The following is a 72089-nucleotide window of genomic DNA, read 5'->3' on the forward strand; positions in this document are numbered from 1 at the left end:
CTGGGGTACAAGATTATGTTTAGAGGGATCTGCATTTGAAAACACCAACTTTCCCACTGGGATAGAGTCTGTACTCGAAAAATCTTTCAAGTGGATTATTTTATAGTGTTTGATGCAAGGATTTGCAGCTGTTCTGGTTAGTACTTAACCCTTTGCAGCCATTAGCTTTTTTCTGTCTCTCTCACCCAAGCAGTTTACCTGTACTTACACGGAATAACATTAACAAGAGTCCAGAGTTGAAAGAGGCATAAGTTCAGTTTTAAATATAATTGTCATTTTGAGAATACAAATTTTTAACAAAAATAAAGTCACAGTAACTGTAATTGAACAGCTTCTAGATGGCCTTGATCATTCAACGATCTGGTTTATCATGGTTCGCTAAATAGTATAGTATTAAAAAAAGAGTTCGGAGTATTATAGTCAAAGGTAAGTATATTTGCATTATCTATTTTAGAAATACAACAAAAATAAAAGAGCTGAACTTTGCTCAGGGATTGCAATCTCTTTCTATCCAACCTTTATCCTATATTGTTTTGCTTTTAAAGATTTTATGTAGGATGCACCTGGATGGCTCAGTCAGTTAAGCATCTGCCTTCAGCTCAGGTCATGATCCTAGGGTCCTGGGATCAAATTCACACTGACATCCCTGCTCCTCAGGGAGCCTGATTCTCCCTATGGCTCTGCCTCTCTCTTTATCTCTCATGAATGAATAAATAATTTTTAAATGAAGATTTTATATAAATGTTATTTCTCATAGTAGGTAACAAGTTCCTTAAAAGTGTTTGTCATCTTATCACTTCACATCTTTCAGAGAACTTAAGTCTTGCATGTGGTAATAGCTTCAGTAAAGCATTTTTGAATGATGCAACATTTTTTTCTTCATGGAGCTTCCAAATATGTACATATATTGAAAAGCATTTTCAGAACTTATGCTAATGACGCAGTTTTCTTATACACATACAAGTCATCTGCAACTGTTCAGACTGGATGAACAGAATTTCAAAAATTACTGAGTAGTTAGAGGGTAATCAAGTTACACTGTATCTCAACAAAACAGTTACAATTTCATTTGCCTATAGACTTGATTTTAAATAAGACATTTTTAGAAATTAATGTTAATGATACTACAGAATATTTTAAAACATTAGTTTAACAATGTATCTGGGTATAAAACTAAAACCAAATTCAGTCTTTCAAAAACCTAAGAAAGGTCTAAATGGGGAAGTAACATCAAAATGGATTTTTCCCCACTTGTTAGACTATGTTTATCACACAAAGCGCCAGAGGAAGCCTGCAATGCATTGATTCTGTGCCACTTTAACTATGGGCAAACAGTCTGAGTCAATGTTCAAACAAAATGTTTTAAGATAAACCGTAACATTCTAGAAAACATTTAACTGAGTTATACTAAATAACAACAATAACAACAAAATACTTTCACTGACTGTAACTTTGCTGAAATGAATCGATTCCCTCTTAGGACGAAAAAAATGTTCCAAGATTCCTAGCCTTAGTTGAGAAAATTAATTAGGAAATTAATGCACTAACAGTCTTCTTATCAACAATGGCTTGCATATCATATTTATCTTACTTAATGTTTTAGTTATAGCTGAGTTTAAAAATAGAGATTGGAGCTACCTAAAAATGACTGTGCTATATATGCAATTTAGCTCAATTAGGCTGACATTAGGATTTTCTTTGAGATAGAATTCTATCTAAGTTGACAATTGAGATGCCAAGTTTTAGCCTGATACAATTTAGACAGGTGTGAAATAGCTCAGTGGGAAAAAAGAAACACTGATAATGAAAATGCTGACAACGTTTAAACATGATAAGTTGCCCAATGCCATCCACTAAAAAGTAAAACTGCAAGTATGGAAAAACTAATTTCATAATATAAATCACTGTAGTGAGAGATTCACTTCATACTCAGAAAAACCACTGCCTGCAATGAATGTTGTTAGTAAATAAACAATATATTAAAGAATGTGTTTTAATATTAAAATATTGAAAAGCCCTAGCTCTAGCTTTTGGTATGTTGTCTGGAATAACTGTCAGATTTTATTTTATAAATAATGTCTGATTTTCTGTGTGATAGAGATGATTGGTTGCATTGGGTCTGCTCAGTATTTCTGTTTGATTTTTATTTGCTCTCCAATAAGATATTCTTAAGCATTAACTTCCATGATAAAAGAGCATTGTTGGAAACAGTTTTCAAGGCTAATATAATGCTTTCTACTCATATCATAGGTAGTGTCAATGAAGAGAGCAACATTTAATTTCCGGGTATAGTTATCTTGAAATCAAAGGGGTAGAATGATGAGATCAAAGGTGTTCTGGGATATTAATGTGGTTAGTACTGTCAACAGTCTTGTCAAATGAGAAAGAGAATCCACTCTGCTTTGCTTCCAAGATAGAATATTGTTTTTACTATTGTCAGATTTCTTGTGTCAATTCTTCGTACCTACATTGCATTCAAGCCATCCTAACTTCTTAGTATAAAAGAATAATATTTTATTCATTTATATAAAATTGTATATAGCAAGTGTAATTATAAATCATGAGTGCTGAATGAAGTAGTAGGAAGAGTATAGACTTTCAAGCTATACACATCTGCATTGAAATTCCAGTTTATATTCTAACTAATTACGTTCTTATGGACAAATCATTTAGCCTGAGTCTAGTTTCTTCATCTGCAAAATGGGGCTAACAGTATCTATGTAGGCTTGTTGTGAAATTACAGAAAACATTTATAAAAATACCTAACATTGCCAGAACTATCTTAGAGTTCATATCATGTTTTTCTCAGCTCCATTTCTGTGCCTTTGCCTCAGTAACATTTTCAGGTTCTTTCTCCCATCTATTTATCCAGGATCTCCAGCTTCAACAAAGTTGAACACAGCCCAGGCTTCCTCTCATACCCCTCAAAGTTTCTGGAAGGAAGTTGAATAAGCACAGTACCTGGAATATTATAGTTGTCTGATAAATATTTCAGATTATTATTATATGTTCATTATATACACTTCTGTATGTGTAAAAGATGTATCAATGTATACACAGAATACACGTAGTGTTTTGCTGAAGCAAGTAGTTTTTCTTTTCTTTTTGCCAGCTCAACACCATTATTTACAAACCTTTCTTTTAGCATGTTTCCTCATAGAAGACAATCAGCCACCAGTTCTCTTAATCCATGGAGTTTTAATGAAGTTTTTGGTCCCAGAAGAAGGAGCATGACTCAGGCTTGGTCAGCAGCACAGATATTTGTTCACATATATGAACATGACGAAAGCAAGTAAGAGTGAACTCTAGGATATATGCTGTGTCACTTTATGTTAGAGTTGTTAGCTTATAGAAGTAATCCTGGGGTTGTTGCCATGAAACTAGGAAGAATCTGCCTGCATGGAGAAATGTTGCCACAGAGAAAAGCATATAAAGCAAGACATATAAAAGTTGAGTCAGATGTAGGGAGATCAAGTCTTGTTTAAGGTCCTGGATTTACAACTGCTTATAGCTAGATATTCTTAGACATTTTAGTTTTGTAAATCAAAATACTTTAAAATGTATTTGTATCATCGTCAACATAATCAATATCATCATCATAATTCATTATTCAAGCTGATTTCAAATAGGTCTCTATCACTTGCAATCAAGAATCCTACTACAGTTGTTTTTTTCCACAGAAATATCACCCTGCATATGGGCAGAAGCATAATTGCTAACTAGAATTCTTTTCAAATCTCCAACAAACACTAAATGGATACCTTCTTAAATGTTATTTATCAACAACAATAATATAACATTGAATGGATATTTTCTGGAGTGTTATCAACAAAAACAATGATAGTGTAACAAACACGTTTAAAGCACAAATACACACCACTAAAAGTCAGCATGATTCACCATTATTTCTGAAAATATCATTTTAAAAATTTCACTACTGAACATTTAAAGATAGAGAAAATAGCTCTATAATATTTTTGACTAGATCATTTACTCCTGGTCTGCTTTGAAATTGTGACATTAAGTATTTGAGTTCATGACTTCTGATAACTATTCTGTTTGGCATATTTTTGGATTTGAAGTGAATTAAAATAATATTGTTTTGAGAATTATTTGACAGCCTCTGACATTCTAGGAGACATCTTGAATTGTTACACAACCAGGATTAGGAATCATAGCCTTAGTTTCTCTTTACACGATGGGAAGTCAGCTGTTAAAAAGAAAAAAAAAATCTGTCAATGTTTCTTGGACTATAAAAAAATTATCATTTCTTGGGACTTTTCGCCACTGAATATACTGGATGTTTGAGCTGACTAACCTAACCTATGGTTTGAGAATCATGTAGGCATGCCTTAGTTAAATCCACCATAAAGAAGAGCATGTTTTTTTCTTATTCATTTACAAGGAACCAAGTTCATAGAGGCCAAGTTTAAAGGTTTTAATCATTCCCAGCTCCACAGAGCATAGATTCACACCATCCTGCTGAGATGAGAATTCTCTTCTAGTTCAAATACCTCAGTGGTTTGCATGTGTGCAATTGCTACTTTCTGTTTTGTTTTGTTTTTAATTTTACAGAATACCTTTATTGGAATGTGTACTAGGAATGAGATTTGATGTTATAAACATGAACTTGGTGGAATTAGGCTCATATACTCAAAGTGAGTTATTGTAATTCACATTAAATCAGAAATTTTTAACAGCAGAGATGCCTGGGTGGCTCAGTCAGTTAAGCATCCAACTCTTTTTTTTTTTTTTTTTTTTTTTTTGCATCCAACTCTTGATTTTGGCTCAGGTTATGACCTTGGGGTTGTGAGATCCAGCCCCACATTGGACTTCATGCTTAATGGGGAGTCGGCTTCTTTCTCTCTTCATCTCTCTTTGATCCTGCCCAAATCTCTCTCTCTCTCTCTCAAATAACTAAATAAGTCTTTTAAAAAATTCTTAATAGCAAATTGACAATGAAAGAAAAAAAAAGGCTTTTGAATTTAGCTTCTATGATGAGAAAGGTACTGTGTTTACAATTTTCTTTTGCTATTCATCACAATCTTAAGAGTAAGTATTGTCATACTTATTTTTTTCTGAAAAATTGTCCATAATTGTCCAAATTATGTAATTGTCCAAATTATATAATTGTCCAAGTTATATTTCAAAATCTGGAAAAAGCACATACTTCTTCAACATCTGAAAAATAATCTATCTCTCCTCATTGTATTGTTTCTTATTTTCCACATGTTAGTGGAGTCCTATGGTGTTTGTCTTTTTATGACTGAAATATTTCCCTTAGCATTATACTTATAAGTTCCATGTGAATGGAGCTTCTTGCAAACGGCAAAATTTCATTCTTATTTATGGCTGAATAATATTGTGTATATATACCACATGTTTTTATTCATTCATCCATCAATGGACATGGGTTGCTTCCATAGTTTAGCTATTGTAAATAATGCTGAAATAAATATAGAGATGCATATGTTTCTTTGAGTTGGTGTTTTTGTATTTCTTGATTAAATATACAATAGTACAATGACTGGGTTTGTGTAGTTCTATTTTTAACTATTTTTGTTCCCAGTATATATGTATGTATGTGTGTATGCATTATTTTAAGATTTTATTTATTTATTCATGAGAGACACACAGAGAGAGGCAGAGACATAGGCAGAGGGAGAAGTAGGCTACCCATAGAAAGCCTGATATGGGACTCAATCCCAGGACCCTGGGATCATGACCTGAGCCAAAGGCAAATGCTCAACCACTGTGCCATCCAGGTTCCCCCCATAAATTTTTATTTAAATTCCAGTAATCTAATGTATAGCATAATATTGGTTTCAGAAGTAGAATATAGTGATTCATTGCTTACATATAACACCCAGTGCTCATCACAAATGTGCTCCATAATACCCACCACACATTTAACCCATCCTCCACTCACTCCCCCTTCAGTAGCCTTCAGGTTGTTCTCTATAGTGAGGGTCCATTTTATACTTGCACCATCTTTTTTCCCTCTATATTCATCTATTTCATTTCTTAAATTCCACATGAGTGAAATTATATGGTATTTATCTTTCTCTGATTGACTTATTTCATTTGGCAAAATACACTTTAGCTCCATCCATGTCATTAAAAATGGAAAAATTTCATTCATTTTGTGGCTGAGTAATATTCCATTCTATATATACATATACCACAACTTCTTTATCCAGTCATAATCAGTGAACATTTTGGGCTTTTTACAGAATTTGGCTATTGTTGATAATGCTGCTAGAAATATCAAGGTGCATGTGTCCCATTGAATTAGTATTTTTATATGCGTTGGGTAAATATCTAGTAGTACAATTGCGGGATATTGGGGTAGTTCTATTTTTAAATCTTTGAGGAACCTCCATACTGTTTTCCAAAGTGGCTGTGTCAGCATGCATTCGCACCAACACTGTAAGAGGATTTCCCTTACTCTGCATCCTTGTGAACATCTCTTGTTTTCTGTGATGTTAATTTTACCAATCTGACAGCTTTGAGGTGTCTCATTGTGATTTTTGTTTTCATTTCCCTGATGATGAGTGATGTTGAGCATTTATTCATGTGTTTGTTAGCCATCAGTATGCCTTCTTTGGAAAAAAGTATCTACTCATGGTATCTCCTTAACTAGGTTAACTGATTTTGGAGTTTTGAGTTTGATAACTTCTCTACAGATTTTGAATACTAATCTTTATCAAATATGTCATTTGCAAATATCTTTTCCCATTCTGAAGGTTGCCTTTCAGTTTTGTTGATTGTTTCCTTCATTATGCAGAAGATTTTTATCTTGATGAAGCCCCAATAGTTCATTTTTGCTTTTGTTTCCCTTGTCTCCAGAGATGTAGCTAGTAAGAAGTTGCTATGTCAGAAGATGTCAGTTTGACCCTGTGTTCGTCTCCAATATTTTGATGGTTTCCTGTCTCAGATTTAAGCCCTTTATCGATTTGAATCTATTTTTGTATATGGTATAAGGAAGTGGTCCAGTCTCATTCTTCTTCATGTTACTGTCCTGTTTCCCCAACACTAGTTATAAAATATATTTTTTTCCATTGGATATTCTTTCCTACTTTGTCAAAGATTGGTTGACTATATCTATGTGGGTCCATTTCTGGGTTTTCTATTCTGTTCTATTGATCCATGTTTCTGTTTTTGTGCCAGTACCCTACTGTCTTGATGACAACACCTTTGTAATATAGCTTGAAGTCCATAATTGTGATACTCCAGTTTTGCTTTTCTGTTTCAAGATTACTTTGGCTATTCAGGTTCTTTTGTAGTTCATTAGAAATTTTAGGATTGTTCATTCTAACTCCATGAAAAATGATGGTGGTATTTTGATAGGGGTGACATTAAATATGTAGATTGCTTTTAGTAGTATAGACATTTTAACAATATATCATCTTCCAATTCATGATCATGGAATCTTTTTTCCATTTCTTTGTGTCATCTTCAATTTCTTTCATCAGATCTCATACTTTTCAGAGTATGGATTTTTATATCATTGGTTATGTTTATTCCTGGCTATCTTATGGTTTTGGTGCAATTATAAATGATATAAATTCCTTGATTTCTATTTCTGCTGCTTTGTTATTGGTGTATAAAAATACAATAAATTTCTTTGTTGATTTTTTGTCTTACCACTTTACTGAATTTGTGTATGTGATCAAGTAATGTTTTGGTGGAATCATTTATGCTATCTTGCATAGAGTATCATGTCATCTGCAAAAAGTGAAAGTTTGACTTCTTCCTTGCCCATCTGGATGTTATTAATTAATTAATTAATTTATTTATTTATGTTGTTGTTGTTGTTGTTGTTGTTGTCTGATTGCTGAGTCTAGGACTTCCAGTACTATGTTAAATAGCAGTGGTGTCTTGTTCTGACCTTAATGGAAAAGCTCGCAGTTTTTCCCCATTAAGGATGATATTAGCTGTGGCTCTTTTGTATATGCCTTTGTGATGTTGAGATATGTTCCCTCTATCCCTACTGCATTGAGGGTTTTTTTTTTTCCTCAAGAATGGTTGCTGTACTTTGTCAAATGCTTTTTTCCCTTCTACTGAGAGGATCATATGCTTCCTATTATTTCTTTTATTACTGTGGTATATACCACATTGATTGATTTGCAAATATTGAACCAACTCTTGCAGCCCAGGAATAATCCAACTTGATTGTGATGAGTGATTCTTTTACTGTATTTTTGGATTCGATTTGCTAATCTTTTGTTGAGAATTTTGCATCCATGTTCATCAAGGATATTGGCCTGTAATTCCCCTTTCTAGTGAGGTCTTTGATTTCAGAATCAAGGTGATGTTGATCTCTTAGAATGAGTTTGGAACCTTTCCTTCCATTTCTAATTTTTGGAACATTTTGAGGAGAATACATATGAACCCTTCTTTAAATGTCTGGTAGGATTCTACTGGAAATTCATCTGATCCTGAACATTTTTGGGGCAAGATTTTTGATTATTGATTCATTTTTTTGCTTGTTATGGGTCTGTTCATATTTTTTTATTTCTTCCTTTTTCAGTTTTGGTATTATGTATGTTTCTAAGAATTTATCCATTTCTTCCAGGTAGCCCAATTTGTTGGCCTAGTATTTTTCATAATGTCCTCTCATGATTGTTTGTATTTCTGTGATGTTGGTTGTGATCTTGCTTCTCTCATTCATGATTTTATTTATTAGGGTCCTTTCTCTTTTCTTTTTGATAAATCTGGCTAGGGTTTATCAATTTTATTAATTCTTTCAAAGAATCAGCTCTTTGTTTCATTGATCTGTTCTACTGTGGTGTTTGTTTCTATATCATTTATTTCTGCTCTAATCTTTATTATTTCCCTTCTCCTTCATTTGTTGTTCTTTTTCTAGCTCCTTTAGGTGTAAGATTAGGTTGCATATTCGGGGATTTTCTTGCTTCTTGGGGTGGGCCTGTATTGCTCTATGCTTCCTTGTGACCACTTTTGCTGCATCACAAAGATTTTGAACTGTCATGTTTTCATTATCATGTTTCCATATATTTTTTGTAAATTTATTTTTAATTTTCTGGTTGATCCATTCATTCTTTAGTAGGATGTTCTTTAGCCTTTATGTATTTTGGTCTTTCCAATTTTTTTTTGTGGTTGATTTCAACTTCCATAGCATTGTTATAAAAAAATATGCCTGGCATGATCTCAGTCTTTTTGTACTTCTTGAGGCCTGATTTGTGACCTAGTATGCTATCTATTCCAGAGACTATCCCATGTGCACATAAAGAAAATCTGTGTTCTGCTGTTTTAGGATGAAATGCCCTGAATATGTCTGGTCCAGTGTGTCAGTCAAAGCCCTTGTTTCCTTGTTTATTTATGTCTATTTATGTAAGTGGGTATTAAAGCCATCTACTCTTATTGTATTATTATCAGAGTCCCTTTGCATTTGTTATTGATTTATATATTTGAGTGCTCCAAAGTGAAAGGCATAAATATTTATGTTTGTTAGATCTTCTTATTGGCTAGACCCCTTTAGTATGAGATAGTGCCCTTCTTTATCTCTTGTTACAGTCTTTAAGATCTAGTTTTTCTAATTTAAGTATTCCTACTGTAGCTTTCTTTTGATGTTTATTTGCACAGCAAATATTATTCCATCCCCTCACTTTCTGCAGGTGTTCTTACACCTAAAATGAGTCTCTTGTTGGCAGCATAGAGATTGGTCTTGTGTCTTGTTTTTTCATCCAAGACACCTTATGTATTTTGATTGGAGCATTTGGTCCATTTACATTCAGAGTGATTATTGATAGATATGTATTTAATGCCATTTTGTTACTTGTTTTATAATTGTTTCTGCAGATTTTCCCTGTTCCTTTCTAGTCTTTATTGCTTTTGGTCTTTCTTACTCACTCCATATTTCTTGAAGAGTGGGTTTAGTGGTCATGAACTTCTTCATTTTTGTTTGTCTTGGAAACTTTTTATCTCACCTTCCATTCTGAATGGCAGCCATGCTGGATAGAGTATTCTTGGCTGGAGATTTTTCTCATTCAGCACATTGAATATATCATGACATTCTCCTCTGACCTGCCAAGTTTCTGTGGAAAGATCTGCTGCTAATCTTATTTGTCTTCCTTTGTAATTTAGGGAGTTCTTTTTTCTTACTGCTTTTAGGATTTATTCTTTATCTCTATATTTTGCAAAGCTAGCTAAAACATGTCTTGGTGCTAATCCCCTTTTGTTAATTTTGATGGAAGTTCTTTGTGCCTTGTGAATTTGAATGCCTGTTTCCTTCTCCAGCTCAGGGTATTATTTGGGTATAATTTTCTCTAATAAACTTTCTCCCACCTTTTCCCCCTTTTCTTCCTCTGGGACTCCTATGATATGAATATTATTGCACTTTATGAATTCAGTGAGTTCCCTATGTCTACATTTCTTTTTTTTTTTTTTTTTTTTTTTTTTTTTTTTTCTTTTTTTTAATTTTTATTTATTTACTTATGATAGTCAGAGAGAGAGAGAGAGAGAGGCAGAGACACAGGCAGAGGGAGAAGCAGGCTCCATGCATCGGGAGCCTGATATGGGATTCGATCCCGGGTCTCCAGGATCACGCCCAGGGCCAAAGGCAGGCGCCAAACCGCTGCGCCACCCAGGGATCCCCTATGTCTACATTTCTTATCCAATATTTTTCTTTCTTTTTTTCAACTACATTATTTTCCATAATTTTATCTTCTATATCACTTATCCATTCTCCTGTTTCTTCCATCCTTGTGGTCATTATATCCAGTCAGTTTTGTATCTCATCTCTTATATTTTTCATTTCAGTCTGACTAGTTTTTAGGTCTTTTCTCTCTGTGATAAGGGACTCCCTGGTGTCTATACTTTTCACAAGCCCAGCTAGTATCCTTCATTGTTACTTTAAATTCTGCATCAGGCATCTTACTGATATCTGTTCAATTAGATCCCTGGTAGAGACCTATCCCTTTCTTTTGGATGAATTCCTCCATCTTGGCATTTTTTTCTAGGTTTATGTCTTCTCTGTGTTAGGAAAGTCTATTATGTTTCCTGCTCCGGAGAGTGATAGCTTTGTAAGAAAGATCATACATAGTCCAGGGCCTGGTGCTTCAGTACATGTCTCTGGTGTATGCTGTGTGCACTTTGCTGGTCTGTTTTGGCTGTGTTTTCCCTTAGGTCAGTCCTCTGAAGAGTTTTTCCCTTTCTCTAGTGAGGAATGTTTGGATCTTGACCAGAGGGCAGCTAGTTTTAACTAGGTGTGCTCTGGTCTGCTTATTGAAGAGACCTGATGCTATTTCCACTAGAGCTGAAGTTTCGCAGAACTCTATGGTCAATAGATGAGTGTGTGTGTGTTTGTGGAGGGGGACGGGTGGGGGGTTGTACTGGTCTTCTCAGGAGTGGCCTGCTGCACTAATTCTGAGGCACACTTGTCCCAGAAAATCAGCACCTGCAGAGCACAGTGGAGCCAGGCTTGACGTAAGCAGTTTAAACTGACAATGTTGTGCTGTGCTGCTTACTGATGTAAGTAAGTTTATGCTGAAGGTTAGGGGAGAGAAATGGCCACAGCCAGGTCAAATGTCCTTCAAGAGGGGAATTTGAGCCCACCACTGTCTGGAAAGCCCTCCCAGGAAAACAATCTCCCCTTTTGTATCCCAGACATCCCTCAGATCCCTGCTTTCATCTTGTTTGTGTCTGGGTGGCCCACCTGCCCAGCAGCCCTGTGCAACTCTTTTCCAATCCAGGCGGTCCAACTGAGCTTTAAAACTCCAAATTTAAAAACAAAACAAAACAAAAAACTCCCAAAACTCCAAACTTTAGGGACTTGTTAATGTGCAGACTCATGCTGCTCCACTGGCAGATGGGTCTCACCATGCTAGGATTGATGCAGGCTTGTCTCAGGCGGGCAGTTGCACCAAAGCACAGGAGTGTGGAGTTTGGAGTAAAGAGCAGCCAGATCTGATTTCCAGGTTAACTGCCCTCAGTAGGTGTCTCTGTACCTATGCTGAAGGGTGGGAGAGAGTAATGGCACTTGCCAGCACTTCTGTCCCTAGAAAGGCAATGCCACCTCTCCCAAATGTGGTCCAAAAAGGCAGAACCATCCCTCCCAGGGTGTCCCAGGGGATCCTCAGATTGTGCCATCTGCTCCCAGTCTATCTGCCGTCCTTTTCCACATAGCACTACAGTGCCTTCAGGGTTCCACACTGGTCACACCACATACCTCTAAACCTTCAGTCTGAGCCCCACTGGTTGTAAAAACTCACTAAAAATGTAAAACTGGTTGTAAAAACTCAGCCCCTCTTGTTCTCCAGTCAATGGATTTAGGGCAGTGTTTTCCTTGTGGAATCCTCTGTGTGCTTTTCTCCCCCTTCCCTCCTTTTTCTGTGACAAGGACTTCTTCCCCTCACAGCATCAGCAATCTATTACTCCCCCAAATCACATCTCTGCAACTCCTACCTTCCATTATGTGGCTTCCTGTCTACATCTAGATTTGCAGTTTATCATGCAGTACTCAGATTGATTTCTTGGGTATTAAAAATGATTTGATATTCAACTAGCTGTATTCATAAGATGAAGCAAGCCCAGGAACCTCTTACTACTCCATCTCCTTAGCTCCTCCAACAAAATTTACATTTTATTTTTTTAATAATAAATTTATTTTATATTGGTGTTCAATTTGCCAACATACAGAATAACACCCAGTGCTCATCCCGTCAAGTGCCCCTCTCAGTGCCCACCACCCAGTCACCCCCACCTTCCTGCCCTCCTCCCCTTCCACCAAACCAAGTTTGTTTCCCAGACTTAGGAGTCTTCCATGTTCTGTATCCCTTTCTGATATTTCCTACCCATTTCTTCTCCCTTCCCTTCTATTCCTTTTCACTATTATTCATATTTCCCAAATGAATGAGACCATATAATGTTTGTCCTTCTCAATTGAATTATTTCACTCAGCATAATACCCTCCAGTTCAATCCATGTCGAAACAAATGGTGGGTATTTGTCATTTCTAATGGCTGAGAAATATTCCATTGTATACATAAACCACATCATCTTTATCCATTCATCCTTCGATGGACACCGAGGCTCCTTCCACAGTTTGGCTATTGTGGACATTGCTGCTATAAATATCGGGGTGCAGGTGTCCTGGCATTTCACTGCATCTGTATCTTTGGGGTAAATCCCCAGCAGTGCAATTGCTGGGTCGTAGGGCAGGTCTATTTTTAACTCTTTGAGGAACCTCCACACAGTATTCCAGAGTGGCTGCACCAGTTCACATTCCCACCAACAGTGAAAGAGGGTTCCCCTTTCTTCACATCCTCTCCAACATTTGTGGTTTCCTACCTTGTTAATTTTCCCCATTCTCACTGGTGTGAGGTGGTATCTCATTGTGGTTTTGATTTGTATTTCCCTTATGGCAAGTGATGCAGAGCATTTTCTCCTGTGTGTGTTGGCCATGTCTATGTCTTCCTCTGTGAGATTTCTGTCCATGTCTTTTGCCCACTTCATGATTGGATTGTTTGTTTCTTTGCTGTTGAGTTTCATATGTTCTTTATAGATCTTGGAAACTAGCCCTTTATCTGATATGTCATTTGCAAATATCTTCTCCAATTCCGTAGGTTGTCTTTTACTCTTGTTGACAGTATCCTTTGCTGTGCAAAAGCTTCTTATCTTGATGAAGTCCCAGTAGTTCATTTTTGCGTTTGTTTCTTTTCCCTTCATGGATGTATCTTGCAAGAAGTTACTGTGGCCGAGTTCAAAAAGGGTGTTGCCTGTGTTCTCCTCTAGGATTTTGATGGAATCTTGTCTCACATTTAGATCTTTCATCCATTTTGAGTTTATCTTTGTGTATGGTGCAAGAGAGTGGTCTAGTTTCATTCTTCTGCATGTGGATGTCCAATTTTCACAGCCCCATTTATTGAAGAGACTGACTTTGTTCCACTGGATAGTCTTTGCTCCTTGTCGAAAATTAGTTGACCATAAAGTTGAGGGTCCACTTCTTGGTTCTCTATTCTGTTCCATTGATCTCTAGGTCTGTTTTTGTGCCAGTACCACACTGTCTTGATGACGACAGCTTTGTAGTACAACCTGAAATGTGGCATTGTGATGCCCCCAGCTATGGTTTTCTTTTTTAAAATTCCCTTGGCTATTCGGGGTCTTTTCTGATTCCACACACATCTTAAAATATTCTGTTCTAACTCTCTGATAAAGCTCTAGTTACTCTGGAGATCTTGTGTTTAGAAGACCTATTGAGTGTAGAAAGTGCTAAATTGAAGTCACCAAGTATAAGTGTATTATTATCTAATTATGTCTTAATTTTGGTTATTAATTGATTGATATATTTGGCAGCTCCCACATTCGGGGCATATATATTGAGGATTGTTAAGTCCTCTTGTTGGATAGATCCTTTAAGTTGATATAGTGTCCTTCTTCATCTCTCACTACAGTCTTTGGGGTAAATTTTAGTTTATCTGATATAAGGATGGCTGCTCCTGCATTCTTTTGAGGACCATTTGAATGATAAATGGTTCTCCAACCTTTTATTTTCAGGCTGTAGGTGTCCTTCTATCTAAGATGAGTCTCTTGTAGACAGCAAATATGGGTCCTGCTTTTTTATCCAGTCTGACACCCTGCGCCTTTTGATGGGCTCATTAAGCCCATTCATGTTCAGAGTTACTATTGAAAGATATGAGTTTAGGGTCATCATGATATCTGTTCAGTCCCTGTTTCTGTGAATTGTTCCATTGGACTTCTTCTTAAAGGGGATTTTTGAGAGTCCCCTGTAAAATTTCTTGCAGAGCTGGTTTGGTGGTCACATATTCTTTCTTCCTGCCTGTCTTGGAAGCTCTTTATCTCTCCTTCAATTCTGAATTATAACCTTGCTGGATAAAGTATTCTTGGTTGCAAGTTTTTCTCATTTAAGACCCTGAATATATGCTGCCAGCCCTTTCTGGCCTGCCAGGTCTCTGTGGAGAGGTCTGCTGTTACCTTAATACGCCTCCCCATAAAATTTAGGGATTTCTTGTCTCTTGCTGCTTTAAGGATCTTCTCTTTATCTTTGGAATTTGCAAGCTTCACTATTAAATGTCAAGGTGTTGAATGGTTTTATTGATTTTAGGGGGGGATCTCTCTATTTCCTGGATCTGAATGCCTGTTTCCCTTCCCAGATTAGGAAAGTTTTCAGCTGAGGAGGGGCAAGATGGTGGAAGAATAGGGTCCCCAAATCACCTGTCACCACCAAATTACCTAGATAACCTTCAAATCCTCCTGAAAATCTATGAATTTGGCCTGAGATCTAAAGAGAGAACACCTGAAATGCTACTGTGAGAAGAGTTCATGCTTCTATCAAGGTAGGAAGATGGGGGAAAAAGAAATAAAGAAACAAAAGGCATCCAAGGGAGAGGGGCCGCGCGAGGAGCTGGGCTAAGGCCAGGGCGAGAGTCCCCAGGACAGGAGAGCCCTGTCCCGGAGAAGCAGGAGCTGCACCAATTTTCCCGGACGGAAAGGGGCTCGCAGGGAGCTAGAGCAGGACCCCAGGAGGGCGGGGATGTCCTCGAGCTCCCTGGGACACTAACAGACACCTGCTCGCCCAGGAGAGTGCGCCGAGCTCCCTAAAGGGCAACAGCGCGCCTGGCGGGACCCGGAAGCAGCTTGGAGGGGCTCGGGCGGCGGCTCCGCAGAGGGGGCTGCGCAGCCGGGAGCGCGAATCCAACAGCGCAGGCCGGGGAGCACAGGGCGCCGGGGACACAGCCAGGACCGACCTACCCCCGGGACAGGCAGAGGCCGGGAGGGCCCAGGACAGCAAGGACGCTCCTGCCCGGAGCTGAGCAGATCAGCGGCCCCACCCCGGGGCCTCCAGGCCCCTTTGGACGAAGAGCTCCGCAGTTACTGCAGGGGCTGAAACCAGGTTTCCAGAGCTGCCGCAGCCACTGGGGTTGTTCCTCCAGGGGCCTCACGGGGTAAACAACCCCCTCTGAGCACTGCACCAGGCAGGTGGCAGAGCAGCTCCCCCAAGTGCTAAAACATGAAAATCAGCACAACAGGCCCCTCCCCCAGAAGACCAGCTAGACGGAGAAGTTCCAGGGGAAGTCAAGGGACTTAAAGTATACAGAATCAGAAGATACTCCCCCGGGTTTTTCTTTTTTTTTATTTCTGATTGGTTCCCCCAACCTTTTTTCCCCTTTCTTTCTTTTTCTATCTCTTTTTCTTCCCTTTTCTCCTTTTTTCTTCCTTTTTTCTTTTTTCTTTCCTTCTCTCTCTCCTCTCTTTTTCTCTTTTTCCCAATACAACGTGTTTTTGGCCACTCTGCACTGAGCATAAATACTAGAAGGAAAACCTCCCCTCAAAAGAAAGAATCAGAAACAGTCCTCTCTCCCACAGAGTTACAAAATCTGGATTACAATTCAATGTCAGAAAGCTAATTTAGAAGCACTATTATTATACAGCTACTGGTAGCTCTAGAAAAAAGCAAAAAGGGCTCAAGAGACTTCATGACTGCAGAATTTAGATCCAATCACCCACAAATTAAAAATCAATTGAATGAGATGCAATCCAAACTAGAAGTCCTGAAGACAAGGGTTAATGAGGTGGAAGAACGAGTGAGTGACATAGAAGACAAGTTGATGGCAAAGAGGGAAACTGAGGAAAAAAGAGACAAACAATTAAAAGACCATGAAGACAGATAAAGGGAAATAAACGACAGCCTGAGGAAGAAAAACCTACTTTTAATTGGAGTTCCTGAGGGAGCTGAAAGGGACAGAGGGCTAGATATGTATTTGAAGAAATCATTGCTGAAAAATTTCCTAATCTGAGAGGGGAAACAGGCATTAAGATCCAGGAAATAGAGAGATCTCCCCCGTAAAATCAATAAAAACGGTTCAACACCTTGACATTTAATAGTGAAGCTTGCAAATTCCAAAGATAAAGAGAAGATCCTTAAAGCAGCAAGAGACAAGAAATCCCTGACCTTTATGGGGAGGAATATTAGGGTAACAGCAGACCACTCCACAGAGACCTGGCAGGCCAGAAAGGGCTGGCAGGATATATTCAGGGTCCTAAATGAGAAGAACATGCAACCAAGAATACTTTATCCAGCAAGGCTCTCATTCAGAATGGAAGGAGAGATAAAGAGCTTCCAAGACAGGTAGGAACTGAAACAATATGTGACCTCCAAACCAGCTCTGCAAGAAATTTTAAGGGGGACTCTTAAAATTCCCCATTAAGAAGAAGTTCAGTGGAACATTCCACAAAAACACGGACTGAATAGATATCATGATGACACTAAACTCATATCTGTCAATAGTAACTCTGAACCTGAACAGGCTTAATGACCCCATCAAAAGGTGCAGGGTTTCAGACTGGATAAAAAAAAGCAGGACCCATCTATTTACTGTCCACAAGAGACATCTTAGACAGAAAGACACCTACAGTCTGAAAATAAAAGGTTGGAGAACCATTTACCATTCGAATGGTCCTCAAAAGAAAGCAGGGGTAGCCATCCTTATATCAGATAAACTAAAATTTACCCCAAAGACTGTAGTGAGAGATGAAGAGGGACACTATATCATACTTAAAGGATCTATTCAACAAGAGGACTTAACAATCCTCAATGTATATGCCCCGAATGTGGGAGCTGCCAAATATTTAAACCAATTAATAACCAAAGTGATGAAATACTTAGATAATAATACAATTATACTTCGTGACTTCAACCTAGCTCTATCTACCCTCGATAGGTCTTCTAAGCACAAGATCTCCAAAGAAACGAGAGCTTTAAATGATACACTGGACCAGATGGATTTCACAGATCTCTACAGAACTTTACATCCAAACTCAACGTAATACACATTCTTCTCAAGTGCACATGGAACTTTCTCCAGAATTAACCACATGCTGGGTCACAAATCTGTTCTGAATCGATACCAAAACATTGGGATCGTACCCTTCATATTCTCAGACCATAATGCCTTGAAATTAGAACTAAATCACAACAAGAAGTTTGGAAGGACCTCAAACACGTGGAGGTTAAGGACCATCCTGCTAAAAGATGAAAGGGTCAACCAAGAAATTAAGGAAGAATGAAAAAGATTCATGGAAACTAATGAGAAAGAAGATACAACCGTTCAAAATCTTTGGGATGCAGCAAAAGCAGTCCTGAGGGGGAAATACATCGCAATACAAGCATGCATTCAAAAACTGGAAAGAAGTCAAATACAAAAGATAACCTTACACCTAAAGGAGCTAGAGAAATAACAGCATGTAGATCCTATACCCAGCAGAAGAAGAGAATTAATTAAAATTCAAGCAGAACTCAACGAAATCGAGTCCAGAAGAACTGTGGAACAGATCAACAGAACCAGGAGTTGGTTCTTTGAAAGAATTAATAAAATAGATAAACCATTAGACAGCCTTATTAAAAAGAAGAGAGAGAAGACTCAAATTAATAAAATCATGAATGAGAAAGGAGAGATCACTACCAACACCAAGGAAATACAAATGATTTTAAAAACATATTATGAACAGTTGTACGCCAATAAATTAGGCAATCTAGAAGAAATGGACGCATTCCTGGAAAGCCACAGACTACCAAAACTGGAACAGGAAGAAATAGAAAACCTTAACAGGCCAATAACCAGGGAGGAAATTGAAGCAGTCATCAAAAACCTCCCAAGACACAAGAGTCCAGGGCCAGATGGCTTCCCAGGGGAATTTTATCAAACGTTTAAAGAAGAAACCATACCGATTCTACTAAAGCTGTTTGGAAAGATAGAAAGAGATGGAGTACTTCCAAATTCGTTCTATGAGGCCAGCATCACCTTAATTCCAAAACCAGACAAAGACCCCACCAAAAGTGAGAATTACAGAGCAATATCCCTGATGAACACGGATGCAAAAATTCACAAGATACTACCCAATAGGATCCAACAGCACATTAAGAAAATTATTCACCATGACCAAGTAGGATTTATCCCCGGGACACAAGGCTGGTTCAACACTCGTAAAACAATCAATGTGATTCATCATATCAGCAAGAGAAAACCAAGAACCATAGGATCCTCTCATTAGATGCAGAGAAAGCATTTGACAAAAGACAGCATCCATTCCTGATCAAAACTCTTCTCAGTGTAGGGATAGAGGGAACTTTCCTCGACATCTTAAAAGCCATCTAAGAAAAGCCCACAGCAAATATCATTCTTAATGGGGAAGCACTGGGAGCCTTTCCCCTAAGATCAGGAACAAGACAGGGATGTCCACTCTCACCACTGCTGTTCAACATAGTACTGGAAGTCCTAGCCTCAGCAATCAGACAACAAAAAGACATTAAAGGCATTCAAATTGGCAAAGAAGAAGTCAAACTCTTCCTCTTCACCGATGACATGATACTCTACATAGAAAACCCAAAAGCCTCCACCCCAAGATTGCTAGAACTCATACAGCAATTTGGTAGCGTGGCAGGATACAAAATCAATGCCCAGAAATCAATGGCGTTTCTATACACTAACAATGAGACTGAAGAAAGAGAAATTAAGGAGTCAATCCCATTTACAATTGCACCCAAAAGCGTAAGATACCTAGGAATAAACCTAACCAAAGAGGTAAAAGATCTATACCCTTAAAACTGTAGAACACTTCTAAAGAAATTGAGGAAGACACAAAGAGATGGAAAAATATTCCATGCTCATGGATTGGCAGAATTAATATTGTGAAAATGTCAATGTTACCTAGGGCTATGTACACGTTTAATGCAATCCCTATCAAAATACCATGGACATTCTTCAGAGAATTAGAACAAATTATTTTAAGATTTGTGTGGAATCAGAAAAGACCCCGAATAGCCAGGGGAATTTTAAAAAAGAAAACCATATCTGGGGGCATCACAATGCCAGATTTCAGGTTGTACTACAAAGCTGTGGTCATCAAGACAGTGTGGTACTGGCACAAAAATAGACACATAGATCAATGGAACAGAATAGAGTACCCAGAATTGGACCCTGAACTTTATGGTCAACTAATATTCGATAAAGGAGGAAAGACTATCCACTGGAAGAAAGACAGTCTCTTCAATAAATGGTGCTGGGAAAATTGGACATCCACATGCAGAAGAATGAAACTAGACCACTCTCTTGCACCATACACAAAGTTAAACTCAAAATGGATGAAAGATCTAAATGTGAGACAAGATTCCATCAAAATCCTAGAGGAGAACACAGGCAACACCCTTTTTGAACTCAGCCACTGTAACTTCTTGCAAGATACATCCACCAAGGCAAAAGAAACAAAAGGAAAAATGATCTATTGGGATTTCATCAAGATAAGAAGCTTTTGCACAGCAGAAGAAACAGTCCACAAAACTGAAACCTACAGAATGGGAGAAGATATTTGCAAATGATGTATCAGATAAAGGGCTAGTTTCCAAGATCTATAAAGAACTTCTTACACTTAACAGCAAAGAGACAAACAATCCAATCTTGAAATGGGCAAAAGACATGAAGAGAAATCTCCCAGAGGAAGACATAGACATGGCCAACATGCACATGAGAAAGTGCTCTGCATCACTTGCCATCAGGGAAATACAAATCAAAACCACAATGAGATCCCACCTCACACCAGTGAGAATGGGGCAAATTAACAAGGCAGGAAACCACAAATGTTGGAGAGGTTGCGGAGAAAAGGGAACCCTCTTATACTGTTGGTGGGAATGTGAACTGGTGAGGCCACTCTGGAAAATTGTGTGGAGGTTCCTCAAACAGTTAAAAATAGACCTGCCCTACGACCCAGCAATTGCACTGTTGGGGATTTACCACAAAGATTCAGATGCAATGAAACGCGGGGACAACTGTACGCCGATGTTTCTAGGAGCAATGTCCACAATAGCCAATCTGTGGAGGGAGCCTCGGTGTCCATTGAAAGATGAATGGATAAAGATGTGGTTTATGTATACAATGGAATATTACTCAGCCATTAGAAATGACAAATACCCACCATTTGCTTCAACGTGGATGGAACTGGAGGGTATTATCCTGTGTGAAGTAAGTCAATCAGCGAAGGACAAACAGTGTATTTTCTCATTTATTTGACGAATATAAATAATAGTGAAAGGGAATATAAGGGAAGGGAGACGAAATGTGTGGGAAATATCAGAAAGGGAGACAGAACATAAGGCCTCCTAACTCTGGGAAACGAACTAGGGGTGGTGGAAGGGGAGGAGGGTGGAGGTGGGGGTGAATGGGTGACAGGAACTGAGGGGGGCACTTGACGGGATGAGCACTGGGTGTTATTCTGTATGTTGGTAAATTAAACACCAATAAAAGATTAATTTATTTAAAAAAAGGTTTAAATTAATCTGGCCAGGAGAAGGAGTAATAAAAGTTGATGATGCTTATTGCTACAGAAAAAAAAAAAGAGAAAGTTTTAGCTATGATTTGTTCAAATACATATTCTGGACCTCTGTCCCTTTCGGCGCCCTGGGGAACCCCAATTAAACATAGGTTTTTTTTCCCTCAGGCTGTCATTTATTTCCCTTAATCTATCCTCATGATCTTTTAATTGTTTGTCTCTTTTTTCATCAGTTTCCCTCTTTGCCATCTCTTGTCTCCTATGTCACTCACCTGTCCTTCCACCTCCTTAACCCTCGTCGTTAGGACTTCTAGTTTGAATTGCATCTCAGTCAATTGATTTTTCATTTCTGCCTGATTAGATGTAAATTCTACAGTCTTGAAATCTCTTAAGCCCTTTATGCTTTTTCTAGAGCCACCAGTAGCTGTATAATAGTGCTTCTGAATTGGCTTCCTGACATTGAATTGTAATCCAAATTTGTAACTCTGTGGGAGAGAGGACTGTTTCTGATTCTTTCTTTTGAGGTGAGGTTTTGCTTCTAGTCATTTTGCCCAGTGCAGAGTCGCCAAAAAGAAGTTGTATTGGGAAAAGGAGAAAAAGAGAGAAGAGAAAGAAGGAAAGAAAAAGAAATAAGAAAAAAAAAGAAAAAAGGAAGAGAAAAAAGAGAGAAAAGAGGAAAAAAAAGCAAAAAAGGGGTAAGCAAGCAGAAATAATAATAAAAAAATATCAATGGGGAGTATCCTCTGATTCTGTATACCGTAAATCCCTCGACTTCCCCTGGAACTTTCCAGTGCTGCTTGGTCAATAATTTGTTTTTCCCCTGTCGGTCTAGCTGGTCTTCTGTGGGAGGGGCCTGTTGCGCTGATTTTCAGGTGTTAGCACTTGGGGGAGCTGCTCAGCCCCCTGCCTGGGGCAGGGCTTGGTGAGTAATGTTTAAGCTGCTTATCAGGTGAGGCCACTGTGAGGCTCAGTGGGGGTTGTTTACCTGGTGAGGCCTCAGGAAGAACAACCCCAGTGTCGGCGGCCAGCCCTGGAGCCCTGGATTCAGCTCCCGCAGTAACTACAGAGCTCTCAGTCTGCAGGGGGCCTGGATGCTCCGGGGGCGGGGCCGCTGATCTGCTCAGCTTGGGGCAGTAGTGTCCTTGCTGTCCTGTGCCCTCCTGGCCTCTGCCTGTCCCGGAGGGAGCACCAGATCCTGGGCTGTGTCCCTGGTGCCCTGTGCTCCTGGGCCTGCGCTGTTGGATTCGCTCTCAGCCACGCAGCCCCCTCTCAGCGGAGCCGCTGCCTGAGCCCCTTGGAGCTGCTCCTGGGGACTCTCAGCCCCTCCCATGCGGAGCCTCTGCTGGATCCGTCTCCAAGCTGCTCCCGAGTCCAGCAGTGGGCGTGCTGTAGCCCTTTAGGGAGCTCGGTGCGCTCTCCCTGGGGCGCCGGTGTCTGTTAGTGCCCCTGCGAGCCTGAAGGCATCCCCGCCCTTCCTGGGGTCCTGCTCTAACTCCCTGCTAGTGTCTTTCCATTGGGGAAGATTGATGAAGCTGCTGCTTCTCCATTCGGGGCTTTCCTGTCCTGGGGGCGCTCCCCCCGGCCTTAACCTGGCTCCTCCTGGGGCCCCTCCCCCTTGGATGCCTTTTGTTTCTTTATTTCTTTTTCCCCGTCTTCCTACCTTGATAGAAGCGCGAACTCTTCTCACTGTAGCATTCCGGCTATTCTCTCTTTAAATCTCAGTCCGAATTCGTAGATTTTCAGGATGATTTAAAGGTCATCTAGGTAATTTGGTGGGGACAGGTGACTTGGGGACCCTACTCTTCCGCCATCTTGCCCCCGTCTCCAACACTTGTATTTTAATCTGTTTCTTTTCTTTTCTTTTTCTTTTTTTTTGAGGAAACTCCATACAGTTTTCCACAGTGCCTGCAGCAGTTTACATTACCATCTATAGTGCCCAAGGTTCCATTTTTCTCCACATCTTTACCAACACCTGTTGTTTCTTGTGTTGTTGATTTTAGCCTTTCTGACAGGGGTGAAGTAGTATCTCCTTGTAGTTTTGATTTGTATTTCCTTGATGATGAATGATAGCATATTTTCTTGTGTCTGTTGGCCATTTGGATGTCTTGTTTTGAAAAAAATGTCTATTCATGTCTTGTAACCATTATTTTTTTTAATAAAAATGATATTTATTTAGCTTTCTGGAAATATAAATAACACAATAGGTGGCAAAGAGCAAAACAAAACAAACCCCTGACATGTTATATGATCGATCATTTCCAGACACAACAGCATTTACTAATATAAAAAAATGAATTAAATTGTATGTTTATCTGCTTTCCACACAGCCTTAACTACATGGGTGTTTTTGGACGCTTAAGTTCCTAAGAAAATTCCACAGCTATACTAGCCCCTACAATGTGACTGAGTGAGATTAAGGTCCCACTCCCATAGAGAAATAGAATTCTATCATTGGGGATTCTGAACAACTGTGCCTCCGGGAATGTAAAAGACAGGTGTTTTTGTTATGATCCTTCTAACATGGGAAAATGTAGCCATTATCCATTGAAACATGATCCAATATGGGTACAGCTTTCTCAAGTTCTCTGCAGGACTACCAGACTAGGCCACGAGCTTTTCTGGCAGCCCAGCCCGTAGCCTCTCTAGCTGCATCAAAAGTGGGATTCACAAAACCAAAGATAAGGCATCTCTGGCCTTTCCTCCTAGAAGTTAGAGGGTTCTCTGAGTAGTAAGGCTAAGGTCGTTTTGCATCAAGTCTGTCCTCACACTCAGTACTGGGGGAAGGGCTGCTAAGTTTACCCAGTGCACACTTGTGTTGAGTGTATGGAATGTACTTACCCATCACTACACAAGGCTGTTAAGAGTAAATTAACAAGTCACTCTGGACTAAGCCCCTTCAAAACAGAGGCAAATTTGGTGAACCAAGGCCATTGCCTGTGGTAATAACCCCAGTTCACCTAGGTCCTTTCCTGAAGAATCATATTACTCTCCTGATTCAAGAGGCATCTCTGGACAGGACAGACCACGCAAGGAAATAACTTCTGGGTAGGGCAATGCCACATGGAGTTTAGAGGTTGTGGTTTAGTGTACAGCACAAGAAGATGGTGGCATCACTAGTATTTAGAGCTGGAAAGAGGCCTGGCCGGACCGCACTCTTGGAGCATCTTTACTAATGCAGAGTAATGGCCGTTGCCCAGATGTCATTGCTGGGGAGTGGGGAAGGTCCCATCCTTGGGGAACAGAGTTGCTTCTGGGATGATGAGATGGCACCAGGTACTGATCCCAATCATGCCTTATCTGGATGAGTGCTGACAAGGAGTGCTCAGCTTGGAGGTAATACTGTTGGAAGAGTTGCAAGAGGTGAGCAAGTGGGAACTCATCTGGATCCCCAAATAACTTGCACTCAATTTCACGCTTTTGAAGTAATTTTTTCTCCTTTTCTTTCCTGTTTCTAATTCTTTTTTCCTCTTTTCCTCTAGTTCTCCTTCCAACATTACTCTGAGGGCTCTCTCTTCAGCTTCATATAATTCAGAGAGTTTTTAAATGAGTTTTCTTAGTCCCTGAAGCTGAAGGACAGACGCCTTTCCTTGCTGCTGCCTCTTTCCTGAGTTTCCTCAATTTCTCCAAGGTCTGAAGAATGTCCACCATCCTTTTGGTATTTCCTTGCTTTTTCCTCACTTCAGGTAAGACACCATCAGCAGCAGCTTTAAGTTCCTGCTCCTGCTTCTTCTCCACCTCCTGCAACGCACTTGACCCTCCAGAGGTCAATCTCCTGCTCGCACTCAGCTTTCCACTTGGCCTCGGCCTCGGCCTCGTGTTCTAGCACCCTCTCGCTAAGCTGCAGTCGGCGGCGCTGGACCCTCTCCAGCCTCCCCCGCGCCTCATCCACATAGGCGGCCTGGGTCAGCAGCTGCAGTCTCTCGACCAATTCAGTGCGCAGCGGTGCTGGCTGGGCATGTAGCAGTACCCAGGCCGCACCATCCACCTCGGCCTCACGCAGGGCCTGGCTCAGGCCACGCCCCTGCCACGCCAGGAGCAGAGCCTCTCGCAGCCACCGGCGCACTTCGCCCAGCCTGGGCCCGGCGGGCACGCGCGGAGGCACAGGGTAGCTTGCCCGCGAGGGGTTCCGAACACCGCCTCTAGCTCTAGCTCGGTTGCGCAGGCACTGCAAGGTGCGTCCTGAGCACTTCAGACAGCGGCGGCGGCGCCTCAGGCTAGTGCTGGCTCCGGGGCGGCCAGCGGGGCAGGCACAGGGGTGGCGCAGAGGCAGTAGCAGCTGCGGCACCGGGTAGAAGACGCCACCGCCGCTATCGCTGCCAGCGCAAGAGTGTACCCATTTTTAAATTGGATTCTTTGTTGAGTGCTGAGGTGTATGTTTTCTTTATATATTTAGATATTACCCTTTATCAGATGTGTCATTTGCAAATATCTTCTCCCATTCTGTAGGCTTTTACTTGTGTCGATGGTTTCTTTTGCTATGCAGAATGTAGTCCCAGTAGTTTTTGCTTTTATTTGCCTTGACTCAGAAGCCATATCTAGAAAAATGTTCCTTTGGCCAATGTCAGATAAATTTTCTTTCTGTGCTCTCTTCTGTTTGTTTTTTTTTTTTTTTTTTAGTGTGTGTGTGTGGTTTCAGGACTTATATTTAGGTCTTTCATCCACATTAAGTTTATTTCTGTATATGGCATCAGAAAGTGGTCCAGTTTCATTCTTTAGCATGTTGTCCAGTTTTCCCAAAACTATTTGTTGAAGAGACTTTTTCCCATTGCATGTTCTTTCCTACTTTGTTGAACATTGATTGATCATATAATTGTGGCTTTATTCCTCGGTTTTCTATTCTGTTCCATTGATCTATGTGTCTATTTTTGTGACACTACCATACTGTGCTGATTACTTCAGCCTTATAACTTGGAAGTGGAATTCCTCCAGTTTTGTTTTTCTTTTTCAAGACTGCTTTGACTATTTGAAGTCTTTTGTAGTTCCATACAAATTTCAGAATTGTTTGCTCTAGTTCTGTGAAAACTATTGTTGGCATTAGGATTTCATTAATCTTAAAGGATTTCATTAGGTGCTTGGGTTATATAGACATTTAACAATATTTCATCTCCCAATTCATGAGCATTGAACGTCTTTCCACTTTTTTGTGTTGTCTTGAATTTCTTTCATCAATGTTTTATAGTTTTCAGGGATTTTTCACCTCATTGGTTAAGTATATTCCTGGATATTTTGTTATCTTTGATGCAAGTATAAATGGGATTATTTTTGTAATTTCAATTTCTGTTTCTTCATTACTAGTGTATAGCAATGCAACACATTTCTATATGTTGATTTTGTATACTGCAACTTTACTGAATGCAGTTATCAATTCTAGTAGTTTTTTGGTGGTGTCTTTAAGGTTTTCCATATATAGTACCAAGTCATTTGCAAATAGTGAACATTTCGCTTCTTCCTTACCAATTTGGATGCCTTTTATTTCTTTTTTGTTGTTGAATAGCTGTGGCTAGAACTTCTAGTACTATGTTGAAGTGTAAAAGTGGTGAGGTTGGACATCTTCATCTTGTTCCTGACCTTTTGGTAAAAGCTCTTAGCTTTTCCCCCTTAAGTATGATGTTCACTGTGGATTTTTCAGATGGCCTGCATCATGTTCAGGCATGTTCCCTCTAGACCTACTTTGTTGAGGGCTTTTATCATGAATGGATGTTGTACTTCATCAAATGCTTTTTCTTTGTCTATTGAAAATATCATATGATTTATATCCTTTCTCTTATTGAAGGGATGTATTGATTTGCAGTCTCTCTGTGTCTGTTTCTCTGTGTTAGGAAAGTCAGATATGCTTCTTGCTCTTGAAGGTAATGGTCTTGGGTCTTATAGTGCCCTGCAATGCAGCGTCCCCTGTTCTCTAGGTCCTGGCATTTCAGGGAGTATCTCCTATGTATGTTGACTATGCCCTGCTATTGAGTCCTGACCTCTTTTTCCTTCAATCCAGTTGTCTTCAGAGGCTCTCTTTGCCTGTTGTGGACAATGTTTTGTCCCCAGCTGGCTGGGGGCACTTTTAAGAAATTGTGTACTGGTTTGCTTGGAAATGAATCCACTACTGCCATAGCCACCAGAACTGAGGTATTGCAAAATGTGTAAGCCAGGAGATGAGGTGTTGGTGGGGTTTGTGTAAGTCTTCTATAGGAAGGGGCCTGCAACACAGTGATTGAGGCAAGTGTGACTAGAAAGGGTGGAACCTCCGACATGTGGGGCTTGGTGTAAGCAACTTAAGTAGCAAAGTGTCAACAATGCTGGTTCCTGCAGGTGGCCTTGTATGGTGAGGGATAGGGGAGGAAAATGACACCTGTCTCTTTAAGGGTGGGGACACCACTTCCTAATGCCCTAGGTTCTCCCCCAGAGCCAAGCCAATTTTTAAAATTCGGCTTTAATTCTGGCTGGTTGTAAGAACTCATGAAATTCAGCCCCTCTCCCTTTCAAAGCAAATATTTTTGAGATTCATCTAACCTGTGTGAGCTCCCTGGTGTGAAAGTCTATTTTTCACCCTTTTCTGCACTTCCGTCTCCATCCCCATTGTCTTGTCTGTTTAGCTCCCAAGCCATGTCTCCTTCCTTTGTACCTTCTTCAATGTGGCCTCCTCTCTATCTTTATTTGTGGAAATTGTTCTACCAGTCTTCAAATCACTTTATGGATTATTTACACTGATCTGAGTGTTATCTGGTAGTATCCATGGGATGAGGGGAGCTTAGGGTCCTCCAACTCTGCCATATTCTCAGACTGCAATATTGCTACTTTCTGATGGAAGTAAATTGGCTCAAGAACCTAAGCCTGACTTAATGGGATGAGCACTGGGTGTTATTCTATATATTGGCAAATTGAATATATATATGTCTACTTTTGGGGATTATAAAAGCTAGTAATCCATTTCTTTCTCTTTTTTTTTGAGAGAGAGAGAGAGAGCACATGCAAGCAGAGGGGGGCAGAGGGAGAAGGAAAGAGAGAATCTAAAGCAGTCTCCACACTCTGCATGAAGTCCAATGTGGGGCTTGATCCCACAATCCTGAGATCATTACCAAGCAGAAATCAAGAGTCTGACACCCAACCCACTGAGTCATCCAGGCACACCTACTAGTAACCTATTTCTAACTGTGATTTTAATATCTATGAACTCATGGAATTTTTGCTTAGCAAATGGCTGTGACAAAAGGAGGAAAAAAATTCAACTATCACGTTGACAACCAGTTCATCATTAAACTGTTATTGAGGGCCATTGGTCGAAGAGCTAACACTGCAGGAAGTTTGGTACCTTCCAAAGGCAATTCTCAAGCAACTGTAGATGCATCAAGCACTTTAACCTATAAAAAACACATTTCTCAGAAAATGAAAATATTTTGGCCAATAACCATTTTAATTTTAAGCTATTAGATTTTATTTTTGCATTTATCTTGACTACAAGACATCTCTAAAAGAAATGTATTTCTTCACAGTAGAAACTAATACTAAAAAAAGATATACCTCTCACATATTGATTTTAAAAATCTTATTATGGTTTGTTGTGCATGTATCTCAAAGTGACAGCCTCCTGTAGTCCTAATCACAGGTGCCTGAAACAAAAGATAACATGGCCTGGTGCTAGTGTAGGATGGTAGCCAAAATGCTTTGCCCAAGCTCCCACTGGCAGTAGTTTGCATAGGCAGACAGCCTGCCCTCTGGCCCTTGTTTAGCTAAAGTTTAAAAACCAAACTAGGTACTAGGTTTTTTTTTTCTTTTCTCCAAGAATAGCCATCAACAGAAAGGGGAAGGGAAAAAAAGAACATTCAGCATGTGAAAGGTGATGAAAGCTGGATGAAAGCCAAAGGTGGGAAGTCTGGATGAAAAAAATAATAGGTAAGCTGGTAGAACCAACTGTGGAATTCCTTTGGCAAATAGCAATAGCTAAAGTCAATTTTTAACATGTAAACAATTTAGTGAACAGAATGAGTAGTGATAAAGACAGGAGGAGGAGGAAGCAGAAAGAGAGAGTAGGAAAGGAGCCCAAAGAGGATTAGAAGTTGTCAATGAATTTCATTTTAGGAAATATAGCAGAGAACACTTACTGCAGAATGTCTCATCAACTCATCCTAGTTTCTTGTGACATCTGTATCTATTTAACTGATTATTAATTATATACTTTAGGTAATTCATATTTTTAGAGGTCTCATATAGATATCATATTGCTTTTGAAGTTTTTATTTCTTTAAATCACACATGATTTATAAATATTATCTTCTTCACTCTTCTGTTTTGAAATTCACAACTTGGAGAATGTGGGGTTTGTGTTATTTTTGGCTATTTTCTAAGATCAGTCTTAAAATGTTGGGTATGCTCCTCAGGTCCTGATGTTTTATACTCTTTAATATATACTGCTATTCTGATGATTATTTTTTATACAGACTTTTTAAAAACATTTTATTTATTTATTTGAGAGAGAGAGAGAACACAAACAGGGAGGAGGGGCAGAGGGAGAGGGAGAAGTAGACACCCCATTGAACAGAGAACCCAATGCAGGACTTGATGCCAAGACCCTGGGATCATGATCTGAGCTGAAGGCAGATGCTTACTCAACTGAGCCACACAGGTACCCCTATTATGGTGATTCTTTCAACTTTATAATACACTGTTTTTAAAAAATGAAAATGGGATAGTTTGATTCACAGTAGGAATATTTTTCTTAATCTTTTACATTTTATAAGGCAATGGGAAATTTTGAAGGGCTGATGGGAGTAAGAGAGAAGAAAGGCTTGAGAAAGAATGCTTTTCAGTTACAATGGACTAGAAGTACAGCAGTTAGAAATATCAGCATGGTACTACCTTGAACTACCTTCCATTAGTGTATGAAATAGACTCTAGCACCATCAGGGGGAAAAAATGCTGGCTTTTTTAACAAAGTCCTTTAGAAGGAAAATATCAGTAGATCAAACAATAGGGAAAACACCTATAAAACATAATGTATTATCTCTTAATATAATTTCCAGGTTCAGATGCTTATATTCTATGAGCCTGTTGATACAGGCCTAGTTCAAAGTATGAGAGGAAGGGAGGTGAGATTCTCTGGAAAATAAGAACATATTCAAAATGTAACTGCTTTTGAAACATTGGCAAGACCACACTCGGAGGCTTCAATTGACCTGATTTGGATGAAAAACAACAAAAAATAAAAATGCTATCTACAAGTGAAAAAAAATCCACTTTTCTCATGAATAGAAAAATGCATTTTTATTTAATTTTGATATTTCAGCAATCCCTGAGATAGAACATGTTAGCTGACATCAGCCTTTATATACTAAAGGACTCTCTTTGATATACTTCCTTCTCACCAAATTATAATCAAGGAATCCATTTCCAACCAAGTCAAAGCAAATAGCTCTGTTAATTCAGCATGTATAATGCCTGGATTCTTTTAAAAAGTAGAAGGGGATTTATTGGCTGTGGCAGGACTTGTTTGCTAATGAGGGTCAGAAAGAGAGGAGATTTGCAGTTGATTTTCATAAAAGTCTTTTTTCCTTTACAAAAAAAGTATATGATTTTTGAAAAATAAAGAAATGTAAACAGTTGAAAATATGTTCTCCTTTCCCTTCATTCACACTCTAAAGAAATGAATATCAATTACATTTTACTGTATATCCTTTAATTTTCTTAGGCATAGGGCAGCCTGGGTGGCTCAGTGGTTTAGCGCTTGCCTTCAGCCCAGGACATGATCCTGGAGATCCGGGATCGAGTCCCACGTCGAGCTCTTTGCATGGAGCCTGCTTCTCCCTCTGCCTGCGTCTCTGCCTCTCTCTCTGTGTCTCTCATGAATAAATAAATAAAATCTTTAAAATAATAATAATAATAATAATTTTCTTAGGTATATAGATGTACATCTACATTTATGTAAGCATATGCATAATATATATCAAATGTTTTATATATTTGTATATCAAAATATTTTGATATTTTTATATTTTATATATTATATGTGGTATATTATGTATATTTTATATAGTTGAATATATCTAAGGTGTTTCTTCTCATAAAAATTGAATCATATTCTAAGCCTCCTATGCACATTGCTTTTTTCAGTCAGTATACCAAAGATCAACTTCTATATACAGACATATAAATATTCCGCATTCTTTGTGATGGATGAAAGCATTACATTTTATGTGTGCCATAATTTATTTACTCTCCTGATATAAACATTTTGGTTGTTTCCAGTCTGTTGCCATTATAAATAATGCTGCAATGAATGTCCTTTGGCATATGCCTTTGCATTAATCATTATGTATTTCAGATATTATTTGATATGATTAAAATAACTAGCATATATGTAAGATATGAAGCACAGTAACAAAATTAATAACTGCGAATCCATCACTCCACTTAAGAAATAAAGCATTAAAAAAAGAAATAGGCATTATTTCTTTGTATCCCCCTGTGTGCTCCTTTCCTATCCCTAATCTATTCTCCTGCCTCCACTGCCTGCAATCCATGTAGACTTTGTTGAATTTTTGTGTTTTGTTTTTTGAATGATTTTCCTCTTATTCCTGAATACATAAATAATGTAGTTGGTTTGCATATTTTGGGCATTTATAAAATTTTATTTTATTGTGTGCAGTCCGTCACTTGCTTTTTTCATCAATGTTATATTAAGTGTTTATCTACATTGTTGTGTGTAGCTATGGTTCATTCATTTTCATTTTCAAACTTTCCAAACTGCAACTGTCCTACAATTTATTAATCCATTCTCTTGTATTGCTGGATCATATAATATGTGTATGTTCAAATTTCCAAGAGAGTGCAAAATTGTTTTCCAAAATGATTGTAGAGCTTCAAGCTTTCATAAGTAGAGTATTAGAATATGAGTCTTAATGGTTGTTCCACATCTTGGTATCATCACACTTTTTTAATTTTAACAGATATCTTCATTTCTGCCAATTTTTTTCAGTGTATCTCATTTTGTTAGTAATTTGAATCTCTGATTCCTAATGAGATTACCTTTTAAAACATATTTTCATGGTCGCTTTTTTTCCTATTCTATGAAATGGCTATTCATGTTTATGCCCATTTTCTATTGAGCTGTTTGTCTTTTTCTTACTGATTTGTGAAAATTCTTTATATATTCCAGATACTAAAATTTTGTCCATTTTTTGTGTTTCAGATATCTTTTCCCAGTGTTTAGTTTGTCTTCCCACTTTCTTTATTCTGTATTTTCATAGATAGACATTCTTAGTTTGATGTAATTAAATTAATCTCATATATTATGGCAAACACTGTAGTGCTTTGTGTGTCTTTTTTTTTTCTTTGTGTGTCTTTAAAAAAAATCCTTCCTTACTTTGAGGCCACAATGTTGAAGTCTATTTTTCCTCCTTTTGCATCTGGCCATGTCAACGATCATTTTGGAAGTTAACATAGGTTGATTTCTGAGGGTTAGAACATAAAAAATGATGCAGCTTCCTTCTGCCTGGCTCTAAGAATGTGCCTTTTGAGCCTTATGATGCCATAGAATAAAGCTTAACCAAGAATGTGAAAGATCTGTAGTATGAGCACTATAAAACATTGATGAAATAAATTGAAGATAATATTAAAAAATGAAAAGTCATTCCATTCTTACAAATTGAAAAAACAAATATTGTTGTCCATACTACCCAAAACAATCCATGGATTTAATGCTGAGGTGGATGTGGAGAAAACCCTCATGCACTGTTGGTGGCAATGCAAATTGGTGCATTTCCAATGTGGAAAATAGTATGGAATTTCCTCAAAAAATTAAAAATAGAATTTCCATATGATCCAGTAATTTCATGACTAATTACCCAAAGAAAATGAAAACAATTATTTGAAAAGACATATGCACCATTTTGTTTATTGCAGCATGATTTACACTAGCCAAATTATGGAAACAAGCCAAATATATATCAATATATGAATGGATAAAGATGCGATATAGATAAAAATGATGATACAATATTACTCAGCTTTAAAAAATAATGAAATCTTGCCATTTGCAACAACGTGGATGGACTTAGAAGGTATAATGCTAAGTGAAATGCATTAGTGAGAGAAAGACAAATACTATATGATTTCACTCATATGTGAAATTTAATAAAACAAACAACCAAACAAAAAAGACAAGAAAACCCAGACAAATACATAGAACAAACTAATGGTTGCCAGAGGGGAAGGAGGTGGGGAATGAGTAAAATAGGTGAAGGGGATTAAGAGTACACTTATTTTTTTTAAGAGTACACTTATTTTGATAAGCACTGAGAAATGTAGAAAATTGTTGAATCATCATTTTGTACACCTGAAATTAATATAACACTGTATGTTAATTATACTTGAATAAGAAGAAAGAGCCACCATGGAATAATTATCGCTATGCTGAAGCCACCATGTAGAAAAAAAAAAAAACGTGAAAATAGAAATATCCAAAGTGCCCAACATATTTCAGTCCCCAGCTGTTTGAGTCCTCCCACTCCATGCACCAAAGCCTTTGAGATAGCCCCTGCTCTCACTACCACCTGATTGCAACCCAATGAGAACTGGAGCTAGAACCTCCCACTTGAGCACCCCAAATTCCTGATTCACAGAAATTGTGACAGATAATAAATTAGTGTTATTGGTTCAAGCCACTAAGCTTTGGAGTGATTTGTTACACAGCATTATATAGACAGAACATCGTCTTTTTTTTTTTTTTTTTGGAACCTCTATTTGTTTATTGGTCAATCTATTTATTCACGAAACTCCTTGTGACTCAGTTTTTTATTTTAATTTGTAAAATGGAAAAAGGAATACTATCCTCATAAGGTGGTTGTGAAGATTAAAATGGTTAATTTTTATCAGTGCCCAGCACAAAGTGCTATATATGTATTAACTATTACTATTGGTACTATTACTTATAATAATGATTAAAATCATTATTTCTGAGCTAATAACATATTGTCATAATTTCCATCATTATAATAATTCATGATACCCAGTGAAGTAATTTCCCCCACCTTTTTCTTCTTCTCACGTTTCTCTTGGCTATTTTTGGGTTTATGTTCTTTCACATAAATCTTGGAATTGCCTGTAACTTTCCTCAAAATAATACCTTAGAATTTTAGTTCAGTTGCATTGACTCTATTATTCAATTTGCAAATGATTATAATTTAAATATCTTTAAAATTTTGAGTCTTCCTAGAATTGTAAATAGAGTAAAGTAATATTTCAAGAACAGGGGTCAGGAAACCTTTTCTTCCTGTAAAAGGCCACATAGTCAATATTTTAAACTCTGAGCTCTATGCAGTCTTGCATAGCAGTATTGCAACTACTCATCTGTGCTTTCATAGGGCAAAAGCAACCAGATACAATACATAAATAAATGTACATGGTTGGCCACATTTGGCCCATAGGCCATAGTTTACTGACCTCTGTCCAAGAAGAGATTGAAATAGTCTTCCTAGGTACCTTGATTGGATATTAAACTCACATATGCAAAATAGATCTTTCTGAGCTTCCTTTTTATTCTGTTTCTCTATTTATGGGTTTACTTCTTATATTAATTTTATTACTTATTTAAACAGGGACAATTTTCATTTTATTGTTTTAATTTTTTCAAGTCTACCCACTCACATTTTGTAGTTTCCTATTGATTACTCATATTATACTTCCAACTTTTATTCTTGTGGTTTTTCAGTTCATGGTACTTTTCATATATCCTGTATTTGATAATTTTAGATTCCAGAATCTCTCTTGGTCTAAATCTGTTGGATTTTTGTTGTTTGTCTCTACTGACTCTACCTCACAATAGTTCATTTTGTTGTGTGTTTTGTGATCCTCATTTATGAGCTTAAAGTTGTTTCCTTTATCTTTCTATGTTTTGAATGCATTCTTCTAAAGAGGAATTATGTTTGCTTTTTTATGAGAGTGACGGGGTGCTATTGACCTGGAACATTTTAATTTTTATCATCCATCCAAGCACCTCCACTTCATCCAAGATTCTCAGGTTCTAATATGCCCTTTTCTACCTGCAGTGTGGTTTTAAGCATTTATCATTAGGGAAGTCATGTCTTTTCATGTATTTTCTGATCATCTGTTTCTTTTCAGCTCACTTTTTTTTTCAATCTTTTGAAGAGTTCCCTTAGTTTATATGTCTCAAGCAATGCAAAAAGTATCACACTATATGCAGGATTTAGTTTTTTCTCCATTAAGAACACATCCTCAAAAAATTAAATTTGCCATATTGCCAGAGGTTATAGTGTCTGATAGATTCTTTAAAATAAAGAAAATAAAGGATTTGTCTTTTTGTTCCATATTATCAATTGCCCACCGTAAAACATTTAATCAATTCATGCTCTCAATAACAGTGAATGAGAGTAACCACTATCTCCTATCATTGTCAACAGTGGATATTTCTAGTCTTTTTATTTTTTCCTCTCAGATATAGATGTGTGGGTTGTTACCATAAAGAAGAGAGAGCTTTAGATACATAGAAACAGAATACATATTCTCCTTATCTGAAGGTCACTAAACTAGGACTCAGTAATCCTCCATTGTGAAGTGACCAGGTTTCTAGGTCTGCTCATGTTCTGCTGTGAATAAATGAAGACACTCAAGGCTTTCTTATCATTTTGAGATAAAATGATAGGTATTATTTTACCTGGACAAACAACTATAAAACAAAGTAAAAACCATGCCTACTCCATTATCCCTCTGGCACTGTGACCTCAAAGAAACGGTATCTGTTAAATCTTAATTCTCACGTTTGAGGGACAATGGGGAAAACTACGTTCTATTTCACACTCTGAATCCATAAGTGTACTCTAAGGTCTTTAGAAAGTGCTGCATAAAAGAAATATATCATTAGAAAGAAATTTTAATGTATGTTAAGAGATTTTAAGGATAAAAGCTTATTAAAATAAATCTTCTATTGCCAGAATATTTTCAATTCTATCAATTTGAGCAAGTGACCCAATAAAGTCATTTCCCCTAACTGGCACAGAACTAACCTGGTGCAACGGGAAAAATTAGGAAAAAAAATTGTGAATAAAATCTGATTGCTATATTCCTCTAAGGGCCCTAGGCCCCAGGTTCCATTTTAGAGAGAGTCCAAGTCCATAGATATTCTGACATGAGGTTTGTAAATTAAATGAAACTTAATAAGAAAGCTGATGCATATACCTGAAATGCCTTTCAACAAGTATACCCTGCAAAACACTTTCATGCTGAGGCATTATATCAAGGGGAAATAAATCCTTCCCAACAACCAATCAAGTCATTTGAAAGGCAACATGAACTGACATTCCTATGAGTGTAAGAGTGTTTTAGAATGTCAGAAGACCACAATGTGATCATTAATACTGCATTAAGTCCAATTATATTTCTTAGCTTGAAAAGTCATTTTCTAAAATAATAGTATTCAGAGTCTTCCTCAAAATTGTGCAATTCAAACAAGTAGGCATTGCTTTTAATTTAATTCACTAAATTTTAAACTCCTACACATTTCCAGAGTCCATTCATTACTTTTTATTGAAGTATGATAGCAAATGACACGTTTGTATCCTATTTTAAGGTCTGTGTTTATTCAACTTTAAAATCAATTGGGACAATTATAATTGACCTTTGTCTTTTCAGTTAGAAAATGCTATCTAAGAAAAATTTTAAAGTATATTCTTGTAATATGTTAATATTAAAAAATATATGATCTCCTAGAGTATAAAACTTAACACATACATTAATGTTAGTCAAAATATATATAAGCATAAACAGAAAACTCAGCCATTTATTCATCATTTTTTTTTGGCAATAATAAAGACTAATGGGTGGCTCAGTGGTTGAACGACTGCCTTCAGCTCAGGGCGTGATCCTGGAGTCCCAGGATCGAGTCCCATATCGGGCTCTTTGCATAGAGCCTGCTTCTTCTGTCTCTGCCTGTCTCTGTCTCTCATGAATAATTAAAATCTTAAAAAAAAGACTCACTCACTCTAATCCATGACCTGGGACTATATAATTTGATCTTCTTGGGTCATCTTGAAACAGAATATAAAGGCAATGATTTTCAATCTTAGATAAGGTATAAAAATAGTAATTCTCTGACATAGGTAAGACAGATTGAAGCTTCCTAAATACCGGGCCTTCATGCTATTTTACAGCATTAGAGATGGCTGCTAAATCAGAGGTAAAGGAACCAGAGCCAGAGCAGCAGGTAGTATATAAGAGAGCTATGATGAGGTGGCCTGCCTGTACCTGATCAGTAGAAGGCTGACTCCATGCCAAACAGAAGTAGTGAAATTTCTTTCTATAGAGACAAACATAGGACAAACACAAAAATACTTTCCTCCATGCCTCTGATCAAAACAAACAAAAATAATAAATGTGGTAAAAAAAGAATAAATGAGGTAAATAGCAATATACAAGATGGCTTGTTAAGAGAGTACAGACTAGATTAATACATGAGCATCACATCTTTGAAGAACAAGGTTTAATTCCAGCTGTCGTCACAAATGAAATAAGCTTGACAGTCTGTAGTGAGCAGTAATGCATGACACACCACACTACTGCACTCTTTGGCAGAGAAAATAAAGAGTGTTCTATCTAGAACAAAATGTATACTTTTTGATAGAAAATAACTCATAGTGCAATTCCTTTAAGTATCTGGGGAGGAAAATACAGATAGTGAGCACTGTTGATTGCAGGATATAGGAAACAATTGTCCTCCATCTCAATGCTCTATTTGAATAGCTGATCAGAAAGGAGTTTCAAGCAGGAAACATATTAATCTTTCACATTTTTATTAGCATAAGTAATATTAGTGTATCATTAACCCAGTTGTCCTCTCCAAAATAGGTATCTTTACACTAGGAGAAAATTGTCACAAGGGTATATTTTGTCACTAACATATCACTATGTGACTCATCTGTGCTCAAGGGGCCCAAATTATTGATTTTAAGGCTCATGTAGGAAATCTCAAATGTAATGTAGTATAGTTTTGAAGTATGTTTCTGGTTACCAATTTCATAGTTACAATTTCAACCAATTTCTCTGTGTTATCACTTCACAGTTATGTATCCTATGAACATAATGTAATAATGTTTCGCATAATTGCCTTTCTTATACATAGACTGAATAATTTACTGGATAAAGCATGGTTCAATGTGTCCAATAGTTACAGTTCCAATTCCTCTTTCTAGACTACTACAATAAGCTATGTGATTTTTAAGGAGTAATTGTGCTCTTGTATCAGTTTCATCATTTGAGTCTACACTAAATCACAATGCTGAAATCCTGCAAAGGCTTTAAGGATTAACCACATTTCCTGTTTTAACACCAGAAAGTTTGTAAGGCCTTGTGATTCAAGGCTTATACTAATACCAAAGCTTCCTTGATCAGTCATTTCACCCCAGAAGACATGAAACATATCTGTTTGTTCTCTGAACCATCATAACCATGACATGTAGATTGGCAAAATAAAAAAATAAATAAAAGATTTAAAAGTGCTTTAAAATTATTTTTCTTGTCAATGGGCTATATTCTTGAAATTACTCTATATGTGTCAAATAATATTTTAAAAGTAAAAGAAAAAGTGATGTGCAACACCGGAAATTGACTGGGTTAGTTAAATTTTATGCTATTTGATTTTCTTTCCCTTTTCTTAATTTTTTGTAGTTTTTAATTTTTAAAACTCAATTCAGTTAATTAACATATAGTGTATTATTAGTTTCAGAGATCGATTTCAGGGATTCACCAGTTTTCTATAATACCCCATGCTCATTACATTACATGCCCTCCTTCATGTGCATCACCCAGTTATCCCATTCTCCCCACCCACAGCAATACTCAGTTTGTTTCCTATAGCTAAGAGTCTCTTATGGTTTGTCTCCCTCTCTGATTTTGTCGTGTTATTTTTCTACCTTCCCTTCTCCTATGAACCTCTGTTATCTTTCTTAAATTCCACATATGCGTGAGATCATATGACAAATGTCTTTCTCTGATTGATTGATTTCATTTAACATAATACCTTTAGTTCTATCCACTTCCTTGCAAATGGCAAGATTTCATTTTTGAGGCTCAGTAGTATTCCATTGTATATATATACCACATATTCTTTATCCATTCATCTGTCTGGACTCTTTCCATGGTTTAGCTATTGTGGACTTTGCTGCCATAAACATTGAGGTGCAGGTACCCCTTCAGATCACTACATCTGTATCTTTGGGGTAAAAACCCAGTAGTACAATTTCTGGTTTGTACGGGTAGCTCTATTTTCAACATTTTGAGGAACCTCCATACTGTTTTCCAAAGTGACTGCATCAGCTTGCATTCCCACTAGCACTGTAAGAGGTTCCCCTTTCTCCACATCCTCATCAACATCTGTCCTTTCCTGACTTGTTAATTTTAGCCATCCTGACTAGTATTAGGTAGTATCTCGTTGTGGTTTTGATTTATATTTCTCTGATGCCCAGTGATGTTCAGTATTTTTTTCATGTGTCTCTTAGCTATTTGTATGTCTTCTTTGGAGAAATGTCTGTTCGTATCTTTTGCCCATTTCTTGATTGGATTATTTATTCTTTGTTGAGTTTCATAAGTTCTTTGTAGCTCTTGCATACTAGTCCTTTATTTGATAAGACATTTGCAAATATCATCTCCCATACTGTTGGTTGCAATTTGGTTTTGTTGACTGTTTCCTTTGCTGTGCCAAAGATTTTTTATCTTGATAAAGTCCCAATAGTTCATTTTTGCCTTTGTTTCCCTTGCCTTGGATATGTCTCTAGCAAGAAGTTGCTGTGGCCGAGGTCACAAAGGCTGCCACCTGTGTTCTCCTATGAGATTTTGATGGATTTCTGTCTCACATTTAATTTTTCATCCATTATGAGTTTATTTTTGTGTACGGTGTAAGGAAATGATCCAATTTCATTCTTCTGCATGGGGCCGTGCAATTTTCCCACCAACATTTATTGAAGAGACTGTCTTTTTTACACTGGATATTCTCTCCTGCTTTGCCAAAGATTAGTTGACTATAGAGTTGAAGGTCCAATACTGGATTCTCTATTCTGTTCCATTGATCTATGTGTACCATACGACTTGATGACTATAGCTTTGTAATATAGCTTGAAGTCTGGAATTGTAATGCCACCAGATTTACCTTTTTTTCCCAACATTCCTTTGGCTATTCTGGGTCTATTTTGGTTCCATACAAATTTTCGGATTAAAAAAAAAAAACAAATTTTAGGATTATTTATTCCAGCTCTGTGAAAAAAGCTGATGGTATTTTCATAGGGATTGCCTTGAATGTGGAGATTGCTCTAGGTACATAGAACATAGACATTTTAACAATATGTGTTCTTCCAATCCATGAGCAAGGAACGTTTTTCCATTTCTTTGTGTCTTCAATTTCTTTCATGTGTGCTCTACAGTTTTCTAAGTACAGATCCTTTGCCTCTTTGGTTAGGTTTTTTTTTTTTTTAAGATTTTATTTATTTATTCATAGAGACACACAGAGAGAGAGAGAGAGAGAGAGAGAGAGAGAGAGAGGCAGAGGCACAGGCGGAGGGAGAAGCAGGCTCCATGCAGGGAGCCTGACGTGGGACTTGATCCAGGGTCCCCAGGATCAAACCCCGGGCTGCAGGCGGCGCTAAACCGCTGCGCCACCGGGGCTGCCCTTTGGTTAGGTTTATTCCTAGGTATCTTATGCTTTTTGGTGCAATTGTAAATGAGATTGATTCCTTAATTTCTCTTTCTTTGTCTCATTGTGAGTGTATAGAAATGCAACCGATTTCTTTACATTGATTTTATATCCTGTCACATTATTGAATTCCTGTATGAGTTCTAGCAATTTTGGTGTGGAGTCTTTTGGGTGTACCACACAAAGTATCATGTCATCTGCAAGAAATGGAAGTTGAATTCTTCTTTGCCAATTGGGATATCTTTCCATTCTTTTTGTTGTCTGAGGCGGGACTTCCAGTACTATGTTGAATGAAAATGGTGTGAGGGGACATTCCCATGGTGTTCTGACCTCAGGGGAAAACTCTCAGTTTTTTCCCATTGAGAATGATATTCCCTGTGGGCTTCTCAAATATGACTTTTATGATATTGAGGTATGTTCCACCTTTCCCTACACTGTAAAGAGTTTTAACCAAGAAAGAATGCTGAACTTTGTCAAATGCTTTTTCTTCATATTGAGAGGATCATATGGTTCTTGTCCTTTCTCTTAGTAATGTAGTGTATCCTATTGATTAATTTGCAGATGTTGAACCACCCTTGCAGCCTAGGAATAAATCCCACTTGGTCACGGTGAATAATCCTTTTAATGTACTGTTGGATTCTATTGACTAGTATCTTGGTATTTGTGCATCTATGTTCATCATTGATATTGGTCTGCAATTCTCCTTTTGGTAGGGTCTTTGTCTGGTTTTGGGACCAAGGTAATGCTGGCCTCATAAAAAGAGTTTGGAAGTTTTCCTCCAATTTCTAATTGTTTGAAACAACTTCAGAAGAATAGGTATTAATTCTCCTTTAAATATTTGGTACAATTTCCCTGGGAAGCAATCTGGCCATGGACCCTTGTTTGTTGGGAGATTATTGATGACTACTTCAATTCTTCTGCTGGCTAAGTGTCAGGACAGGTTTTCTGTATCTTCTTGCTTCATTTTTCGTAGATTGTAAATCTCTAGGAATACATTCATTTCTTTCAGATTGCCTAATTTGTTGGTATATAGTTGTTTAAAATATGTTCTTTTTTATAATAAATTTATTTTTTATTCGAGTTCAATTTGCCAACATACAGAATAACACCCAGTGCTCATCCTGTCAAGTGCCCCCACAGTGCCCATCACCCATTCACCCCCACCCCCCGCCTTCCTCCCCTTCCACCACCCCTAGTTCATTTCCCAGAGTTAGGAGTCTTTATGTTCTGTCTCCCTTTCTGATATTCCTACCCATTTCTTCTCCCTTCCCTTATATTCCCTTTCCCAATTATTTATATTCCCCGAATGAATAAGACCATATAATATGTCCTTCTCTGATTGACTCATTTCAATCAGCATAATACCCTCCAGTTCCATCCACGTCGAAGCAAATGGTGGGTATTTGTCATTTCTAATGGCTGAGTAATATTCCCTTGTATACATAAACCACATCTTCCTTATCCATTTATCTTTCGATGGACACTGAGGCTCCATCCACAGTTTGGCTACTGTGGACCTTGCTGCTATAAACATTGGGGTACAGGTGTCCTGGCGTTTCATTACATCTGCATCTTTGGGGTAAATCCCCAACAGTGCAACTGCTGGGTCGTAGGGCAGGTATATTTTTAACTCTTTGAGGAACCTCTTCACAGTTTTCCTTTGTGGCTGCACCAGTTCACATTCCCACCAACAGTGAAAGAGGGTTCCCCTTTCTCCGCATCCTCTTCAACATTTGTGGTTTCCTGCCTTGTTAATTGTCCCCATTCTCATTGATGTGAGGTGGTATCTCATGGTGGTTTTGACTTGGATTTCCCTGATGGCAAGGGATGCAGAGCATTTTCTCATGTGTGTGTTGGCCATGTCTATGTCTTCGTCTGTGAGATTTCTGTTAAGATGCAATCCAAACTCACTGGGCAATGTCTTTTGCCCATTTCATGATTGGATTGTTTGTTTCTTTGGTGTTGAGTTTAATAAGTTCTTTATAGAACTTGGAAACTAGCCCTTTATCTGATACATCATTTGAAAATATCTTCTCCATTCTGTAGGTTGTCTTTTAGTGTTGTTGATGGTATCTTATGTTGTGAAGAAGCTTGTAATCTTGATGAAGTCCCAATAGTTCATTTTTGCTTTTGTTTCTTTTGCCTTCGTGGATGTATCTTGCAAGAAGTTACTGTGGCCAAGTTCAAAAAGGGTGTTCCTTGTGTTATCCTCTAGGATTTTGATGGATTCTTGTCTCACATTTGGATCATTCATCCATTTTGAGTTTATTTTGTGTATGGTGAAAGAGAGTGGTCTAGTTTCATTCTTCTGCATGTGGATGTCCAATTTTCCCAACCCCATTTATTGAAGAGACTGTCTTTCTTCCAGTGGATAGTCTTTCCTCCTTTATCGAATATTAGTTGGCCATAAAGTTGAGGGTCCATTTCTGGATTCTCTATTCTGTTTCATTGATCTATGTGTCTGATTTTGTGCCAGTACCATGCGGCTCCCACATTCGGGGCATATATATTGAGGATTGTTAAGTCCTCTTGTTGGATAGATCCTTTAAGTATGAGATAGTGTCCCTCTTCATCTCTCACTACAGTTTTTGCGGTGAATTTTAGTTTATCTGATATAAGGATGGCTAGCCTTGCTTTCTTTTGAGGACCATTGAATGGTAAATGGTTCTCCAACCTTTTATTTTCAGGCTGTAGGTATCCTTATGTCTAAAATGAGTCTCTTGTAGACAGCAAATAGATGGGTCCTGCTCTTTTTATCCAGTCTGAAACCCTGTGCCTTTTGATGGCGTCATTAAGCCCGTTCAGGTTCAGAGTTACTATTGACAGATATGAGTTTAGTGTCATCATGATATCTATTCAGTCCTTGTTTTTGCGAAATGTTCCACTGAACTTCTTCTTAATGGGGAATTTTAAGAGTCCCCCTTAAAATTTCTTGCAGAGCTGGTTTGGAGGTCACATATTGTTTCAGTTCCTACCTGTCTTGGAAGCTCTTTATCTCTCCTTCCATTCTGAATGAGAGCCTTGCTGGATAAAGTATTCTTGGTTGCATGTTCTTCTCATTTAGGACCCTGAATATATCCTGCCAGCCCTTTCTGGCTTGCCAGGTCTCTGTGGAGCGGTCTGCTGTTACCCTAATATTCCTCCCCATAAAAGTCAGGGATTTCTTGTCTCTTGCTGCTTTAAGGATCTTCTATTTATCTTTGGAATTTGCAAGCTTCACTATTAAATGTCGAGGTGTTGAATGGTTTTTATTGATTTTAGGGGTGGGGATCTCTCTATTTCCTGGATCTGAATGCCTGTTTCCCTTCCCAGATTAGGAAAGTTTTCAGCAATGATTTGTTCCAATACATATTCTGGCCCTCTGGCCCTTTTGGCACCCTCAGGAACCCCAATTAAACGTAGGTTTTTCTTCCTCAGGCTGTCGTTTATTTCCCTTAATCTGTCTTCATGGTATTTTAATTGTCTGTCTCTTTTTTCCTCAGTTTCCCTCCTTGCCATGAACTTGTCTTCTATGTCACTTACTTGTTTTTCCACCTCGTTAACCCTCATCGTTAGGACTTCTAGTTTGGATTGCATCTTATTCAACTGATTTTTAATTTCTGCCTGATTGGATTTAAATTCTGCAGTCATGAAGTCTCTTGAGTCCTTTATGCTTTTTTCTAGAGCCACCAGTAGCTTTATCATAGTGCTTCTGAGTTGACTTTCTAACGTTGATTTTTAATCCAGATTTTGTAACTCTGTGGGAGAGAGGACTGTTTCTGATACTTTCTTTTGAGGTGAGGTTTTTCCTTCTAGTCATTTTGCTCAGTGCAGAGTGGCCAAAAACAAGTTGTATTGGGAAAAGGAGAAAAAGAGAGGAGAGAAAGAAGGAAAGAAAAGCGAAAAATAAAAAAGTAAAAAGGATTAAAAAAGGAAAAAAGAGAGAAAAAAGAACAAAGGAAAAGAAAGAAAAGAAAAAAAGAGGTGGGGGAAGCAAACAGAAATCAAAAAGCAAACAAACAAACAAAGTAAACACAGGGGAGTATCGTCTGATTCTGTATAATGTAAGTCCTTTGACTTCTCCTGGAACTTCCCAGTGCTGTTTGGTCAATAATTTGTGTTTCCCCTGTCCCTCTAGCTGTTCTTCTGAGGGAAGGGGCTGCTGTGCTGATTTTCAGGTGTTAGCACTTGGGGGAGCTGCTCTGCCCTCTGCCTGGTGTAGGGTTCAGGAGTAATGTTTATCCTGTTTATCCGATGAGGCCACTGTGAGTCTCAGTGGGGGTTTTTTACCCCGTGAGGCCCAGGAGGAACAACCCCAGTGGCGGCGGCCACCTCTGGAGCCCTGGATTCAGCTCCCGCAGTAACTACAGAGCTCTCAGTCTGCAGGGCCTGGAGGCTCCGGAGTAGGGCCGCTGATTTGCTCAGCTCGGGGCAGGAGCATCCTTGCTGTCCTGGGCCCTCCTGGCCTCTGCCTGTCCCGGGGGGAGGTCGGATCCTGGGCTGTGCCCCCGGCCCGCTGTGCTCCTGGGCCGCGCTGTTGGAATCGCGCTCCCGGCCGGGCAGCCCCCTCTCTGTGGAGCCACTGCCTAAGCTCCTCGGAGCTGCTCTGGGGCCCTGCCGCCCCCTCCAAGCAGAGCCTCAGCCCAAGCCCCTCCAAGCTGGCCCCGAGTCCCGCCGTGCCCTGCAGCCCTTTAGGGAGCTCGGTGCACTCTCCCCGGGGCGCAGGTGTCTGTTAGTGCCCCAGGGAGCCTGAGGGCTTCCCCGCCCTCCCGGGGTCCTGCTCTAACTCCCCGCGAGCCCCTTTCCGCCCGGGAAGGTTGGTGCAGCTCCTGCTTCTCCAGGACGGAGCTCTCCTGTCCTGGGGACACTCACCCCGGCCTTAGCCCGGCTCCTCACAGGGCCCCTCCCCCTTGGAGGCCTTTTGTTTATTTCTTTTTCCCCCATCTTCCTACCTTGATAGAAGCGAGAACTCTTCTCACTGTAGTATTCCAGCTGTTCTCTCTTTAAATCTCAGGCCAAATTCGTAGGTTTTCAGGATGATTTGAAGGTTATCTAGGTAATCTGGTAGGGACAGTTGACTTGGGGACCCTAGTCTTCAGCCATCTTGCCTCCAGTTCCCAAAATATGTTCTTATAATTGTTTGTATTTCCTTCGTATTAGTTGGGATCTTTCTTTTTTCATTCATGATTTTATTAATTTGTGTCCTTTCATTTTTATTTTTGATAAGTCTGACTAGGGTTTTATCAATCTTATTAATTTTTTCAACGAACCAGCTCTTAGTTTCTTTGATCTGTTCTACTATTCTTTTGGTTTCTATTTCATTGATTTCTGTTCTAAACTTTATCATTTCTCCTCTCCTGCTGGACTTTATTTGCTGTTCTTTCTCCAACTTCTTTAGGTGAAAGGTTAGGTTATGTATATGAAAGCTTTCTTGTTTCTTGAGAAAGGCTTGTATTGCTATATCCTTCCCAGTAGAACTACCTTTCCTGCATCCCCAAAATTTTGAACAGTTGTGTTATAATTTTAATTTCTTTTCATGAACTTTTTAAAGTTTTCTTTAATTTCCTGACTGACCCATTCATTCTTTAGTGAGTGCTGCTTAACCTCCATGTATTTGAGTTCTTTCCAAATTTCCTCTTGTGATTGAGTCAAGTTTCAAAGTACTGTGTTCTGAAAATACACAGGGTATGATCCCTATCTTTTGGTACCAGTTGAGACCTGATTTGTGACCCAGTATGTGATCTATTCTGGAGAATGTTCCATGTGCACCTGAGAATATTGTGTATTCTTTTGCTTTAGAATGGCATGCTCTGTATATGTATGTGAAGTCCCTCTGGCCCAGTGTATAATTCAATGCCCTCATTTCCTTGTTGATCTTCTGCTTAGATAATCTGTACATTACAGTGAGTGGGGTGAAAGTCCTTACCATTACTGTGTATTATCATTGTGTTTCTATTGTGTTGTTATGAATTGCTTTATATAATTGGCTGCTCCCATGTTAGAAGCATAAATATTTGCAATTGTTAGATCTTCTTTTGGATGGACCCTTTAAGCATGATATAGTGTCCTTCGCCTCTCACAGTCTTTGTTTTAAAATCTAATTTGTCTGAAATAAGGATTGCTATCCCAGCTTTCTTTTGATGTCTGTTAGCATGAAAAATGGTTTTCCATACCCTCACTTTCAATCTGGAGGTGTCTTTAAATCTAAAATGAGCCTCTGGCAGACAGTATATAGCTTTTTTTTTTTATCTAATGTGATACATTGTTTCTTTTGATTGGGGCATTTAGCTCGTTTACATTCAGAGTAACTACTGAAAGATATGAATTTAGTGCCATTGTATTTACCTGTAAAGTCAGTATTTCTGTAGATTCTCTCTGTTTATGATTTATGTTACTTTTGGGCTCTCTGTTCTCTTGGAATGCATCCCCTTTAATATTTCCTTGTTGGGCTGGTTTAGTGATCACAAATTCTTATAGTTACTGTTTATCCTGGAAGCTTTGTATCTCTTCTACTTTGAGTGACTGCCTTCCTAGATAAAGTAATCTTGGCTGCATATTTTTCTCATTTATCATTCTGAAAATATCATACCAGTCCTTTCTGGCCTGATAGGTCCCTGTAGATATGTCTGCTACCAGTTTAATGTTTCTAGTTTTGTAGGTTACAGACATCTTGTCCTGAGCTGCTTTCAGGATTTTCTCTTTGTCTCTGCAATTTGCAAGATTTACTATTACATGTCAAGGTGTTGACCTACTTTTATTGAATTTGAAGAGGGTTCTCTATTCCTCCTTGACTTGAATGCATGTTTCCTTCCCCCAATTTGGGAAGTTCTCAGCTATAATTTGCTCCAGTATACCATCTGCCCCTCAGTCTCTCTCCTTCTTCTGGGACCCCAATTAATCTAATATTGTTTCACTTTATGGTACCACTTATCTTCTGAATTTTCCTCTCATGATCCAGTGGTTGCTTACCTCTTTTTTTTCTCAGCTTCTTTATTCTTCATCATTTTGTCTTCCATATCACTAATTCTCCCTTCTGCTTCTTTTATCCAACTGTTAGAGCTTCCATTTTTTATTTCACCTCATTAATGCCCTTTTTTAATTTCAATTTGATTTGATTTTAGTTCTTTTATTTCTACAGAAAGGGATTCTCTAGTGTCTGTTATGCTTTTCTTCAAGCCCAGCTTATATCTTTAGAATCATTATTCTGACCTCTAGTTCTGACATCTTAGTTATATCCATACTGATTAGGTCCCTGGCAGTCAGTATTGCCTCTTGTTCTCTTGTTTGAAGTGAGGTTTTCTGCCTTGTCATTCTGTACAGAGAAGAATAGATGAACAAGAGAACAACATACTAAAATGTCAACAAGGGCCCCAGGGAAATATACACTAAAAAATCAGAAAAGACTCAAAACCAAGAAAAAACAGAGTAAAATTTTTTAAAAAGAGAGAATATAAACAGATAAGTGAACAGAACAGAGAAATTCACTGGATCCTCTGCATCAATTCACTGGATCCTGTGCATATTTTGATCTCCTTGTTAGAAAACCAGAACCCAAAATTGTAAATAAAGAAAAACTTATATACGTACAAAAATAAAATTTAATGCAATGAAATGTTAAAATGTAACTATAAAAATGAAAGTTAGTGGGTGGGGAAAGATGGCGGAAGAGTAGGGTCCCCAAGTCACCTGTCCCCACCAACTTACCTAGATAACTTTCTTTCTTTTTTCTTTTTTTTTTTATAATTTTCAAATCATCCTGAAAACCTACGAATTTGGCCTGAGATTAAAAAAGAGAACAGCTGGAACTCTACAGTGAGACGAGTTTGAACTTCTAACAAGGTAGGAAGATGGAAAATAAATAAATAAAAAAGACTCCAGTCAGGGAGGGGCCCGCACAAGGAGCATGGCTAAGGCTGGGCAGCGACAGCCCCCAGGACAGGAAGGCCCAGTCCCAGAGAAGCAGGAACTTTACCAATCTTCCCAGACGGAAAGATGCTCGCAGGGAACTCTGGCAGGATCCCAGGAAGGGCAATGGAGCCTCCAGGATTCCGTGGTCACAAACAGAGGAAGTGCGCCTCTGGGGAGAGCACGCCACACACCATGGGACGAGCTCCCTAAAGGGCTGGAGAGCACGCTAGGCAGAGCCTCAGGAGAAGCTCAGGCAGCCGCTCTGGGCAGGGGGGCTGCCAGGTCCAGGGAGTGCGATTCCAGTGGTGCAGGCCCGGGAGCCCAGGGCTCCGAGGGACACAGCCCAGGATCCCATGCTCCCCATGGGACAGAGGCCAGGAGCACACAGGACAGCGAAGATGCTCCTGCTGCCAGGCAGCCCTGAACTGTGCAGATAAGCACCCCCAGCCCCCAGAGCATCCAGGCCCATGCAGACTGGGTGACTGGGGTAGTTACTGCGGGAGCTGACTCCAGGGCTGGAGAGCTGATTGCCGCCAGTCTTGTTGTTCCTCCCTGTGTAACCTTGTGCCTGGGATGGAGGGGGCTGCCAGGGAACAGGGACTTCACAGGATAAAGAGCTCCCACTGAGCTGACAACCTGGCAGGGGGCAGGGCATGTCCCCTAGGTGCACACACCTGAGAATCAGCACAGCAGGCCCTCCCCAAGAAGACCAGCTGGAAGGACAGGGGATGAGCAAGTTCTTGACTGAGGAGCCCTGGAAAGCCCCAGGGAAAGTCGAGGGACTTACAGTATATAGAAGCAGAGGATACCCTGCCTTGTTTTTTCCCTTTTTTTGTTTTTGTTTTTGTTTTTTGCTTTTTTGTTCTTTGTTTGTTTTCCCCTTTTTTTCTCTTTTTTTCCTTCCTTTTTCCAGTGCAACTTGTTTTTAGCCACTCTGCACTGAGCAAAATGACTATAAAGAAGAACTCACCACAAAAGAAAGAATCAGAAACAGTACTCTCTCCCAGAGTTACACAATTTGGATTATAATTCGATGTCAGAAAAATAATTAAAAAGCACAATTATAGAGCTACTGGTGGGTTAGGAAAACAGCATAAAGGAGGATTCAAGAGACTTCATGACTGCATAATTTAGTTCTAATCAGGCCAAAATTAAAAATAAATTAAATGAGATGTAATCCAAACTAGAGGTTCTAACAACGAGGGTTAGAAATGAGGTAGAAGAAAACGTGAGTGACATAGAAGACAAGTTGATGGCAAGGAAGAAAGCTGAGGAAAAAAGAGAAAAACAATTAAAAGACCATGAGGAAAGGTTAAGGTAAATAAATTAAAGCCTCAGAAGGAAAAATCTACGTTTAATTGGGGTTCCCGAGGGTGCCAAAAGGGACAGAGATCCAGAATATGTATTTGAACAAATCATAGCTGAGGACTTCCCTACCTTGGGTAAGGAAACAGGCATTCAGATCTAGGAGATAGATTCACCCTAAAATCAATAAAAACCGTTCAACGCCCCAACATTTAATAGTGAAACTTGCAAATTCCAAAGATAAAGAGAAGATCCTCAAAGCAGCAAGAAACAAGAGATCCTTAACTTATATGGGGAGAAGTATTAGGTTAACAGCAGACCTCTCCACAGAGACCTGGCAGGCCAGAAAGGGATGGTATGGTATAATCAGGGTACTAATAGGAAGAACATGCAGCCAAGAATACTCTACCCAGCAAGGCTGTCATTCAGAATGGAAGGAGAGATAAAGAGCTTCTAAGACAGAAACTGAAAAAAAATATGTGACCACCAAACAAGCTCTGCCAGAAATATTAAGGGGGACTCTGTAAAAGAAAGAGAAAGTCCAAGGAAACAATCCACAAAACAGGGACTGAATAGGTATTATGATGACACTAAATTCATATCTTTCAATAATAACTCTGAACACGAATGGACTTAATGATCCCACTCAAAAGGCGGAGGGTTTCAGACTGGATAAAAAAGCAAGACCCATCGATTTGCTGTGCACAAGAAAATTATTTTTGACCAAAAGACACCTACAGACTGAAAATAAAAGGTTGGAGAACAATTTACCATTCAAACGGTCCTCAAAAGAAAGCAGGGGTAGGAATCCTCATATCAGATAAATTAAAGTCTATCCCAAAGACTTTAGTAAGAGATGAAGAGGAACAGTATATCAAAATTAAAGGGTATATCCAGCAAGAGGACCTAACAATCATGAATATTTATAACTGTAATGTGGGAGCTACCAAGTATATCAATCAATTAATAACCAAAGTAAAGACATACTTAGATCATAATACACTAATACTGGGAGACATTAACATGGTGCTTTCTAAAAAAGACAGATCTTCTAAGCACAACATCTACAAAGAAACAGGAGCTTTAAATGATACACTGGACCAGATGGATTTCACAGATCTTTACAGAATTTTACTTCATTATGCAACTGAATACACATTCTTCTCAAGTGTAAATGGAACTTTCTCCAGAATAGACCACATACTGGGTCACAAATCAGGTTTTAACCGATACCAAAAGATTGGGATCGTCCCCTGCATATTTTCAGACCACAATGCTTTGAAATTAGAACTCAATCAGAAAGAGAAATTTGGAAGATATTCAAACACGTGGGGGCAGCCCAGGTGGCTCAGCGGTTTAGTGCTGCCTTCAGTCCAGGGCCTGATCCTGGAGACCTGGGATCGAGTCTCACGTCAGGCTCCCTGCATGGAGCCTGCTTCTCCCACTGCCTGTGTCTCTGCCTCTCCTCTCTCTCTCTCTGTCTCTCTCTCTGTCTCTCTCATGAATAAATAAATAAAATATTTAAAAAAAAACACACGTGGAGATTAAAGAGCATCGTGCTAAAAGTTCAGTCAACCAGGAAATTAGAGAAGAATTAAAAAGATTCATGGAAATTAATGGGAATGAAGATAGAACCATTCAAAATCTTTGGGATGTAGCAAAAGAAGTCCTGAGAGGGAAATACTTCACAATACAAGCATCCTTCGAAAAACAGGAAAGAACTCAAATACAAAACCTAACCTTACACCTAAAGGAATTAGAGTAAAAACAGCAAATAAAACCTATACCCAGCAGAGGAAGAGAGTTAAAAAATATTCGAGCAGAACTAAATGAAATAGAGAACTGAAGAACTGTGGAAGAGATCAACAAAACAAGGAGTTGTTCCTTTGAAAAAATTAATAACATAGATAAACCATTAGCCAATCTTATTAAAAAGAAGAGAGAAAAGACTATAATAAAATCACGAATGAAAAATGAGAGATCACAACCAATACCAAGGCAATACAAACGATTTTTAAAACTGTTTATGAGCAGATATACGCCAATAAATTAGGCAACCTAGAAGAAATGGACACATTTCTGGAAAACCACAAACTCCCAAAACTGGAACGGGAAGAAATAGAAAACCTGAAATGGCCAATAATCTGGGAGAAAATTGAGGCAGTCATCAAAAACCTCCCAAGACACAAAAGTCCAAGGACATATGGCTTTCCTGGGGAATTCTATCAAATGTTTAAAGAAGAAACAATACCTATTCTACTAAAGCTGTTCAGAAAGATAGAAAGAGATGGAGTACTTCCAAACTCGTTCTATGAGGCCAGCATCACCTTCATTCCAAAACCAGGCAAAGACCCCACGAAAAAGGAGAATTATAGATCAATATCCCTGATGAACATGGATGCAAAAATTCTCAACAAGATACTAGCCAATAGGATCCAACAATACATTAAGAAGATTATTCAACATGAACAAGTGGTATTTATCCCTGGGATGCAAGGCTGGTTCAACACTCGTAAAGGAATCAATGAGATTGATCATATCAGAGGAGAAGAAACAAGAACCATAGGATCCTCTCAATAGATGCAGAGAAAGCATTTGACAAAATATAGCATCCATTCGTGATCAAAGATCTTCAGAGTGTAGGGATAGAAGGGACATTCCTCAGCATCTTAAAAGCCATCTACAAAAAGCCCACTGCAAATATCATTCTCAATGGGGAAACACTGGGAGCCTTTCCCCTAAGATCAGGAACAAGACAGGGATGTTCACTCTCACCACTGCTATTCAACATAGTACTAGAAGCCCTAGCCTCAGCAATCAGGTAACAAAAAGAAATAAAAGGCATTCAAATTGGCAAAGAAGAAGTCAAACTCTCCCTCTTTGCATATGACATGATACTCTACATAGAAAACCCAAAGACTCCACCCCAAGATTTCTGGAACTCATATAGCAATTCCTGAGTGTGGCAGGATACAAAATCAATGCCCAGAAGTCAGTGGCATTTCTATATATGAACAATGAGACTGAAGAAAAAGAAATAAAGGAGTCAATCCCATTGACGATTGCACCCAAAATCATAAGGTACATAGGAATAAACCTAACCAAAGAGGTAAAGGATCTCTACCCTAAAAACTACAGAACACTTCTGAAAGAAATTGAGGAAGACACAAAGAGATGGAAAAATATTCCATGCGCATGGATTGGAAGAATTAATATTGTGAAAATGTCAGTGTTACCCGGGGCAATTTGCACTTTTAATGCAATCCCTATCAAAATACCATGGAGTTTCTTCAGAGAGTTGGAACAAATCATCTTAAGATTTGTATGGAATTAGAAAAGACCCTGAATAGTCGGGGAAATGTTAAAAAGAAAACCATAGATGGGGGCATCACAATGCCAGATTTCATGTTGTATTAGAAAGCTGTGTTCATCAAGAAAGTGTGGTACTTGCACAAAAACATTTAGATCAATGGAACTGAATAGAGAATCCAGAAATGGTCCCTCAACTCTCTGGTCAACTAATAGTTGACAAAGCAGGAAAGACTTCACTGGAAAAAAAGACAGTCTCTTCAATAAATGGTGCTGGGATATTGGACATCCACATGCAGAAGAATGAAACAAGACCATTCTCTTAAACCATCCACAAAGATAAACTCAAAATGTATGAAAGACCTAAATTTGAGAGAATAAGCCATCAAAATCCTAGAGAACACAGGCAACACCCTTTTTGAACTTGGCCACAGCAACTTCTTGCAAGATACATCTATGAAGGCAAGGGAAACAAAAGTAAAATGAATTATTGGGACTTAATCAAAATAAATACTTCTGCACAGCAAAAGAAACAGTCAACAAAACTAAAAGACAGCCTACAGAATGGGAGAAGATATATGCAAATGACATATCAGATAAAGGGGTAGTATCCAGGATCTATAAAGAACTTATTAATCTCAACAGCAAAGAAACAATCCAATCATGAAATGGGCTAGAGACATGAACAGAAATTTCACAGAAAACGACATAGAGTTGGCCAAGAAACACATGAGAAAGTACTCTGCATCACTGGCCGTCAGGGAAATACAAATCAAACCCACAATGAGATACCACCTCACACTAATGAGAATGGGGAAAATTAACAAGACAGGAAATAACAAATGTTGGAGAGGATGTGGAGAAAAGGGAACCCTCTTGCACTCTTGGGAATGTGGACTGGTGCAGCCACTCTGGAAAACTGTGTGGAGGTTCCTCAAAGAGTTAAAAATAGATGTGCCCTATGACCCAGCAATTGCCCTGCTGGGGATTTACCCCAAAGACACAGATGCAGTGAAATGCCGGAACTCCTGCACCCCAATGTTTATAGCAGCAATGTCCTCAATAGCTAAACTGTGGAAGGAGCCTTGGTGTCCATCGAAAGATGAATGGATAAAGAAGATGTGGTTTATGTATACAATGGAATATTACTCAGCCATTGGAAACGACAAATACCCACCATTTGCTTTGACGTGGAAGGAGGTGGAGCGTATTACGCTCTGTGAAATAAGTTAATCGGAGAAGGAAAAGTTTATATGGTCTCATTCATTTAGGGAATATAAAAAAATAGTGAAAGGGAATAAAGGGGAAAGGAGAAAAAATGAGTTAAAATATCACTGAGGGTGACAGAACATGAGAGACTCCTATCTCTGGGCAATGAACAAGGGGTAGTGGAAAGGGAGGTGGGCGGGGGCTTGAGATGACTGGGTGACGGGCACTGAGGGGGCCACTTGAGGGGATGAGCCGTGGGTGTTAAGCTATGTGTTGGCAAATTGAACTCTAATAAACAGCCATAATTTCATGGATCGTTTATGTGTGTCAAATATATGATTGTGTTTAAAACTTATGTGTGTTTGCTCAGTCATTGATTTATGAAATGTTTCTCAAAGGCCTGCTAGAAACCATGCACTCTATTTTGGTTTTTTGATTTGGGGAATGTGTAATAATAACATGTAGTCCAGAAAATGCCCTTATTTTGACTTAGCTCTGGATAAAAATGACCAAATCCTTAGGATTCTGGAATATATTTTTCCCAGTATATCTTAGATCCTGTCTTCATGGTACAATGTTTGCAATTTAATTTGTTTAAGAGAAAATGAACATCTTGTCTGTGATCGATTTACTAGAGGCTAAATGACTAGTAAATAAGTTATTCATTTTTTTTAACATTTACCTTAAAATATATTTGGTCTGGCAAAACATATGTTCCAAATTTGTAATAAAAATTTGACTAACTGATTCCTAGAACAGATACACAAAAGGGGAAATTAATTCAATCTCTACTGCTTTGTGATTCTATTTCTTTAATTACCTAAATCTAAATATTCCAGTAATAAAGTAATTGCTAAGAATGTTCTATAGGTTTAACTATCCTCTTAAGCAATGTTAAAAACCATGCATATAGATTTTTTAAATTTTCCAAACACAAAACTGATGAGAATAAAATCTAGGTCCCCACCAAGTATTTAGTGACAATTTTGTACAGTCTCTCTATATAGTTAGATATAGATATAAATATAGATATAGATATATAGGTATATATCTTGTCCTAACAATACTTAAAATGTATTTATTATGTATACTACTTGCATCATTAGAGTCGGTTCAAGATAGAAACAGTGAACCCTGTGTCTTTTCTTCCAAGTGACTTTAAAAAGACCTTTTTTACTTTGTAATTAATTGGCCTACTGGGGAAATATGGTATATAAATAAATGCAGTTCAAATAGTATTCCATAGTAGATGGCATTTGTTCAGAAACCTTTTTTTTTTAGAAATCTTTTTTCTAAAGAATATTAAAACATGCATGAGAAACCACTAGTTACTTAGCCCAGAAAGAGTTCTTTACTGAAAAAGCCGAGGAATTATCATAGAATAATAAAAAAAAAACACTGCGTGCATTATCTATGGCATCATATCATATACACTTGGTGACTTTAAGCATCAGGTTTTATATCTAATTAAGTCAATAAATGTGTTTCAGCATCTGTTTAAATAGTTGACTCCTTATTGAAAAATTGAAATTTATTTGCATAAATGTGCAGAGAACAGCAAGTCTTTTTTTTTTAATAATAAATTTCCCTAGGTAACATTGACATTTTTACAATATCAATTCTATGAATCCATGAGAATGGAATATTTTTCCATCTCTTTGTGTCTTCCTCAATTTCTTTCAGAAGTGTTCTGTAGTTTTTAGGGTATAGATCCTTAACCTCTTTGGTTAAGTTTATTCCTAGGTATCTTATGCTTCTGGGTGCATTTGTAAATAGGATTGACTCCTTAATTTCTTTCTTCAGTCTCATTGTTAGTGTATAAAAATGCCACTGACTTCTGGCCATTGATTTTGTATCCTGCCACACTACTGAATTGCTGTATGAGTTCTAGCAATCTTGGGGTGGAAGCTTTTGGGTTTTCTATGTACAGTATCATGTCATCTGAAAAGAGGGAGAGTTTGACTACTTCTTTGCCAATTTGAGTGCGTTTTATTTTTTTGCATTGTCTGGTTGCTGAGCCTAGGGCTCTAATATTATGTTGGATGGCAGTGGTGAGAGTGGACATCCCTGTCTTGTTCCTGATCTTAGGGGAAAGGCTCCCAGTGTTTCCCCATTGAGAATGATATTTGCTGTGGGCTTCTCATAGATGGCTTTTAAGATCCTGAGGAATTCTCCCTCTATCCCTACCCTCTGAAGAGTTTTTTTATAATAAATTTATTTTTTATTGTAGTTCAATTTGCCAACGTATAGAATAACACCCAGTGCTCATCCCGTCAAGTGCCCCCCTCAGTGCCCGTCACCCAGTCACCCCCACCCCCCGCCCTCCTCCACTTCCACCACCCCTAGTTCGTTTCCCAGAGTTAGGAGTCATTATGTTCTGTCTCCCTTTCTGATATTTCCTACCCATTTCTTCTCCCTTCCCTTCTATTCCCTTTCACTATTATTTATATTCCCCAAATGAATGAGAATATGTTTATCCTTCTCCGATTGACTCATTTCACTCAGCATAATACCCTCCAGTTCCATCCACGTTGAAGCAAATGGTTGGTATTTGTCATTTCTAATGGCTGAGTAATATTCCATTGTATACATAAACCACATCTTCTTTACCCATTCATCTTTCAATGGACACCGAGGCTCCTTCCACAGTTTGGCTATTGTGGACCTTGCTGCTATAAACATCAGAGTGCCGGTTTCCTGGCATTTCATTGCATCTGCATCTTTGGGGTAAATCCCCAGCAGAGAACTGCAAGTCTTTTTTTTTTTTTTTTTAGAACTGCAAGTCTTAAAGTGACATTGGATGTTTTATTCACAATAATATTTTTCATTACTATGCAACATTTTTGTTATTCATCTTAAAGTACAACCTCAGATAAGATAAGTTCTCACATTTCCTTAGATGCTATCACAACTTCAATTTATTGCAGAAGAAAATGCCTGGAACACATGATTCAAATCTAGTTATAAAAAGATGCTCTATTTTCTTTGAACTGAAGTCTACAGTTGAACTTCACTCATTGGAGTCTTGCTTACCCCAAACTAGTCACTTTAATGAGATTGTTTTGCAAGACACAAATATTTACATTTAGTGCTTTTAATTTTTCCTTTCATCTGACAGTTTATTCAAATTAATTCCATTTAGATAATTACAATTTTCCTGTATTAGTTAGATAACAATCAATACTAAAATATGTGTCAAGGTATCATTTCATTTTGCTTTTCTTTAACCAGTTGTTGACTTAAGCATTCCTAATAATATTTCATCTAGAGCCTCATTTTAGGTCATTTTAGGTCTTTAGTTGACAGTTATCTATCTAGTACACAATAATACAAGAATTCTTTTAAAAGCTTAAAGAAGCTCTAAAGATTATTTAACCTTTGTATTCCTTAAAGTAGAATGATTAGTGACCAAGAATGATTAGGGATTTAGTAGTCATAGGTACTTCGGTGAAGATTCATAGCTTATAGAGTACATTTTTTTTTATTGAAGTTCAATGTGGTTTGCATTGTATACTAAGGATTATGATCATGGCTACTGAATTACAAGTGGGTATGGAGTTGTGCACACTCAGAATCCTTAGATGGTGCTGATATTGTTTTATTCAATACAGATGTTGATAAATCTTTGTCAGACAAAAGAGCAAGAACAATAAAACTCAGGCTAGAAAAACAAAATGAATATACTTTTATTACACAGATATGTTTTTCCTGTCTGTTCCCTGAACAAGCAATAAGTCAACAAATCATTTGGCACTGGAGAGCAAACTTAGGTTTGGAATGCAGTAATTTTACAAGATAGTAAGAATACTTGAGGATATTACTATGAAGTACGTTAATGTGAAAACTAAATTTCCCCTTTGTCATTCATTAAAGTTGTTCCATTTGATCCCAGGCTGATATTGAAACACATTCAATAGGATATTATTTTTAAGATGTAGTTTTTTAAATTCATTCATGTTTGAAAGGGATGCATAAATCAGGTTTACTTAAATACTCTAAACATGCTAGTTGAAATTGAATAGCTTTTGTAAAAGGTCATTCTATATAGATAAGCTATACTTACATAAAATTAATAATTTTCAATTCTTAAGATTTATTTATTTATTTATGAGGGAGAGAGAGAGAGAGAACACAGAGGGAGAAGGAGAAGCAGATTTCCCACTGAATAGAGCCCAATATGGGGTTCAATCCCAGGGCCCTGGGAGCATGACCTGAGCTAAAGGCAGATGCTTAATTGACTGAGCCACCTATGTGCCCCAATAATTTTTAATTCTTATTGGTAGGGTTGTGACAAATATCTTCTTTATTAAAAAACAACACTGATGCCATATAATAGCTTCAAAAGCTAATTCGAGAGATTGGTTTTTAGAATTACTGACCACACTAAAAACTGGCCAATATAACAACTAGTAAATACTGATAGGTTTGACACTGAGAAATTTGTGTACCTGACTTTGATGTCTAAAAATAATATAAAAATAAATGAAAAACATTTTTGAGAGTCATTACTACAGGATCACTAGTAAGTATGGAAGAATCATTATATAAAAACCAAAAATATGAAAAGTAAAATTAGGAAATGGAGAAAGATGAAATAGAGCAAAACCCTACCAGTTAAAAACAACATTAATAACAGCTATTCCCTTAAGTATGCTTCAAGACAAGTAACATTTAGGATCTTGATTGATAACTATGTTTTCTAAACTTAGTCATATTTTTAATCCCATAAGCAACTCAGTCTTTTTTTGACAGCTGTATTTGCTGTTAAAGTCATACGAGTTTCCATCTGCACAATTAGTGACCTCCGTTTTGGGTGTTGAATGTCATGTCTGTGAGACGCACAGATTTCTAGTGACAAATAAAATCATTGAATTGAATTGGCAACTACAAAATGGACACAATTAGATTGGTTGTGAAATTTCAAAGTTGAAATTTTGTAGATGAGGCCGAAGTTCTTTGCAGTGCTAAAACAGCTAGTTTTCATAACCAACTTATATTTGGACAATTTCTTATAAAGACCTTTTCCAACTAAAATCATATCAGCTCTAGAAGCTGAAGTATTCTTTCTCTGAATCTTGAGAAAATTTTTAAAATCATAGTCAATTAATATTTGCCACCTCTAGATGTATTTTTTTTACTTTCCCCTGAACCCATTAACCTGGAGGAGGTCAGATATTTTGCTCAACTTTCATTCAAGAAAATGATTCAGAAAGAAGTTGGATGATATTATAGCACTCTAATTTTGCAACCTAACATTATGGAGTGCAAAAACACAGCCACTGGCAACACTGAATTGGATATTACATATATATTAAAGGAAGAAAACAACACTTAAATATCCACATAGAAAAAGCAGTGAGAGATTAGAAATAATTCCTGAAAGTGGAAAAAGTGTTGTTCTTATAATGAAATTAAAAATGATTACAGCAAACAAAGAGTCTTCCTTAGCTGGCACTGTTATTAAAACAGAAATAATACACTGTTATTTGACAGTAAAATTAATTTTCCCATTTTCTTTCTTGATTTATAACTCCAATTTTACATTCAATTGTTAAAAATATTACAAAGTCAGTGCAAATCTACAGAGATAATGAAAAATAAATGACACTACAAAATCTAGTCAAAATTAACACTAGACTGTTAAGATGTCAAGTTACAATGGGTTAGTTTCATCAGGTATACCATTTTGTGGTATAGTACTGAACAACTACAGGGAGAATAAATTATTCAGACTCCCTTATCCTTTTAGGATTCCACTGAACAACCTGTGAAAGCAGCTTCTGTTTCTTGCACTGCCAGAGCATGAGAAATAGTTCAGGCTTTATTCTTGTAAATTCTGAATGGGTGTCTGTGATGATTTTAGTGTCTCTCTTTTAACAATTTCAGTATATTTTAATGACATCATGAATGATCAGTGTTGTTGGAAGGTTTCATTACTCATTGTATCAAGTTGAAAGGCTTCATTACTCATTATATCAAGTTCAAATAAGATATAACTCCTTTGTAACATAATGATTATTTATTAAATTGCATTTCTCTACACAGGTATTAAATATGTGTATTAATACACGTTTTTCTTAACAGATGTAATTTTAGTTAGCAATTTCCAATAAAAATAGAAGAGTTATCTGAAACCTTTGAGACAATTTAGCAGAATATTAATTTTCCAAAATTTCTATGTTGATAATACTTTTCTAAGTAAATACAGTGAAGCTTCATTATAGCATTCTTGAAATGATCTATAATCCACTTGTTCTAGTCACTAAAAATTGTGCATTCCTTAACATCAATGCTACCTTGACATTTGTAATTCACCTTTCTTTATCTGCTGAAAATTAATTTCAGATATTTTCCTTTGAATCAGCCCTAAATAAAGGGATATGTTCTATAATAGAAGTATAATCTGTTGGTCATCTGCGTAATTACTTTCATTTATGAAACATGAATAATTAATACAGTTTATCAACATTATTTTTTATATTCACTGTAAAAAAATGCAAAATGGTGTCTTGTTTCCTCAAACATCTGGAGAGTAAACAAGAGTGTCAAAATAAAAATTAGTCCATTTATTATGGAGTAGATCAAAAAATCAAATTGTATTGAGAAGAGCCTGGAAATATAAATTGACAAGAAGATGTATTTTGTACCAAATAGCAAACAGTAAGAAGAACATATTTTTCAAATATATAAAGAAAATGAGAAAACTGCCAATTTCCTATTTAAAAGGCCTGGTTGGTAGATTGTCTTTTGATGTAGGATTGAGAAGTCAAACAGAAATAGAAAAGAGAATGATTAAGGATTTCTTTGAAAGGCTGGTGATATACATTCTTAAGTACTTGTGTCACCGAGAAATATTACTTTAGTTCTTTAGTTACCAGTATCATATTTAAGGCTTAATTGAGAAAAAGTGGAAAGGCTAAAGAAATATGTGAAGAACAGGGGATCCCTGGGTGGCGCAGCGGTTTGGCGCCTGCCTTTGGCCCAGGGCGCGATCCTGGAGACCCGGGATCGAATCCCACGTCGGGCTCCCGGTGCATGGAGCCTGCTTCTCCCTCTGCCTATGTCTCTGCCTCTCTCTCTCTCTCTCGCTCTCTCTGTGTGACTATCATAAATAAATAAAATTTTAAAAAAAGAAATATGTGAAGAACAAAGGAAAGGAATATTTAACGAACACTAATAAAGCTACAAGCTAAGAATTATTATGTCAATTTTATAGGTGAACAAACAAGTTCATAAAATATAAGTAATTTATTCAATGTCACACTGGTAGTAAGTGGCACCATGAAGATTCTAACATGCATATATGGCTCTTTGGTCTACACAAAAGCATGCTGCCTAGATAAATGGAAGTTTTTGAAAAGTGCAAAAAGGAATGCAGTCTTTTCACCAAGAAAAGAAATATATAAATAAACATATATGTTGAAAATCACCTGTTTACATGGCATCAGACAAGTAATTTCTATTGTTTTCTTCTCATTTTTAATCAATTGCCCAGCATCATACATATACACATCATGATTTCTTTGAGAATATTATAAGTCACTACAAGGACAGTGACACCTTGTCAGAAAGGCAGATGAGGAAAATGTAGTCTTAAAAAGCATCAAGAGAGTGTTTAGGTATGAAGAAGAAATTATCTACCTTAAAACATATTAAACAATATATAAAAGTGGATCATAGGTTCCCTCTATGTGGAAGCAATAATCGATGGCAAAGTTCTCTGTTTATAAAAGATTTCATATATCAGCACCTGCTTGCTACCTTTAACTGAGGTCATGAGAAGCCTTTGTTACTTACCTTGGATCTCTTTAAAAGCAAATAGAAAAGTAAAACAACCCAAAATGTAGATATACCACTTTCTTTCTAAACATTATCTTGATTGGATATGAAGCCTAGAATACTATACCCATTCCAATATTAACCTGAGAATATAGCCAATACCACCCAGATGAGAGCAGAAATAATGGGAATCACAGAAAAATGGAGCTATAACTTCTCAATTACATCAACCCTAAGAACTACTCTGTCTCTGGACTTCTAGTTTTGAAAGTGATTTATTTCCTTTGTTATTTAATAAAAAGGTACCCAGAAAAGGAAATCTATACTTATTGAGCAAAGTATTTTCATCATGTAGCATTTTGTGGATGGTAACTAGCTACTTAAATTAACCCTGAGCAGCAAGTAAAATGTAGACAATCTGCTAAAAAATAAATCCAGTCACTATTTTACTAGAAAACCTGTTCTATATTTCATATTTCTTCCAAAAGCAAATGAATAAAAATAAAACATTATTCTAGCGCCAAATTTTCAGTAGATGATAATAGGCTGTACAAATGACAGTAAAATTATTTCCTTAAATCTTTATTGTTATCTCAATAACAATAGTAAAATTCTGTAGTTTCACAGCTGATGGAATGATAGCAAAACAATACCCATATACATTACTGGAATCATAAACAGATAGTGCTGAGCTTTTCTGGAAATATTAACATAAGTAAAGTAAGCATTTGTACCATTTCACTGCACAAAAGCTCTGAATTTATTCAAGAGCAAAGAGTAATTTTTAATTATATTTCATAAATTGCAAAAGTACATAAAGTTTACCAAAGATATAGAGACTGTCCCTATCCTGAATATATTCCTGGTATAATCAATCTCATCCACATGTATAAATTCAAAAAACTGTTAAAGGGATCCACGCTACCCCAAATGGAAACATAAGCACAATTTGTACTTTTGTCCCTTATTTTTCTTGGCAAATTACTTCTTCACTTTACATTTTAAAGCAAAAATATGATTACCAATGCTTTAGTTGAAAACACTGTTGAGCAGAGGGGTCAAATCATTTGTGTAAAGGCACAGGGCTACTGACAGAACTGGGACACTAGCCCAGTTTTCTCTGATCCAAAACCACTATACCATATTGCTATCCAAAATACAAGAATTCATTTCATTTCTAATAAGAAAGGAAAGAATGAACAAAAGAAAAGAGTATGAAAGGGTGAAGAAATGAAAGAAAGGGAATACAGGAGGAGAGGAAAGGCAGTAGTTCTCATGTGGGAATATAGTGGAGATAATAGTTTTTGGGCAGGTCTATGTATGGAGTTGGAGGAGTTGGAGTTTACTGTAATATATGCTACAGAGTAGGTAAAACTAAATAAGAAGTAAGATAAAGTTCAAGTGACAAAAGGAAGCTTGAGAAAGTTTTGGTGCTCTTTCATGACTTCCACCACAAATATACACAGTCTAAGCAGAATAGTATACATGATATGCAAATGAACTTGCCTAGTCTATAGCCCCTTCCCTATTCCTATCCTTCTAATAAGATTGCCACCTTAATTCTTTCTTATATAGAAATTCTGAGGGCACCCCTGGTGGTGCAGCGGTTTAGTGCCGCCTGCAGCCTGGGGTCTGATCCTGGAGACCCAGGATCGAGTCCCGCGTCGGGCTCCCTGCATGGAGCCCGCTTCTCCCTCTGCCTGTGTCTCTGCCTCTCAGTCTCTCTCTCTCTGAATAAATAAATTAAAAAAAAAAGAAATTCTGAGACTGTGATAACTGAGACATAGTCATTTCTCTCAAAGGTCTTATGGCCCAGTAGGAAAAAATAAAAGAAATGCACAAATGATGTATTGTGCAAGCTAGAGAAAAGTGTTCCATAACAGATCTAAGGCCCAAATGTAGTTGGAGTTCAAAGGTAAAAGGGTAGGCAGGAAATCAGAGACACCTATCCCAGTAGGTTAAACTACTAAGTAGTTTAATGTTTCTTTAGTAAAGGCTCTAAGGATTAATTATGCCCCAGACTAGAGTCACAAGAGCAAAAGATTGTCTTGTATCTATCATGAACATAAAAAAGGAACAGGAAGAATGCCTACAAGCTATTGGCCATACTTGATGAAACTCAACCTGTTCACCCTTATCTTTTGATTCTGAATGATTATTCATATAAAGTATTTTCCTATGTGACATTCAGAGATTACTTCTTGAGCTTCAGTACAGTCTGCATCAACTTCACAGTGTTAATCTGCCTTTCCTCCATGCTGCCACTTTTATAATTACAATTTTTGTACCTTGAAATGTCCTTAATAGGTAGGTACAAAAGACTTCAGGAAAGAAGTCAATTGGAGATGGACCTTGGAGGATGACTGGTATTTCTACATGGATATAGGAGGAGAAAAGCAGGTCAGAGAGGAAGCACAACATAACTAAAGTAGATGATAGGGTAACATGGGTAATTTTAAAAAAGCAGCCTAGTTTCATTGGAGTATAGGTTGAATGGAAAGGAATCATAGGAGATAAATTTAGTGTCATATCATAGACAAACCTAAATTCCAGAGTCATTGAGTAATAGTTTGTTGGTTCATGTAGGGGCCCAGGGCAGGCTACCCCCAAATATGCCACTTTTGTATAAAGATTATTTTGAGATGAAAATAACAAAAACCAAACAGATGCAAGAAAGGCATTCTGGCTCTGCATAACTGCCTAAGTTTACATTGAAAAGTAGAGCCTACAACCACAAAAGTATTAAAAGAGGACTATTTTACTAGAGGAACTCATCTGCATAATAAAACAATCTTGTTTTTCTAAACATCTCCTTTCATCTTCTTAATAATGAATTTTCTCCCTACCCCTTTCCTTGGCTCATGTAAGCTTCATGTTGCCTCATTATCTTTGAGATTTCATTTCTATGTTAATTCCCTATACATATGTCTATTAAATTTGATTTTCTCATGTTAATCTGTCTCATGTCAATTTCATTTTCAGTCCAACTAGAAGGACCATAGGGCAGAGGAAGGTCCTCCTCCCTAACACTGGCAATGACAAAGTATTGAAAGTTTTTGAGCATGTTAGTAATTTAATTTGATCAGGGTTGGCTTAAGGAAGACTTCTCTAACAGACAATGGAGTGAGGTGGAATAAGTGGTAAGAGACCAACTAGGAGGCTATTTGATGTAAAGTAATGAGAGCATTAACTAAGGTGTTGGCAGTGAAAACAGGAAGGGACAGATACAAGAGATATTAAGGAATTAGAATCAAGAACACTTGGAAATTGATTGCATGTAAAAGGCCAGGGAGAGAAAGGAGTTTGGGGTAACTGAAGCGCTCAAGCCTGAGTGACTGGAAGAGAGACTGCACTATTGATAGAAAAAAGAAAGTGAGGAATTATGGTTTAAGAAGGGTGTATGTTGAGGGATCCTTGGGTGGCGCAGTGGTTTGGCGCCTGCCTTTGGCCCAGGGCACGATCCTGGAGACCCGGGATCGAATCCCACGTTGGGCTCCCAGTGCATGGAGCCTGCTTCTCCCTCTGCCTATGTCTCTGCCTCTCTCTCTCTCTCTCTCTCTCTCACTCACTATCATAAATAAATAAAAATTTAAAAAAAGATAATATTATAAAAAGAAGGGTGTATGTTGAAACAACAAGGAGGATATCCAGTTGGAGATATGAATCCTGCATTTGAAAACATGGATCTGGAGTTGAGATTATAGTTGAGGGTCATGAATTTAAGAGTTGACTGAAAATAATTGATATCATAAGTTCCTGGATTAGGTAAAATAAATAGCAGCCTATTATATACAGTGAGAGGGAAGGTAGTCTTCCAGACTTTGTGTAAATGGAGGTGAGAGTGGGAAAGATGAGCTAAGGCAGCTCAATAAGTAGTATTGTGAAAAAAACTTAGAGACTGAAAGAGAGATTCTAGTTGCTACTAAACAGAGAAATAATATAGGCCCCTGTTAAAGTGTCCCCAGAGGTGAATGGAAAAAAAAAAAAACAAAAATCTTCCCAAGAGAATAATAATAAGACACTGTTAAAGCTATAAACACAAAACACAAAAGTAGGCTTAGCAACCTAGAATATCTTTGAAGGTATTTTTTTAATTATAAACAGGCAGTTTCTGTTATATATTATAAGTCTATAGATTCACGTAAAGGTACAGCAGTTTAGCCTTAAACTGAACTCAAATAATAAATGAATCAAGGTTTTGACATATGTTCCTTTTACTTTAATTCAAAGCATCATTAAATCAAATATAGGATGTATTTTTACTGTCCTTTGATCTCTGTCTTCTGGGGATTTAAAAATAACATTTTCTACTCAGTCAAAGCTGCATTTAAATTGTATATTAAGGGTCTGACTTAACTTCATAAAGCAAGGACATTCAGAGTTAATACTGAAGACATTGACTTTTACTCTGTCAAAATCTTTGAGAGAAGGTTGGGCTTTTTTTTTTCTTCCTTTTTGTGTGTTTTTCATATTTTTAGATAAAATGTAAATGTAAAAAATCAAAGTATGAACTTGATGACCTAATGAAAGTGGCCAAAGAGAAAGGGCTAATGGAAGAGAATGAATGATCTATGAATTGAAAATAGGGAAATTACTGCAATTCCTATACATATTATTTTAAGACTTTCTTTGCATCTTTATTTTTTTAAGTTTTTGTTTAAATTTCTGTTTGCTAGCATACAGTGTAATATTAGTTTCAGATATACAATTTAGTGAGTCACTGAGATACAACACTCAGTGCTCTTCACAATTATACTCCTTCATCCTCATCACCTATTTAACCTATCTCCCCAGCCATCTTCCCTGTGGCAACCATCAGTTTGTTCTCCATAGTTAAGGATCTGCTTCTTGGTTTGACTATCTCTCTCCCTCTATTTCCCAATGCCCATTTGTTTTGTTTCTTAAATTTCACATTTGAATTAAATCATATAGCATTTGATTTTCTCTGACTGACTTATTTTGCTTAGCATAATACTCTCTAGCTCCATCCACATCATTGCAAATGGCAAGATTTCATCCTTTTCTTGGGTGAGTAATATTCCATTAGATCACATCTTCTTCACCCATTCATCAGTCCATGGACATTTGGGCTCTTTCCATCATTTGGCTATTGGAGATAATGTTGCTATAAACATTGGGGTTCACGTATATCTTTGAATTAGTATTTTTGTACTCTTTGTGTAAATACTTAGTAGTGTGATTGCTGGATTGTAGGGTAGGTCTATTTTTAACTTTTTGAGGAACTTCCATACTGTTGTCCAGAATAGCTGTACCAGTTTGCATTCCCAACAACAGTGCAAGAAGGTTTCCCTTTCTCCGAATCTTCACTAATACCTGTTATTTCTTGTGTTGTTGGTTTTACCCATTCTGATTGGTGTGAGGTGATATCTCATCGTAGTTTGTATGTCCCTGATCATAAATGATGTTGAGCATTTTTCATGTGTCTGTTGGCCATCTATATGTCCTGTATGCCTTCTTTGGAAAAATGTCTATTCACGTCTTCTGCGTCTTTAAATTAACATCAAGATTCTTTTCTTACTGGAGAAGAACAATTACACATTTAGTTCCAATTCTTCTATTTTTGAATCAGGAGGCTAGACAACATTGTCAAGCTATCATTGTTTCAATTCTCTTTCTCTGATTAGTGTCTTCCATCTTATTCTTTTGTCCTCACACCCTTCTCCTGAAGTTGCATTTTATGTCCCCCAGTTTATATTCTAATCTATCCCTTCAAAATTTGGCTCTCTTGTTTTCTTTTGTTTGTCCTTCCTTTTGTCCTTTAAGAATATTTTTCTCCTTTTATGTAAAAACTAGCTAATCAGGAAAACTTATGGGAGCTATTGTATTATTGATTTTTTTAAATAATAAATTTATTTTTTATTGGTTTTCAATTTGCCAACATACAGAATAACACCCGGTGCTCATCCCGTCAAGTGCCCCCCTCAGTGCCCGTCACCCATTCATTCCCACCCCCCGCCCTCCTCCCCTTCCACCACCCCTAGTTCGTATTATTGATTTTTGTTGTGTTCCTGAGAGTGGCTAGAACTTTCTCTAGCCTATGTTATCTTCCCTCACAAGTAACACATCCATTTATTTGTTGGAACTTTGGACAGTTTAGTTTTAGTCACTGCGATTTAGTTCTTCCATTTGTGAAATGAGAAAATTGATAAACTATTGGCTCAGTCTTCCCATGGTTTCTAAATCATTCCTTTAAAAAGTTGACTTTAAAGATATTTCCCTTATTCTCTTAGTCAAAGATATCCTAAAAGGGTCAATTTCAGGGATCCCTGGGTGGCTCAGCAGTTTAGCGCCTGCCTTTGGCCCAGGGCGCGATCCTGGAGACCCAGGATCGAATCCCACATCAGGCTCCCGGTGCATGGAGCCTGCTTCTCCCTCTGCCTGTGTCTCTGCCCCTCTCTCTCTCTCTCTCTCTCTCTCTCTCATGAATAAATAAATAAAATATTTTTTTAAAAAGTGTCAATTTCAGATCATACAGGAAAACAGATTGAGAGGCCCCTAGATGAAGAGGATTTTTTCCACCTTTGATATTATACTGTCTAGGTAGTTGCAGATTCTGAATACATATAAGGCTGTCCCTGGAAGGAAACTATGTATTTACTTTTGCAGAAATTTGAAGCTAAAAATTAATAGTCTTTAAAAACTTGGCTTGGGGGATCCCTGGGTGGCGCAGCGGTTTGGCGCCTGCCTTTGGCCCAGGGCGCGATCCTGGAGACCCGGGATCGAATCCCACGTCGGGCCCCCGGTGCATGGAGCCTGCTTCTCCCTCTGCCTGTGTCTCTGCCTCTCTCTCTCTCTCTGTGACTATCATGAATAAATAAATAAAAATCTTTAAAAAAAAAAAAAAAAAACTTGGCTTGGGATGCCTGGGTGACTCAGAGGTCGAGCGCTTGCCTTCCACCCAGGGCGTGATCCTGGAGTCCCAGGATCAAGTTTGCATTGGGCTCCCTGCATTGGGGCCCACTTCTCTCTCTGCTTCTCTGTGTTTCTGCTTCTCTCTCTCTCTCTCTGTCTCTCTGTCTCAAATAAATAAATAAGTAAATAAATAAATAAATAATCTTTAAAAAATAATAAATAAATAAAAACTTGACTTTTTGTTGACTGAAATATTTTAAAGTGAAAAATGGTTGGGATTGAAATGGTTCTTTAGTAGGTATAGTTGACCCTTGAATGATGCAGAGGTTAGGAGTCCCGACTCCCTGTGTCCAATGCAGAACTCTGGGCGGGGCTTGGGGCTTCAGATGGTGCTGCTTGTAGTCTGACCTCCGGCTTCACATAGTGTGGTGGTGGGAGAGGGCCCCTTAGGGGCCATGGAGTTGGGGGAGGAGCCCCAGGGTGAGCCTGTTGCTGCTGGAAGTGCAGCAGCTCCGCAGGGCTCATCTCGCCCTTGCTGTCTGTGCCCCCCGCCGGGTCCCTGCCCGCGCCACCACCGCCATCGGCCTGCCGGGAGATGCTGCCCACGCCGTTCTGACCAGACGGGGCCGACCTGATTGTCTCCGAGGCGGATTCCACCATCATGTCGTTCTAGCGGGACCTGTCAGGCCCAGCCGCTCCGTCAAAAGCTGGTAATAACTATTGACTTCCCTAAAATTTAACTACTAACAGCCCACTGTTATGACCAGAAGCCTTATCAATAACAAAGAGTTGGTTAGCACATATTTTGTATGTGTATATATTATATACTATATCCTTATAAAAAGTAGCTAGAAAAAAGAAAATGTTAATGAAATCATAAGGAAGAGAAAATACTTTTACATTACTGTACTGTATTTATTGAAAAGAAAAATCCATGTGTAAGTGGCCCCATGGAGTTCAATCTCATGTTAAGGGTTAAGTGCTCTTCCTTTCCCTCCTGTATTTGCCTAACCCTGTCTCTACTATCTTATTTTGATCAATCCCAGTACCACTGGGAACAGAATTTGGTTGTGGAGCATGAAAAAGTTACACATTTATGACTGGTCTGCAAACTGAAGGATCATACAATCTCTGGGTTTCTAATAAAGATCAAAATGGAAACTAAAGTATCTGGCAGTATTTTATTCAGTTTTTTCACATGCATCATTTTCCTGTCACAATGATTTTTTTTCAAATCCAGCATAGAATGTGTCTGCTTTTCAGATTGAGTTCTTTCAGAATACCACAGTTGTTCTAGTTACAGATCGACATATTTAAAACCATATTCATTTAGCAAATGTTTTTACTTCTGCTCCTAATAAAATTGTGCAGTGGTCTGCTTTGCATAGCTGTTATCCTTCTTGTTGCTAACAACCATAGTCTACACAGGTCCTCCACTGGTTCCTTATACAATAAGTAAAGGTTCTTATCAGATAAGAGGCTTTTGATACCTTAATGTTATCAGTCATTCAGTCATTAAGATTGGAAAGCAAATAGAGTTGCCTTGCTATTCATAAGAGGATAAGGAACAAAGTAACACTCTTACTTAGATTACAGATCAAATTGCTTACTCTATCTGTGCTTTACCTATAAACACATTCTGAAATAATTCTTTCTGATAGAAAGAATGCTTTCTGATGCTCACCTAAAAAAAACAACCAGATTTTTTCCAGGCCCACTGTGTCAGTCCCTGGAAGCTTGCAAAAAGGAGAAACATTATCCACTCATCTTTCGATGGATAAAGAAGATGTGGTATATGTATACAATGGAATATCACTCAGCCATTAGAAACGACAAATATCCACCATTTGCTTCGACGTGGATGGAACTGGAGGGTACTATGCTGAGTGAAACAAGTCATTCGGAGAAGGACAAACATTATATGGTCTCATTCATTTGGGGAATATAAAAAATAGTGAAAGGGAACAAAGGGGAAAAGTGAAAAAATGAGAGGGAAATATCAGAAAGGGAAACAGAACATGAGAGACTCCTAACTCTGGGAAACGAACAAGGGGGGGTAGAAAGGGAGGTGGGCAGGGGGTGGGGGTGACTGGGTGATGGGCACTGAGGGGGGCACTTGATGAGATGAGCACCGGGTTTATGCTATATGTTGGCAAATTGAACTCCAATAAAAAAATTTTAAAAAAGAAAAAAAAGGAGAAATAATCCAGTTGCCAAACCTCCTGCAATAGTCATAGCCTTCTTGAGAATGCCAATATAACTTTATGAAACCTCAGTTTTCTAGCTTGCAAAATCTTAAGAGCTTTTATTAGGTTAATTCTAAATGAACAGCAGGGAATTAACAAATGCAATGTCTCAACTCAGCTCAGTTTTAAGTTTTCATAAATTGTATATGAACATTTCATTACAAATGTATCTCTCTGTTTAGTTCTCACTTATCACCATCCCTTAATAAGTAAGCATGGTTATTATCATGAAACGTAAGAGAAATAACTTTACATTGTAAACTTAACCCGTAATTTGGAGCAGTTGGTTTTCACAATTCCCATCTGATAAACCTATGTTCCTCTTTTGGATCCTTGATATTCTATGATAAGCATTCCACTCAGCATTTTGAATGTTCCCACCTGGATCAACCTGCTCCCTCTGGGTTTTGATGCTGAGAATACCTAGAGGAGCTCCATAAGTCCTTTTCTATACCCAGTATTATTGGATTACATTAGATCTTATCCAAAAGACCAAGAAG

General features: G+C 37.9%; 1 pseudogene; it reads right to left on the bottom strand.

Moving 5' to 3' along the window:
- Nucleotides 1-24472: 24472 nt before the first annotated feature.
- Nucleotides 24473-27545, bottom strand: LOC119878117 (annotated as a pseudogene).
- Nucleotides 27546-72089: the final 44544 nt, after the last annotated feature.

Source organism: Canis lupus, chromosome X, assembly GCF_011100685.1.
Source record: "Canis lupus familiaris isolate Mischka breed German Shepherd chromosome X, alternate assembly UU_Cfam_GSD_1.0, whole genome shotgun sequence".
In the NCBI taxonomy this organism is placed as follows: domain Eukaryota; kingdom Metazoa; phylum Chordata; class Mammalia; order Carnivora; family Canidae; genus Canis; species Canis lupus.